The following is a 71,552-nucleotide window of genomic DNA, read 5'->3' as shown; positions in this document are numbered from 1 at the left end:
TGTATTCTACTCATTTAAGCTTTAATTGTTTTCAAATACTGACTTATTGTGTTACTCTATAAGGAATTAGTTTTATCTTTCTTCCTCCCTCCCTCCCTTTCTCTTTCTCTCGTTTGTTTGTTTTGTTTTTTTTTGAGACAGGGTTTCTCTGTGTAGCCTTGGCTGTCCCAGAGCATGCTCTGTAGACCAGGCTGGCCTCAAACTCTGCCTGCCTCTGCCTCCCAAGTGCTCAGGCTTGGTTGCAGCTCATGCTAGCTGCTGTCCATCTTTATAGACTTACATTCACATGTGTTGCTCTTTTCTCTGCTATATTACCTGTGTTTTATGTGACATAAGCAAATACTTCTTTTCAAATGGTTAGAATGTCTGACAGTGTTCCTAGCTTAAATTGTATCTTTTTCTTTGCTGTGTGATCATACTCAAACTTCATCCCTAGAAATTGGCAGAAAAGTCTGTGAGTGCTCTGGTGCTTACTCTACCAGTGCAGGCTAGAGCATGCAGGGTGCAGCTGAATTCAGGGGGACCCAGCATGAAGCTTTCCTTGCTTCTCCAGCTCTATAAGTTCTTGTCTGACACGGACAAATGGGAAGCAGTGTGGGGGCAAGTGCTTTCTTTTAAAGTAGAAGCTGAACATTGGTTTTTAGACAGGTGTCACCTGTCTGATAATATTCCAATTATGGAGGGTGTTTTTGTTGTTTTGTTTTTAATTAATTTTGGGGATCAGAGAGATGTTTCTGAGGGAAAAAACACTTGCTGTACAAGGCTGGAAGTGTGAGTTCCATCTCCAGAACTCACATTAAGATGGAAGGAGAGAACACTGTCCACATGGTTGTCTTCTTACCTCCACATGCACGCGGTGGCATACATTCCCACCCCATGCATGCAAACACATCATGCACACACACATTGATAATAAAGTTATTTTCTAGGTCGACATAGAAATAAGGGGTTTCATCATGGCATTGTCATGTGTCATCATACTTTTTCTCACTCATTTTCGACTTTCTTTTCCTCTTTCCAGCTGATGCCTGTTCCCTCTAGTTCTCCTCTTCTGTTCATCCATGTAAGAGAATACATGGCATTTTTCTAAGTCTGGCTTATTTTGCTTAACATGATTTCCAGTTGCATCCGTTTTCCCACACATGTCACGATTTTATTTTCCTTTATGACCACATGAATTCCATCTTTAGTACACCATTTTTTCATCCATTCATCTGCTGATGGACATACAGGCTCGTTTGGTTTCTTAGCTGTTGTGAACACTGAAGCTACAACTTGGATGCATGTGGCTTGTGATACACACACATACACACACACACATGATACACAGCCCTATAAACTTATTTTTCAAGGATAATAGTGACTTATATAGTCACTGTTCTTTTGTCCTCTGAGAATGTCAGTACATGAGTCTGAAGAGGAGGCTTAGAAGCTAAGTGCTAGTGCTTGCTGCTCTTGCAGAGGACCTGAATTTGATCCTGGCGTCGACATCAGATAGCTTACAACTCCAGATCCAGGGGATCCAGTGCTCCATTCTGACCTCTAGGTACCCCAGCACACACAAACCCAAAAATAAAAATTCTAGTAAGTTTTGTTTCCCAATTTGACTTAATGGCCTTGAAAAGTTGAGATTATATCCTGGTAGGTTTTGTTTTGTTTTCTACAGTGCTTAACAAATATTGGGGCCTTCCCCTAGCTAGTGACAGTTGAATCAACGTATCCAAGAATATTTGCAGCAAAGAGGTGAAGGGAAAGACTGTTTTCTGTTTTTTTTTTTTTTTTTTTTCCTTTCAGAAATGGCAAGTTCTAATCCTGCATACTCGGAGATGGAGGAAGGAGACCTGCCCACAGGGTTACAGTTACTGGATGGCTCGGTCCCTTCAGATAGTCCCTTGTTGATTGCATTTGCCATCCGGTTGGTTGTCCTGTTTGTTGTTTGTGGAACCCTAAACATCTGCAGTGTTTTTATGGCTTAGTATCTAAAGTTTGACTCACTTTACATATTGTGCAGCTTCTTATTAGAATATTTACTTTTATTTCTAGTGAGTTCATAGTATAACAAATCTTACTATGGCATTGAAGTTGGAGACTGATGTGCTCTGTTTTCAAATGCAGATTGTATGATAGATTTGGGGAGTCTGCCCTTCGAGCCTTCATCAAGTTTTATCCATCTATCTCACCTTCAGACATCGCACATCTTTGCCGTCATCATCCTGCTCAGTTTTTGGCCTATCTAGACAGTCTGGTGAAGTCAAGGCCTGAAGATCAGTGGTGAGAAGGCCTGTGTAGTCTCTGTTTTAGGTGGAGCATTGTTTCTATTGTATCCCATTCAGTTGTCACATTTTCACTGCCAGCTATCAGGAGGTTCAGGCACCTACTGTGGAAGATGAGGATTTGGGCAGTTTTATACCACCCCAGCACACACTTTACCCCCCTTCTCCTGCACAGCGTACACCACAGATGCACACATACCACACTTCACCTCCTGTCTGAGAGAGTCTCAGGTTCTCCGTGTAAAATTAAATCCTCCATGCTGGAGAGATGGCTAAGCAGATAGGAGCACTTGCTGCTCTTGCAGGGGTCCCAGGTTCCATTCCCAGCATTTACATGACAACTCACAACAGTCTGTAACTGTAGTTATAGAGATCTGAGTGGCCTGAGGTACTACATACATATGGTGCATTTACATGCAGTCAACACACACATAAAATAAAAATAAATAATCTTCAAAAAGCAAATAAATTCTTGACTCAGCAGGGGTTCAGCCAAAGCTGATTCTCCTTCAAATGCCAGTGATGCTTTTCCTTGCAGTAGCCCGGCTTTCGGGAGTGGATCTCTGTTCCTGCTTTTCTTTCAGGCCGGGCCATCATTTGTCCTCTCCATGACAGTAAACTCCCGATTAATGATAAGTCTGGAAGCTCTTCCTTTTCCATGTTTGCCACTCGGGCCCCCTCCTTCCCCACTTTCGTGCTCACACCCTCTTTCCCACCTCCCTGTCGCTTTTTCCTCATTGCCTTACAGCTTGCTCACTCATTTAGTGGACTGATAGTCTCACTAGCATCTAGCCGTTTGTGGTAGAGGAGCTTCCAAGTTATCCTTTATCATTTTCTTTACATCCACACACTTTGTTTTCCCTCATGAAGATCAATGTTATTTCTCCCCAACTTGTTCTCAGGCCATCCTTCCTTGAGTTCCTTCTACAACCAGAATCTTTAAGACTTGACTGGCTGCTTTTGGCAGTGTCCCATGATGCTCCGCCAAGCACAAGTACAGTAGATGATGAAGGACATTCCAGGTAAGCAGTCCTCCTCTGTGAACCTTCCCTCAAAGTGGAACTGATATTTTCCTTTGTAGCGTCCAGGCTCACTTTAGGAACAGCAGTAGAAAAACTTAACCAAATACTGGGAGTAACAAGATTGTGTATCCATGTACATTCTTGTAGTTCTGAATACTGAGAGGTTACAGACCCTGTAAAGATCTCACAGTTTCTTTCAGAAAAATGCACATTTGTGTAAAAATTTGCACATAACTTCAAAGAATTAAACTGGCCTCCCTGCTGTTCTTTTGGAGACCCACAGTGAACCCTGGATTAGCCCATTTTAAAGGACAAAAAAAAACTGTGTGTGTGTGTGTGTATGTGTGTATTTTCTTTCAAAAATGTGTCAATTAATTTGTAAATGTTGTGGGGCGTTTACCCAACCTTCCCCAGAGTTTTCTTGAGTGCGAGCAGCAGGAAATATTAGATAGAAGGATTTATTGCGGAGAATATCACGGAGATAAACAGATAGAAAATAAAGGATAGCCTCGAGAGGGCCTGGAACCTATTCCAACGGGCCCCGACTGTCTCTGCCCCTGGGTTTTTATAGAGACGCCAAGGGGTGGAGCAAAAGACCTCCTCCCCCAGCACAGCCAAGTGCAGACCATCCCAGACACCTGCACTCAGGCCTGTGGTCCTAATCATCCTCTATGCTGACATGCTGGGTAAAGCCACGAGGAACCCGAGAACGGGCTCCCACAGGTCCCCCTTTCTTAATATATAAAAAAAGTAACTATTAATGGCTTACAGCAATCTCCATAGCTGTTACACCTCCCAGTATGGGAGTAGAGGATGATGAGGATGGCATTTCTCTTTTGAATTAGGTCCAAGGTGACTACAGCAGTCTTAGCTGCCTCAAGCCCTTTCTAAGCCAAAAACTCTTAAGGCGACTACAAACTTAAAGAATCCCTTAGCTTCATCATTACCATTAACAGGTTAACATAAATATTGCTATACATAGTCACAATTCTCTCAGTCTTACAACACAAAGCAAACTCTTAACAGAACCATTTGAATTAGCATATATGGTGCTATATATAGTTAACAATTTTCTCCGTCTTACAACTTTAACTGTTAATCATTTGAATTTTCTTGCTAACAGAACATAGGAAAAACTTCGATGTATTCACATCAAACTTAAATATTCCTTAACTCCACAAAACCAGGGTGCATTAATATCAATAGGGTAAATATAATTTCTGCAAACATAATTCAACCTCATAACTCCTCCTTTTCTTTATATTTTTTAAACAAAATCTCAAACCTAGTTAGAAGAACCCAAACTCATACAATTCCTACAAACCCATATTGAAAAGCAATCTTCTCAATCTAACCATTAACACTTTGAAAACTTAGCAAAACATCCAAAAGCAGTTTCTTAATAAAACTCTTTACACTTTAAAAGTAGTCTCTTAATATACCCCATTTGCATTTCTTACTAACAAAAACATGACATTAATCCACTCAAACAACTTTTGAAATTAGACTAAGGAATATTAACTCTCCCCCTTTTCTTTATAATTTAAGCAAAATCTCAAGCCTAGTTAGAAAACCCAAACTTTTCCATTTAAACAGTTCCATTTATAACACAAAACCAGTTCTATAAGTAATTTCATTTTTACATAAACAATTCCACAAAACAATTCATGAATCACCAATTAATAAAGCATATATGCATACACAAAACTGCATCTTGATTCTAGGTAGAAATAATAAATTTCTTCATTTAAACAGTTCCATTTTTAACCCAATTCCAGAAAATAGTTCCTAGGTCATTACTGTAAGTAAACTCAAAATTGTCCCATATCAATGAAATCTCTATTATTCATTTCATTTCTTAAGTCTTAAAATTCAAACGATAAATTCTGGTACTAGCCTTCCAAATATGAGAAATCCATAACCAAATTCTTTTTGTAATTTTATCTCATTTTAAGTTCAAAAAGTTCAAACAAGAAATAAATTCTAGTATCAGGCTTTCACTTCCAAATATGAAGAGATGTTTTTCAACCAAAACTTTTTGCAGTTAACAATTTTTGTTCAAACAAGCGTCTCTGAACTTATTCTCAAGCCAGAGACCTTTTTAGGTACAGTAGTATTCTAAACCGCACCGTATTTGATGTTAGCTCAGGTTTTTCTGTGTTGCGTCGATTTTCCACGGATCTCAGCTGTGGATGCCTTGTGCTGGTTCTGGCGTCCGCCATTCTTAGCTTCTTAGCGGCTTCTGGAACTTTTGAAACCATTCAGACTGCCTACTTTGCAGTCTGCTAGGACACTAACTCTGTATCTCAGGTTTTTTCATCATATACATTAAGCATAGACTCACGTAGCATTTACACTTTTTTACAAACTCACATATAACATTTTGCCTTGCAAAGCATTTAGACTCACATTCAACATTTACACTTTTTTACAAACTCACATATAACGTATTAATATCTACTTATTTATACTCCTTAAGGAAACTATAGAACTACTTTAGCAAATATATTTCTTATTACTTCTTATATACTTCTTATTTTATTTCTTATTTAAACTTACATTTACAACTAGTATCTTCACTTCTTACAAGCTTATTACTACATGTCTTAAGACTACTTAGATATTTCTTGCAAGCTTATATTCTTAAAGGAACTCTATAGATCTATTTTACAAACTTATATAGGGCTACCATTAGCATATATTTAACTTAGCAAATACCTAAAGATTTCTTAACACAGATCTAACAAGAGAATTTTTATAAACTCACATATCTTATTTTCATCTTTTTCTATTTCTTACTCTTAATTATTATCACTATCTCTATTAGAAAGATTCTCTTAACTAGACAGGAAGTACGTACATCATTTCTAAAGTTTAGAGTTTATAGTCAGCTTTGTTATAAAGCACTGGGAATTTAGTGAGTGGTGTTGTCATAGAATTGTGATAGTTGTTGCTAGGGGACTGTAACCTTCCCAGGATGATGCCACACTCCAAAGTTGCCAGTTCTCTCAGCTGTTCCGGAGCAGCAGAGATGCACTGTCAGCGGTAGACGGTTTTTAACTAGAGGCTGTCCCTTCACCCAGATTCATAATAGCTCCCCTAAGTATTCAATTCAGACAAACGTTTCTATTACAGCAGTACTTTTGGTTTGTTCTACCGAAAAACTTCACTTCACACTGAGGGTGAAATTACCGTATTTAGCTGCTGTAAAGCTCTTTGCCAAATACCGCACAGCTATTAGGTGATATAAAGTATTTTTCTAAAGGAGCTAGTAAAGCCAAAAGCAGCACAGCTCCTAACTCTGTTTCCTCACTGTTTGCATTAACCAGTGACAAAACCTCAGAAATACTAATCGAGCCACTTTCATTCTGGTTCCTTTATAGGAACATCATTGGAGCTGACCCTTCCTTAGTTCCACGCTCCTTACCAGACGCTCCGGTAACCACCGAGCTTCATTCTCCTCTTGTGAAAAAACACAAACATGTCCTCGACCCCATATTAACACAGGATCGGGACCCTTCCATAATCCCGAGCAGGGATCTTTCCATTTCGCATTACCCTCAGCTAAAGGACCAGGAAGATTGGAGAGAGCTCTAATATGGCCCACAAAGCATGGCAGCTTTCTTTTGTGGAATAGCATCTTGAATATATTGAAACATTTTGACTTGGTTGTTGTTAGTTCCAATATTTTTACTAATCAAAGGAGTCAAGAACATAGATGTTCTTTCATGAAACATATCCTTCATTAGCTTACTCAAAGCATTTTCAGGATTTAGTATTTTCACTTCATTAGCTTTAACTCCTGATATTATTAGCAGCTGTAATATTTATCATTGATTTTTTTACAAGGAACTTTCAGGTGAAGCAACTCTTTTGTAAGACAGCTAGATTTTCTGAAGTTTGTTTCCCATCTATAAAGCAGTCATTTCTTTTTGAATGCCTGTTTCCTTGTCTCCTTAATTAGATTTGCAAAGGAATCACTCATTGCAGGCAGTTTGTTCAAAAGGCAAAGAACTTTTTTAATTGCAACATAAGTTTCTTCATATCTAAGAAAACATTCAGTGTATAAACTGCTCTCTTGCTTTCTTAAGGATTTTAAAGTGGCTTGTTTGCTCTTAAAGGTAGCTTTTTGTCTTCCAACTACTGTAAAAACTTTGCACAGCTATTAGGGTAAATAAGGGATTTTACCAATGGAGCCCCAAACCAAGAAGCACCTAGCTCCGTATCCTTTCAATTTTTCATTGGAACTGACACTTAAACTCTTAGATGTTTTTCCTCCTTATTCTTTTAAAAGCTGTATTTTAAGTTTACCAGGAACGTATTTTCGAGCTGACAAAAAGTGTTTCAGGGCAATGTCGCCATCTTTAGCGGAAAAACTACCTTTCCCAGAATGCATTTCCCTTATATCAGTCCATAATAATATCAGTCCCTTTATATCATTTCCCTTATATCAGTCATTTCCCGTATTTTTTTGGGGTCTGAGAGTCAACTGGTTCTCTTTTACCAGACTTGCTTACAAATTCTTGCCCGGGAGGTTTGAACAAAGTTCTTTGCTTTTGCAATGGGAGATTTGAACAAGCATTTTACATTTTCAGCTTTGCCACGTTGGGAGATTGCCATTCTCTCCTCAGCTGGCTTCAACAGGTGTTTCTCCTTCATTTAACACTGGCCCCAGATCAGAACTGCACCTGCCTCGTTAGCGCGCATTGAGGTGGGCAATTTCTGATAGCAACTTTCCTCGGGGCTTGTGTTTGTCTTAGCCAGTCAGTGAAAAACAAGATCACATACAACAGCTTTTCCATAGCTCCTTCAGAGAGATTTTCTCCCACTGATTTTATTCTCATTTTGCTTGTTCCTCCCTTCCCCAGATGCAGAGCTTCAGGTATCTGTCTGTGGCTCTGTTCCTCTGCTAGCTGCCTTTGGAGGTAGGGGCTTTTTTCTCTCCCCAAATCTGCCTTAAATTCTAGCAGCTTTTTCAGGTCATATATTTCTGGGGAGGATTATGTCCCTTCTGTTTCTTCAGAGTCTTTCTCCCAGACAGTTCCCAGTTTGGTCTCAGTTTATCCCCTCTACCCCAGAAACAGTTTCCGACACTACAGTGATGGCTTTCCCAGCCACTGAAGGTAGGGGCTTTTTGTCTGTTTCTGTTTTTGGGGTCTGTGTGGTTTGCGTACAGACTGAAAATCTAGCAAGGGAGGTTTTTGCCATTTCTAAACTCCCATTAGGACAGGTGTTTTGCTTCATCAGGCCTTCACCTGGCCCAGTCCCCCAGTGGGTTGCATTTGCTTGTCTGGGTGCTCAAGGACAGAGCTTATGCCAGAGGCAATCACCCCTCAGGGCTACACTCCCTCATTTCACCAGGAGTTAGTTGAAACAAAGCTTTTCTCAAAGAGATGCTTTCTCTGACAGAAAAGAAAGCTTTACTCCTGGATAGTTCTGTTCTGCCCTGGCTGGGCTCTTTCCCCAGACAGCGTTCTGACTCAGCAGCACAACTGCTTCAGACACAGTTCAGCTTTACTGTTTTCCCAGAAAGGTCCTTACTCTGATAGGAAAGCTTTTTCTCAGATTTCCTTTTTACAGCTGTGGATCTATCAACCCGGGACTTGTAGGAAAGTGGATAACTGTGCCGTTCCCACCGGCTTTAGCTTTGGTTGTTCATTAGCAATCTTCCCCTGGGTCCTGCACCTTCCTGCCTCAGCTCTGTGCTCCAGGAAGTTTACCACTGCAGGAACCCTAGTATCCCTGAAATGCACTCCAACTCAGAGACGCTGGCCAGTCGCCTCTGGGTTTTTGGTCAGAAGCAAGGATACAATGCTAACAATTTGCATGCTTCAGGGGATCTTTGCATTAGGACAATTAGGAGCACCTTTTCATTCTGAAATGCTCAGAAACAAAACCCTTGTTGCCTCAGCTGGGCATAACTGAAAAGCTTGGCTTTTTTGCTTTTCTCAGGTAGAGTTTCAGGCCCTTTTGGGCTCTCTGTAGCTCTTTACCCACACTCTCCCAAGTGTTTCCCTCAGGGTACTCTGACCCACTGTCTTCTACTAGTTTGAAGAGACAGCTTAGAAAAGGTTTTTAGAAACTTGTCCCTGCCTCCTGCATTGCAGGGAGGATTTTTAAAGCTTGAAAGAGAACTTAGGTTTTGCTGTCTTAAGAGGTTTGTTGTTTTCCCTTTGAGCTAATCACAGGTGGTCCCCATACTAATATCTTCAGGTGATTCTAATTTTTGTCCTTCTGAGAAAGTTAAAGGCTTTAGTTTTTAAGTTTGAGAGCTTTTAGTTTGAGAAAGATTAAGGCTTTTTTAGAGAGATTTTCCCCCAAAATTTTCCAAGAAAAGCTTTATAGTTTGAGAAAGATTTTTTCCCCAGGAGGAAGACCAACTTTTCCCAAAACTTCCCAACTTTAAACTTTTTGGCTTTTTACACCCCCATTTTTGCCTCAGGGAGAAATCACTTTCTCCTGCCGCTTGGACTTAGCATTTCAGCTGTCCCCCAGGTCAAAAAGCTTCCATAGGAAACTTTTTCTTCCCCATAAGCTCAAAGAAGAGCTTTTTTACTACCCGTAAAGCCCAAAGAAAGATTTTTTCCCCCCCAGTTTGCATTCATAGCCCCCAAAGTTAGAATATTGGAGAGTTTTTCTGTCTAGTTGCCTTATTTTTTCCTACACAATCTTAAACTTCTAAGTTTTTCCTATACTATATTACTACCCTATGCCTTATACTTATTTTTCAGATAGAAATTGAGAAAGGGATAGAAGGTAGAAAATTTTGACAGAAGAGAATTTCGCTGCAGCATCGGACATCCTTCCAGTCCGCTTTCCTTTTCTCTCGAGGATAAAACCCCTGCCTCTCAATAATATATATAAAATATATATTTTCCATAACACCGGCATGCCTTATCCACTGGCAGGGCTGAACTCAGCACTTTCGCCAAAAACTCTGTAATAAAACTATTATTTTCCTTTATCTTTAGTCCCTATTACTTTCTCTTTAGTCCCCGTTCATTTGTATTTAGTCCCCCCCTTTTTTAGGCGCCCTTTTTTTCTTTAGTCCCTGTTCGTGGCGCCATTCTGTGGGGCGTTTACCCAACCACCCCCACAGTTCCCCAGAGTTTTCTTGAGTGCGAGCAGCAGGAAATATTAGATAGAAGGATTTATTGCGGAGAATATCACGGAAATAAACAGATAGAAAATAAAGGATAGCCTCGAGAGGGCCTGGAACCTATTCCAACGGCCCCGACTGTCTCTGCCCCAGGGTTTTTATAGAGATGCCAAGGGGTGGAGCAAAAGACCTCCTCCCCCAGCACAGCCAAGTGCAGACCATCCCAGACACCTGCACTTAGGCCCGTGGTCTAATCATCCTCTATGCGGACCTGCTGGGTAAAGCCATGAGGAACCCGAGAACGGGCTCCCACAAAATGTGCCCTGAGGATTTAAAAAATAGAATCTGTGAAAAAATGAACACCAGTACATGACTCGGAAACAGTCCTGTATTCTCCTCTAAGGGAAGCCTTTTGAAAGCACTGCCTCTTGCCAAATGCCTATTTTATTTGATTTACTCCTCAGCAAAACCCTAGGAAGACAGCAGTGGCTGTGGGTGATGGAATCAAGGTATTAGGATTAAATTGAATTAAATCGGTACAGTAGTAGCATTAAATTTAGTACCTGCATGCTAGGCAGTCACTGAGTTACACCCCAGTCCCTATTTCTGTTTTGTTATTATTGTTGTTGTTTGTAACAAGAATTTCTAAATGGTCTTAATAAATAAATAACACGGAGCCAGAAATTTGGATTAAAGTCTGAGAGAAAGATCTGAGGAATAGGGCAAACTGTGAGCTAACCTCACCTTGCCAAGTCAGCAGCTTTCAAAGAAAGCTTCTTCCTGTATACTTACGTTTATATGTTTCTGTTCTGTTCTCTTATTGGCTCTTTTAGCCCAGCTACATCACTTCCTCTTCCTACACAGCTCTGTCACTTTCTGTCTGTCTGTACAGACCTCCAGACCTCTGTGGTTAGTACTGGGATTAAAGGCATGTTTAATACTGGGATTAAAGGCGTGTGTCACCACACCTGCCTCCATTCCCTAGTGTGGCCTTGAACACACCTGTGCTACAGCTCCCTGACTTCTTTACTTATAATGGCTGGCCTTTTTCCTCTGATCTCTAGGCAAGCTTTATTTATTAAAGCACAAATAAAATATCACCACATTTCAGCACAAATAAAATATCACCACAGTTGTTGTTTTTTCATTTTGAAATGAGCAAGTTATAAGAAAAGGAGCTATTTTTAATTTTTTAAAAAGCAAGATAGAAATATTTGGAAATTATAATAATGGTATACGCTTCAACTGTAGTCTCCCCATTAGATGACTACAAAGTACTTTCTAGAGATTTCCTATCTAATTATCTTTACTTTTTCATTTCATAGGCCACATTCACACTTGCTTTCCTGGGGTTATTGTCAGTTGATCCTTCTTCTGATTAAACTTCCTGCAGACTTTACAACCAAAGAGAAAATGACTGACATCTGTAAGTCCTATGGGTAAGTGAGGATGTTTACATATGCTGGTCTGGAGGTTGAGATCCACAAATAAGCTTCTAGTCAAGGTCCAGCATTGGTGTGCTTTATTATGCAAGGATTCAATATGATACTTAAACATCAATGCACTTTTTTTTAACACTATAGTTTTTACTTTCTGTGTATGGCCATTTTGCCTACATGAATGTCTGCACTACAGAGGTCAGAAGAGGACATCAAGACTTGCTGGGACTGGAGTTATAGACAGTTGTGAGTCACCATGTGGGTGCTAAGTGGAACCCAGGTCGTCAGCAAGAGCAGCCAACAATCTTTTTTTGTTTTGTTTTGTTTTTTTGAGACAGAGTTTCTCTGTGTAACTTTGCACCTTTCCTGGAACTCGCTTTATAGACCAGGCTGGCCTCGAACTCACAGAGATCCGCCTGCCTCTGCCTCCCTAGTGCTGGGATTAAAGGTGTGCGCCACCACTGCCTGGCTCAGCCAGTGATCTTAACTCCTGAGCCATCTCTCCAGCCCTATGTTTTAAGTGATAGTAACCATTATCTTTCTTTGAAATTTTATTCCTGTATTGTAAGGAGAGGATGGCCCATGTGAGTTCTTTGTATTCCTTCTGCCCAGTTGCTAGAGCCAGTTAGTTCTCAGGCCATTACATATTGTTTCCACACCAGTTAGAATAGATAAAAGATTTGCAAGAAGGGGGAGATCAGAGTAGGTTTTCTGGTGAAGGGCTCCGGAGGAAGGGAGATTGGGAGTCAGCCCTGAAGGCTGTGGAGTGGGGAGGGTCTGCTGAGGGAGGCAGCAGGAGGATGAAAAACTGACACCACTGATGAGAGGGTCAGTCACTGTCTGGTAGTCTTGACTTCTGCTCCACCTGAAACAGTGTCTTTTAGAGGGACCTTTGTCTTTCTTTTCCCTTAGAGGGAATTCATGCAATGGCAACTATGTGGTACTTATTTATTCATTGATAATGAAGGATGAGACTGGTGGCAGGTGGTGAGATCATGAGATACTCTTTGGACTTAAATAATAAATAGTAGTTTGTTTTATTTTTAATTTAATTTTGAGGAGGGGGCAGGTGCATGCATGTCGTCTGTGTGGAGGTCAGAGAACAGTCTTCTAGAGTTTATTCTCTTCTCTGCCCTACGGGTCCCGGGGATAGGACTTGGATTGTCAAGGTTGGCAGCAATGCCGTAACCTGCTGAATTATCTCTGGCCCTCTTTTAGACTCTCCTGAGATGATTCCTAGTGTCATCCACGAGAAAGGAAATCCTACAGGAAGAGATTGTGTGAATTATTACAGGATGAGGGGTTGGTGATTAGGGAGCCCCCCAAGGAGAAAGTCCATGGAATGAGATTTGGAGACAAACATTCTTTTTTTGTATTGAATGGTAAAACTTAAAAAGGAGGGACTAACGATATGGTTCAGGGGTTAAGAGCACTGGCTTTTCTTACAGAGGATCCAGGTTTAATTCTCAGCACAACCATCTGTAGCTACAATTCCAGTGGATCTGACATCCTCTTCCAGCCTCCCGAGGCACCAGACTCACATGTGGTACATATATGTATACATGCAGGCAAAGCAGCCATAGACATAAAGCAAATAAAATTAAAAAACGAAACTATTTGCAAAGTACATAAAGCTTTATTTATTAAGTGCACTAGATCAAGGCTCTGGAGTAGAAGTTTGTGTGATAATGGAAATATTCTACTGCACTGCCTCCTAGCCACTAGCCACATGCAATCACCAATTTTTAACTACAAAACTGATTTTTAGGGACTGGAGAGGTGGCTCAGTGATTAAGAACACTTGTTGCTCTTGCTAAGGATCTAGGTTCAATTCCTAGCATCTACATGAAGATTCACAACTGATGTAATTCTAGTTCCAGGGGATCTGATGCCCTCTTCTGGCCTTTGGGAACACCAGGCTTGTACATTATGCACATATATGTAGACAAACGCACATACAAAATATAAAAATAAATCTTGGGCTGGGCTGGGGTGGTGCACACCTTTAATCCCAGTACTTGGGAGGCAGAGGGAGGTAGATCTTTGTGAGTTTGAGACCAGGTCTACACAGTGAGTTCTAGACACTCAAGGGCTACACAGAGAAACCCTATCTCAAAACAAAACAAAAAAACCAACAAAGCAAAAAATAAATGAATAAATACATACTTAAGTAAATCTTGGGATTGGGAAGATGGCTGAGGGGTGAAGAGTACTTTCTAGAGGACCCAGGTTCAATTCCCAGCACTCACATGGCAGCTCACAACTCTATAACTCTAGTTCCAGGGGATCCATTACCTATTTCTGGGCTTGTTGGACAACAGGCATACATTTGATACACAGACATTCGTGTAGGCAAAATACCCATATCCATAAAAAATTTAAAGTTCCTTTAAATAAATAAATCTTTTAAAAAAGACTTAACACTAGCTGGTGGTAGTGCATGCCTTTAATCCCAGCACTTAGGAAGCAGAGACAGGCAGAATTTGAGTTCAAGGCCAAACTGGTCTACAGAGGGAGTTCCAGGATAGCCAGGCCTACACAGTGAAACTGTTTTGAAAAAATCCAAAAAAAATAAAGAAAAGAAAAAAGAAAAGGATTGTCTTAACAACAACAAATTACCTCTGAGTTTTAATTTTTATTTACTTTGACCTTAAGCTTTAATGACCACATGTGGCTAATATGGTCAGTGCAGTTCATGCACATCCACTGCACTTACTCCTTTTATCAACTTTGTTCCCTTTAAGTTTCTGGCCTGGATATCTGACACTCTGTCTGGAGCTGGAGAGGAGGAGGGAGGCCTTCACCAACATTGTGTATCTGAATGACATAAGCCTGATGGAAGGGGACAATGGTATGTAAATTCCAAATGTAACTCCTCATTGTGGTGTTCTGGAAGTCTCTCCTCACTTTTCAGTAAGCAAATTTGAACATTTTAGAGGTTGTCTACATAGTTTAGATAACTGTTAAAATTGTGGGGGCCTTGCCTAGTCTTTGGTATATTATGGCTTTGTTTCTATTTAACAACTGTTACTGTTTTAAGCACTATACTCCATGTTTTTACATGCTGTTGTGAGATAACTCTTGGGATAGGTAGTCTCAGAACTGCACATCTGCCTTTCATTCTTGCCCACTTTAAAGCTCTTTCTGTTCAGCAGCTAGAATGAGTCTTTAAAAAAAAAAAAAGAAAAGAAAAGAAAAAGAGGGCTGGCAAGATGGCTGAGCAGGGAAGAACACTTGGTGTTCTTGCAGAAGGCCAGAGTGGTTTCCATCACCTCATGTTGGGTGGATCATACTTGCCTATAATCCTAGTTCCATGGACTTTAACACCCTTTTCTGGCTTCTGTGGACACCTGCACACATGCTCTCATATACACATGCACGCACGTGCGCGCGCGCGCACACACACACAAAACAGTAAATTAAATCTTAGAAACAGCTGAGCGATGTAGCTTCCTCCCTGAAAGCCCTTGTATGAACTCATATACAGTTTATACTGTTAAGTATTCTCGTGGACCTGACCTATCGTCTTATCCTCACTGCACACTCTTACCTTTATGCACTGCAGCTTTTCAGATATCCCCTGAACTCAGCAGGTTCTTTGCTGTGTCCCATCATCTTCCATGTCTCCTGGGTCAGAAATGCAGCCCTCTCCCCTCCCCGCTTGCCCCTGCTCCAAGTTTAGATGTCATGCAGGCTGCATGCATGTGCCCTCCTGCCTGTCTCATTCTTTAGCTTTTGTTTGGATGTTGCTTCCACGTTAGAACCTCTCTCAGATCCTCTGAACCACGCCTGCAGTTCTATAGTTCCTTATTATTTTCCTTCATATACTTAACATGATTCATAAGTAGTGATTTGTTCATCTGTGTAAGCCTTTATAACCTGATTGCTGCAGGAGTGTGGAGGTTGATTCTGTTTTGTTCCTTGTTGCATATCCAGGAAGCTTGAGGGTGATTTTAACTCTGTGTGTTCGAAAGGTTTGTGCTGAAGTGAAGAGACTCTGTTCTTGAATGTCTTTGTTTGGTCTTAAGTGTTCTTACAGTTCTCATGTTTCATGTATGGAGCCTGTATGCGCGCTGTGTTTCTGCGTGCAGGGTGGATCCCTGAGACCTTGGAGGAATGGAAGCTTCTCCTACATCTACTACAGAACAAGAGCACGAGGCCAACTCCTCAGGAGTCACTGAATGCGAGCCTCAGTGATGGGCCTGCCCCCATCAATGTGGAGAATGTGGCACTCTTGTTAGCTAAGGCCATGGGCCCAGATCGGGCTTAGTCACTGCTACAGGAATGTGGTCTAGCCCTTGAGTTGTCTGCAAAGTTTACCAGAGCCTGTGACATCCTGAGGATCGCTGAGAGAAGACAGAGGTAATGCCAGGCTGCCGTACACTGTCTGTGGTGCCTGCACATGTAAGCTTGCACAGACTTTCAGCAGTAGGTAGATGGGAGTGCAGAGATCATGTAGTCTCAACCCCTCACTAGCACACGAGGAGACTGAGACACATCTGCTGATTATGGTTTAAATGAAGAGGCCAAAGTAAAATTTTACTCATCAGCATGATCAAGGTACTCTTCAGCTTAGTGTGAGTGTCCCACTACCATGCATCCTCAGTTCTCTAAGAATGGTATTGATACAGGTCTGTGAGCTTGCTGCCTAGTAGGCCAAGGCAGGAGAACCATGAGTTCAAAGACACAGGGGATTTAGTGAAATCCCATCTCAAAAGTAAAAAGAGGCGGGGCATGTGGCTCAGTGGCAGAGCATTTATTTATCATGCATGAAGCCCTGAATTCAATATCCAGTTTAAAACACAAAGCAAAACTATTTACTTAAATATTACACACACACACACACACACACACACACACACACACACACACACACACACACTTATTTTACTCAAGTTTTTCTTTTTCTATTTGTGTTAAAATAGATGTTGTAGAAAAAAAACAAAACAACAACAACAAACCATAGGCAAGTGTGATGGCACACACCTGTAATCTCAGCTCTGGGGCGGCTGAGACAGGAGGATCAGCAGTTCAAGGCCAGCCTGGTCTGTATAGCATTAACTACCTGTCTTTTTTTTTTTTTTCTTTTTTTTTTTCGAGACAGGGTTTCTCTGTGTAGCTTTGCGCCTTTCCTGGGACTCACTTGGTAGCCCAGGCTGGCCTCGAACTCACAGAGATCCGCCTGCTTCTGCCTCCCGAGTGCTGGGATTAAAGGCGTGCGCCACCACCACCCGGCAACTACCTGTCTTAAAAAAAAGGAAAAGAAAGAAAAAGAAAGCAAATCCATGTGAAATTTGCTGTCTAGAGCATTTAGTGATTCAGTGTGTGCAGGTTGCTGTGCAGCCAGTTTCTAGTCTATTTTCCTCTGAATTGATGGGCCAGAGCTATTAAACAGGCCTTCATTCCCATACCCCTGACAACCATCATTCGACTTTCTGTTGAGTTGGAGCATCCCAGATGCCTCATCAAAGTAGAATGATAACAATATAGGTTGAGTATCCCATAGCTAATAGACCTGGGAACGGAAGTATTCCAGGTTTCAGAGGTTTTAGATTTGAGAAGAGCTTCTCAACTGGTAGTGATGCTGAATGAATATTTGTGCTTACCAGCTTTGAAATCATCCTTGGAGAAATAGCTAAGTCTATTGCCATTTTAAAGTCAGGTTGCTAATTTAGCTGTGGAATTCCACCATATTCTAAATATCTAGATGCCTCTTACCAGGTAGGATTTGCATGTACTTTCTCCCATTCCAGATTGCTTGTTCATTTTGTTGATCACTTCCTTGTTTCCCAACACTGGGCATTGAACCCGAGACCTCATCTATGCCTGGCAACATTCCAGTTCCCGAATGATGATGTTCCCAGCTCTCTGCTGGTTTCAGCCTTTGTCTTTTATCACAGTGTTTTGAGTCCTCTTTAGTCTTTAGAGTTTTTGCTTTGCTATTAAGAATGAACTAGGACAACTGAATTTGCTTGTTTCCTTCTGTGGAATTTCAGAGCGCTGATACAAGCCATGCTTGAGAAGTGTGACCGGTTCCTCTGGTCACAGCAGGCCTAGTGGGAGATCTGTCAGGACATGGTATCATTTTGACCAAGTGGAATCCTGCTCCGGAAACTTCAGAGGACTTTGCCACAGAAGGAAAAGGGATACCTCAAACCATGCCAGGAACAGAACCTGCCATGCTGCTGCAGTTGCTCTTGCCACCATCTCCACCTTGGCACTTGACTCTTGTGGCTCTGTGACCTCAGTTTGTCAACCACAGTCGTCTCTTGGGAGAAGTTGGTCATGGTTCAGTGGCCCGAGCATGGGACTGCTCACCGCCATGTGGTGTTCAGTGCGTACACAGTAGTGATTGCGATGTTAGTGCATCAGGGAATCGTTTTCTACTGTGGCAGATCTGTTGGGGGCAGACGCTTTGCTCCATGAGGACAGATAATATTGTGAACTGGAGTTCAGTACTATTTACACTTGTCTGAGGCCATCTAGAAATTACCGAGTTAAGACTTAGAACAATGACATTGTTTAAAGAGTATTACCCAAAAGAGTCATGCACTTTTTTTTCCCTTTCTTTTTTGGAAACAGGGTCTTACTTTGTAACTCTAGCTAGCCTGGAACATGCTAGAACAGGTCGACCAGGCTGGCCTAGACCTTCGAGATCTGCCTGCCTTTCTCTGCCTTCTAAGTGTTGGGATTAAAGGTGTGTGCCACCCCCCCCCCACTTTTAAAAATTATTTTTAAAGAGCTATGGTAAGAGAAAGTCAAGCACTAATGTAAGTTATAACAAATGATGGTGTTATTTAAGCCATGTTACTAGATTGTCATTTGTGAGCCTTTACTTTATGTTGTATTGGTAATAAATGATGAAGGTTTTGTTTGAGCAGAACGTGGACATGAGATTGATTTCTGAGAAGTTTGCAGGAACATCTTGGGTAAATCCAGTGTGGAGTGGTGTTAGACATACTGAATAAGTGACCTCTTTCTTTCCCCCCATTTACACCAAGCCAGAGAAGCACACATTCTGTCGTACCTACCCATGACGTGGATACGACCTGCCCTGGTAGACTGAAGTGGTTGTCAGGGAAACAAGGCAGCACCTGGGTTTGGGGTGTGTTGGCTGACGCTGAATGTGAGACTGCATTGAGGTAATGGGAGAGAGCTCTCCCTTCACTTTCTGCCTTGGTCACTACACAGTGGCTGAAATATAGCCCAGAGCATGTCTCAAGGCAAGCAGATGCCAAGAACTGGCATGGCTGCCATCATGTCCTCATCTCCCTGTCTAGGGCAAGTTACCACAATCGTTATTTCCCAACAAGTATTCCTGGCCCACGTCACGTGAATTTATTTTCCAAGGCAAAGAAAATAAAATCCTCTTCAGCCAAACATTGACATTAGAACAGTCTGAGCGTGAGGCCGTGTTTTCACATCTGTTGTTTGCTGAAAAGTTCGAGACACACGCGATTTGTGGTTGTCTCGCTTTCAATTTTGTGTCTGGATCTGACAACTGGACCGCTACAGAGTGACAGTGCAGACAAGAGCTTGTCCTGTGAGGGTGGCCGCTCAGCCTGGGTGTATCTCCCCACTAATGATCTTGGTGAGGTACTTTGTCTCTTTTAAGTTTTGATTGTGTGGATTAAATGATAGAGAGCTTTACCATGGGATCTGGCACCTAGGAACTGAGTGTAGAGCCACCTGCCCAGGAGTAAGAACTGACACTCCATGTAGAACAGGTAAATGGGTCACTGAGATCTGCCTGCCTCTGCCTCCCAAGTGCTGGGATTAAATGTGTGCGCCACCACTGCCCACCTATGTCATAGTATTTTCAACCCTCCCATTGAGTAACATTTCATTGTAAACTGTAATATTTCATGGGTATGTGTGACCTTGTGGATATGCTTTGGGAATGCCTCGGGACTCAATCGACCTTTATGCCCCCAGGAAGCCCCATGTGCACTCACAGTAACAGAATCTGCTGCTTGGGAGAGCTCCTGCTCTTGACTTAGTGCTCTGTTTCCTCAATCTTGAAATTCTAAATGGTTTCTGTAGTAGGGCACCCGCATTTCTGGTTTTCATGGTACTCACAAATGAGGTGATCCTAAATGTCACAACAGAACTGGTGGGGATCCTGAGGTTTTGTACTTCTGACAAGATTCAAGGTGACTGATGTTTCTGGCCTTCAGATCATAATTTGAGGTGCAAGACTGCAGTGTGGTAAAACAGCTTGGAAGGAATGTGAAGTGCAGAGCTGAAGCCCGTGGTGGCTGAGATATGGGCCCTAAACTGCTAAGTGTGAGGTGCATCTGTAGGTTCCATAAGCTTCAGTATTTGGAGTTATTGTTGTCACAGCAATTTAGCCTTACCTCAGTGAAAGATGTGAGCTAGAGGAAGCCGCCTGTGAGGTGTGCAGTGAAAACAGCTCCAGGCAGAGTCAGCCTCCCTTCTCCTGCAATGCCAGAGGGTACTCATGGAATAGTGTTTCAGTTCTATGGTTTTAGAGACTGAGTTTGAACCATAGGAAAAAGGTCCCTTAGACCTCACAGTGCAAGGGTTGTACTTTGAGTCAGGAATAGGGGTGGAGAGACCAGTGTATCAATTGCCAGGACTCCAGGGGTTCCTCTTCCCAAAGACAAAATGAGGTGGTAGCTAAAGGGTATAAGGCCTGGGAGCCGAGAAGAGGGATGACAGCACTGTCTTAATTAGAGTTTCTGCTGCTGTGAACAGACACCAATAACTTGACAACTATTATAAAGGAAAACATTTAATTGGTGCTAACTTACAGTTTCAGAGGTTCAGTTTATTATCATCATGGTGGAGAGCATGGCAGTGCACAGGCAGACATGGTGCTGGAGAAGGAGCTGAGAGTTCTACATCTTGATCTGCAGGTAGCAGGAAAAGCACTGTGTGTAAGTAAATTGTTTGCAACTCTGTGGGTTTGGTCCTGGGTTTCAGCACCAACAATTAAGTAAATTGGTTGCAACAAGTCTGGGTTTGGTCCCGGATTTTGGCACCAAAACATGAGTTTTGCAACTCTGGGAAAGGTGTCCTGACTACCTGGGAGTCAGGCAACACCTTGAGATGCTTAGGATAGCTCTGATGGCTGAAATGCAAGAAGACAGTTCAGCCCTGGAGGGCAAGGTATCCTGGACACCTCGAGTTGCTCAGAACAACAGCTCTGCCCTGAAGGTGTCCTGTTTAGCACAGCTGTGACAGCTGGAACTGCTTCAGCAGAGAAAGGTATCCTGACTGTTCGGGAAAGTCAGACTGTACCTGGTGTGATGGGGATGGTCTCCTCGCAGGATATAGCAATCCTGCTCCTCTCCTGGAGAGATGCTACAGCTGAGCTTTGCTCAGCACCCACTTAAGGGGGCTTCCCAGCAGAGCTCTGCTTCTCTGGCCTAAGAAATTGCAGAAATGTAACAATCCCCTCAGGCTCAGGAGAAAAGTGTTACTTTTCAGCTCTCTCTTGCTCTGTCCACTGAGGGACGTCTCAGCAAAGATCTTCTGTTCAGCTCCCCCTTGCTCAATCCACTATGGGATGTCCCAGCAAGGTTCTTCTGTGCATCAGTGAATGAAGATTTTGAGAAAGAGATTTATTTGGAAAGGAGGAATCCAGGAGAGTAGCTGTTTTTTTTCTAACTGACCAGGCAGTTAGCTGGGGTTCTAACAGCCTTCCTGGGAAGTTGCCCCCAACAGGGCACTGCCAGGGAGGGGCAGGGAGAACCAGCCATGGAAAGAAAAGTAAGATACGTACTACTGAATCCCTTGGCAATCTAGCTGGGCTGCCACTGAACCTGTGGGAAGCAGACTTGGATTTTGTTAGTCCTAAAACTCTCTGGGGTGAGGGGTACCGGGGGTCCCAGAAACACCAGCTGGAAAGAAGCCAAGTGTACAGAAGCAGGGGTCTTATTTCGGGCTTGCCTTGGCAGCGCCCTCTTCTGGCAGAGAAGACAAATCACAGGAGGGCACGGGGGCTCAGAGTGGAATTGAGTACTCTTCAGGGGAGGAGATGGGTGAAGTTATATTTTCAGAGGAAAGACAACTGAAAAGAATAAATGAGCTGGGCATAGTGGCACAAGCCTTTAGTCTCAGCACTTGAGAGGCAGAAGCGGCAGATCTCTGTAAATTTGAGGACAGCCTGGTTTACATAGTGAGTTCCAGGACAGTCAGGACTGCATAGTGAGACCCTGTTAGAGAAAAACCAAACACTGAAAGAATAAAGGAAATGTGAACATAGAGTAGAGTAGTTCCCAACAGAACATCTCCAGTTCCTGTGAGGAGGTTCCAACAGAGGAGAGGGAGAGGGGATAAGCGCTGTCTCGGAGTTAGGACAAAAGGAGTTGGGGGCAGAATAAATGAGATTGGGGAGACAGTGGTGGCAGGGTGGCTCTGTGACCATGCTCAAAGCACTGGCCTTGAGGGTAGTGTGGCCGTGGACTTGACTCCCGGAGAGTGTAGTACTGAGGAGGCAGGTCCGTGGTCAGATTCCTACAGCAGAGAGGCCCCAAGTCGGGTTCTAGATTTTCATGAAATGCAAGAAAAGAGAACAAAAGATCAGAGAAAGGATGAGCTGTGAGACTGAATAAAGCAAGCCTTCCAAGGCTTTATAAATATGAGAGACATTAAAGTCTGCACCGTGTGGGAGAGGGTGGTTCAGTGGGTAGCACTTGTCTGAGAAGCATGAGGACTAGAGTTTGCATTCCCAGGGCCCACATAAAAGCTGGGCAGGTGTGGTAGCTGCCTCTAACCCCAGTGCCCAGGGAGCAAGGACAGAGAGCCAGCAGGAGAAGGCAAGCTGCAGCTTCAGAGAGAACTGCCTCAGTAAACAGAAGTGCAAGCGACTGAGGAAGATACCCATGCCGGTTAGTTGTTGTCAACTGTACACAAACTAGAGCCAGGAAACAGTGCTCCACTGTGGTCTCTGTTTCAGTGACGGCCTCTAGGTTCTTGCCTCTGTTTCCTTTGGTGACAGACTGTAACCTATAAGCCTGGTAAACCCTTTCCCCCACAACTGGTTAAAGTATTTATCACAGCAACAGAGAAACAAAGTAGGACAACAGCCAACATCAACCAAGAGTCTTCTGTACCTCCACACACTTGCAAGCATGAACATACACATGTCATAGGGTCACCATTGCTGTGATGAAACATCATGACCAAAAGCAATTTGGGGAGAAAAGGGTTTATTTGACTTACACTTATAATCATAGTCCATCATTGAAGGAAGTCAGGACAGGAACTCAAACAAGATGGGGACCTGGATGCAGGAGATGATGCAGAGGCCATGGAGGGGTGCTGCTTACCGGCTTGCTCATCATGGCTTGCTCAGCCTGCTTCCTTATAGAACCCAGCACCACCAGCTGATGGATGGCATCATCTGCATGGGCTGGGCCCTCTCCTATAAACCACTAATTAAGAAAATACCCTACAGCTAGATATTTTTAATTTGTGTGGGGGTTTTTTTGTCTGTGTATATATAAATTTGTTTTTACAATCAAATCAAAGTTTCCCCTCTCTCCCCTCTTCCCAGTTCCTACACCCCCCGCCCCCGCATCCACTCCCCCACTGTTTCTCATCAGATACAGGCAGGCATCCCTAGATATCAGTAAGCCATGATATATCAAGTTGCAGCGAGATTAGGCACCTCCTCTTCTGTTATGGCTGGATTCCAAAGCAGGCAACACAGTCAGAGACAGCCCCTGCTCTCACTGTTAGGAGTCTCATATGAAGACCAAGTTACACAGCCTCCTGCAGGATCTTTTGGAGACATTTTCTCCATTGAGATTTCCTTCTCTCTGATGACTCTAGTTTGTGTCAAATTGACATCAGACCAGCCAGCACAGTACACTCCCACACACCATACTCATATAAAACGTTTTTAAACAGTCTGGTGTGCTGGCACATGCCTGTAATCCCAGAACTTGGGAGCCTGAGGCAGTAGGATCTCTTGTGTTCAAGACTAGCTTGAGTAACAGTGTGAGACCCTGTCTCAACAACCACCACCTCTCAGCATGTGACAAGTAGAACATGTGGACAGAGAAGTCTGTTCACTAGTTTGGAAAGGCCAGGTCATCTATTTCTTAGAGGTGCAATACGAGAAAAGCATTCAGAATTCCTATCTAAGGAGGAAAGTGCCCAGACTCCTGAGGAGTGTGTAGGTTGTACAGCCAGAATAGGCTTAGAAGGACAGTGGCTTTTCCCCAGAACAAGGATGTCAAAGGCCATACAAACGGGCTGCATCTTGGTGTTGATGCTGTGTCTGTATCCCCAGACACAGTTTTCCCTGTGATATTTCTCTGGACTCAATGTAAGTCAAGCAGAGGTGTGCTGGCTGGGTTTGTGTCAACTGGACACAAGAGGGTCATTGGAGAAGAGGGAGCCTCAATTAAAAATGTGTCTATAAGATCTGGCTGTAGGCATTTTCTTAGTGATTGATGGGGGAGGGCCCAGCCATTGTGGGTGGTGCCATCCCTGGGATGGTGGTCCTGGGTTCTATGAGGAAGCCAGCTGAACAAGCCATGAGGTGCAAACCAGTAAGCAGCACCTCTCCATGACCTCTGCATCAGCTCCTGACACAAGGTTCTGGCTCTGTTTGAGTTCTTGCCCTGACTTCCTTCAGTGATGTGGAAGTGTAAGCCAAACAAACTGTTCCTTCTCTAAGTTGCTTTGGCCATAGTATTTTCTCACAGAAATAGTGACCTAAGACGAGAGGAAACTACTTGGGAATATTTCTTAGGATGGAGAAGTTGTGCGATACTGGATTTGTCTAGGTGCTGCTGAGGAGTGAGCAAGATCAGGTGATAGCTGCAGGGCAAGTCCTCCTATGGTTGTGTACCTGGTCCCCAGAGACAGGGAGCACAAGGCTGTGGTATGAGAACAGGTGACTGGACATGGTTGACAGGGAGTAAGGGCCTGGACATGGAAAGGCCTGAAAATAACAACATACCCATAGCACAGGAGCCCAGAGAAGGGATCATGCCAGATTCTGTGAGATTGGTGTCTGCCCTGTGTGAACCCAGAAATGTCCTTCAATGACAGATACTCAGGCTCAGCTCCACTTCCATGTTAGTGTTTATTACCCTCTTTTCAAGCATATAGTTACTACTCCAAGAATAACACAGTTTTGAAACTCTTGGTCCATATTCATGTGAGATAACTATTGTGTGTTCCCAAGCAACTCCAGTGTTCATGAGAAAGAAGAACCCCAGACCCTGTCCTCAGGGCCCACATCACAGCCTCCTGGAGCAATAAAGAGGATGCTCAGTATTTGTCAGGCAGTCCTTTAGGTCTGTAGTGATTGGGGTCCTTGCCACTGCGGCCCCATCTGTTTGCTTCCTGGTCAGCCATAGAGTCCTCGTGTCCACGGCCTATGAAACTCTGAAAGCCCTCTCTTGCATCACTAGGAGAAGCAGAGATGGGAGAGATCCATCACCAAGCTGCATGGCCACAGTCCACGGTCTGAGTTTTCCCCCTTTGCATGGGATGGCTTTAGGAGGAACCCAGGAAGGGCCAGGCAGGAGGTCAGCCCAGACTGGTCACCCCACACTAGCTGAACATCACCAGAAACACTGGTGATGATGAGAGTCATTCCCTGTCTACATTTGGGAGCAGGCTCACATAGCATGGCTGTGTGCTGAATGCCCAAACCCAGGGTCTACACTGGGTGTAGATGGAGCCAGTACCTGGATAAGCAAGAGTAGGAGGGATCTGAGATTAGCATGACCCTCTCCAGAGCTAATCTACTTCTTCCCCCAGAAGTGTCAAGGCCTGCTACCCAGGTCCAGTCTTCCAATCAATCTATGTTTACCTGATGACTTCAGCAGCCCAGACTCCTCCTGGTCCCCTTTGGGCTGCATCATAGTTCCCTCTAGCATGGAAATATTTGTCTGAGTTTTTCCAGTTGGCCTCCTTCATGTCAGAGTAGGCTCGCCACATATCCCCAGCCCCTAGATGGGAAAGACAGCAAGATCATGAACCTAAAAGCTCTGCCCATGCCTTAGAGAGGAAGAAAGGGATGAAAAGAGCTCGTGGCTTGAGCCTGTGGTCAGAGCAGCTGAGAGCGTGAATGGAAGATCATCTCCTGATCCTCACTGTCGTCTCCTAGTAACTCAGGAGGGCCATTGGGGGGCCCAGCTGCCCTGTGTTCGCCTTTCTTCTACAGTGCTGCTGTGAGCTGCCCCTCACCTGGGTGGGAAGCAGCCAATGAGGCAGCACAGTGTCATTACACATAGCAGGGTGTGTCAGCTTCAGTATCGTGGAAGTGTTTGCTACAGAGTCGTCAGTTTCTGCCACCGGACCTCAAAGCACATTTCCTTAGTAGTGCAACCTAGTGTCTCTACAGCCATTGAAAATGCCCTGCGAGCACACCACCTCCAAGCAAGGGCCAGTGTTTCTGGAGGCAGCTACCCTCAGCTAGGAAGTCCCATCCTGAGGTGACTTAGTACACAGAAGGCAGAGGGGGGCTGCATACAGGGAGCATCGACTTTGATCCCTAAGAATTCTGTCCTGACAGAGAGCATGTGCACCACAGTGACACTGTCATCTCTGCCCTTGGGCTAGACTGCACAGGTTCTGTGCTGTCTTGGGGGAGCTTTGAAGCAATGATCTCAGCTGTAGCTGCAGGTTCTGATCCTCTGAGGAGACACTGAGAGTCACCATGCCAGGCTACACCCAAGGCCAATCTTGAGTCTCTAGGTGCAGGGGGATGACTGGTCAAGACCTGGGTGGTATTCCAACTCTCTAGGTGATGCCATTGTTACCTTATATTGGTCACAAATGAATTTAGAAAGTGTCCGGCAGACTGACAGACAGGATTGTCCTCAAGCACAGCTAGGTTGTGATCTCTGCTCTGCCCCCTGCTGTATGCAGTGCATTTCAGGAAGTCTTGCCAGAGTCCCTGGTCCATCCTGACAAGCAGGACAGTGAGTTCAGATCTTCTGAATGCTCGGGTGTTGTATAACAGGTGGTGTTAATGAGGGTCCATGGAATGAAGACACAGAGGCACCTCAAAGATGAATCTTAGCCTTTTCCGGCTGCAAGGTGGATTCATCTCTCTGGACTGAACCACTGTAGCTTAGCAAAGGGCCCTTTTATTGTTATACAATTTACACCTTAGTAAGTCAATTCCATTTACCAAAACCTCTTATCTAAGCCCCCTAAAGGGACAATGCCAAATGCAAATTCTCAGTAAAGGAATACCACAGTGTTTTGGCTTGGTCCTAACCAAGTTTGCATAGGCTTTAAACCCCTTAGGAAACTCTCAGATAAGACTTCAAACAGAGGGTACCAGAGACAGGAGCTAGCAATCACAAAAGGCAGATCAAAGCTAGGTGCTAACACTCCGGAATCTGCAGGAATTCTCCCAACACTCAGGAGACCCCTAGAGGCTGTGCCTCTCTGCCCCCAAAGCCTTACCATGGTAAGCCTCGCTAAGGAATGAAAACCAGCTTTCACTGCTGACTCCCAGGACCAAGGAGCAGAAAATGAGTCCAGTGAGAAGCTTCATCCTGCTGAAATGAAAGGACAGGCTGAAGGAGACGCCCACAGTCTGGCGCCTCCTTCTCGGGTGTCTCATCCACAGACACCCTGGTTGTTCTGTCTTACTGATGTTCAGTAGTGTCCTAGCAGTGGCCCCTGGAGACCTCACAGCAGGACCCCGCTCAGAGCCACAAGGTCTCAGTTCTGACCCCATCCTGCCTGCTGAACTGTTTATGAAGGCAGCAGGCAGCTCTGATGAAGCTGCAGGAGCAGAGATCACCACTCCCTCCAGGAGCCTCTGATTCAGCAAGAAGCATTGTGCCCCCTCAGCCGGCACAAATCCCACACCCGGTGAATGAAAGTGAGGAATTCCCTTGGGAGGAAAGCACACTTGCTGAAACCCAGCACACACTAAGTATCTGTGCATAGGTTTGTCCCTCACCTGATGTCTGATGGGCAGAGATGGGTGGCTGTGGCTGTCAGTGAGAGGAGGCTGGTATTTATGCTGAGCCTCCCTGCTGGGGTCAGGGGCAGAGAGAGACTGGCATGGTGCTTGGGGAAACTCCCAGCAGGTCATTTCTTCTAAAAGGCTGCAACAGAAATCTTGCTCCATCCACAGGTCATTTCCTGTAATTGTGCAATGTGAACACACTATACACCTTTGTCTTTTCAGTCTTCTGGGTCAGAGTACATACTTTTTAATACTGATGGAACTGAGGATGCTGAGAGTCAAGGAGTGGCCATCTCAGTAGAGGATCAGGACTCCTAAGGATAGGAGACTAATTCCTGTAGCCAACACTTGTTTTCCCAGGCATTGCCTCAGGTTGGTTTTTATTTTTTTAACCTGGAACTGACACTTTACCTTCAGTCAGTCAGTCTGTCAGTCTGTCTGTCTGTCTCTCTCTCCCCCTCTCTAGTTTTTGAGACAGGGGTTCACTGTGTAGCCCTGGCTCTCTTGGAACCTACTCTGTCAACCAAGCTGGCCTAGAACTCACAGATTCACCTGCCTCAGCTTCCCGAGTGCTGGGATTAAAGGCCTGTGCCACCACCACCCAGCTGGCCATAAGTCTCTTTTTCATGTCTAAACTAAAATTGCAAAACTGACCAGCCAGCCCCACCAGACATTGTGTGTTTCCAAGGCACCTGTAGCATTTTCACTAGCATACTCCGCTCTCAGCTCTTAGGGAGGCACCTCTGTCTGTACGTTCTTTGTGATGTGACAAAAAGATTAACTAAACTGTCTCACAGGGACAAGGTACTAGAGGGGCCCTGCTCCTTCCTTAACTCAGTCCTAGGAAGGAGCATAAGGTCAGGGCTAAGGCTTTGGGGAGTAAGGAACTAGGAAACCCATAGAAGGGAGGAAGGAAGTACCATTTCTCACAGAGAAGAGCAGCCAGCAGAGGTGGTGGTGGTGGGGTGAGGGAAAGCTAGGTCAGGCACTGAAAGATGAACCCAGCTCTCAGGGCTGTATTTCCCAGAGGATCACTCTTAGCCCTCTCATCAGTGTGAGTTGGAAATCTCAGGGTCAGCAGGGGTAGGAGATGAGGGCTGGCATTACACCAGCCTGTACATGTAGGAACACAGCCTGCTACCATCCAGAAAATAAGCTCTCTTGCTCTTCTTAAGCAGAAATATTCTAGGGAGAGGGTTCTGGACACCACAGGCAGCCTAGACAAGGTGACATCATTACAAACTGAAGATGGATGGAGGAGACGGACTGATTCTCTGCCTGAAACTAGTTTCTCGTTCCTCCTCCTTTTGCTGGGCTCGGTTCATCCCAGCAGAAAAGCTCATTTAGTCTCTTCTTTCTGATGTTCACTCTCCTGTCATCCTGCTCTTCTTCCTTGGTATGAGTTTGAAACAGACTTTCAAACTCCCCAGGGTATGTAGCATGTGGGAGGCGAAGAGGGGGCATCAAGATTCTATCTGACTTTACAGATGTCTTATGTGCACACATGCCATTAGCGAATAAAAAGAGGTCAGTTACGGCCCCTGTGGCCTGGCCAGCAAGTTAGGAATCTGACCAATCTACCTTCTTTGTTTGAGGTTAAAGATTCAGAAAGTAGTAACAAAACAAAAAGTCAAACCCAACTGTAGCCTTATGACAGATGATGTTTTGTTTACATAATGATTCCAAGGACTCCCACATTGTAACTTCAGAGTGACAGCAGAAGTTGGGTCTGTACTGTCCCTGCATGTATGTGGTGTTTGTCACACCACCTGGAGGGTGGTCAGCAGCCACTCATCACCACGTTTGTCCTGGTGGGACTTGCAGAACTGGTACACTGGGCTAACACAGTCCCTGTACTGAAAGGTCCAGCCTCGTGGTGTTTACATTGCAGAGACCAATAAATAAGCACACGACACAAAGCAGGCCACCCTCAGTGTCTGGATTTAAATTATCCCTGGTGATTGTTGGGAAGAAATGGTTTTATGATCAGCCATAGCAACTTTCTGAATACCAATCATTTTCACTCTTTCACAAGATAAAATAATAATCTCAGGTTTCAACGATGGCCCAACAGTTAAGAGCATTTGCTGCCCTTTTAGAGGACCTGAGTTTGGTTCCCAGCATCCATGTTAGGGATCTCACAACTGACCATAACTCAGTTTCAGGGTATCAACACTCTCCTGTCTCAGCAGGCTCCTGCATGTGTATGATGTACATAAACTCATAGAGACATGCATATGTACTTATTAAATAATAGACAAATAAATCTTTAAAAATAATCTCTAGTAAATTTTTACAAATATTATCAGAATTGCTTGGAAATACATTCAACAATCCACTAAGGATTTTTATATAATAAAATGACTAACTACCCTAATTTTCATCAGAGAGCTTTTATCCAGTAATTGATGGAAGCAGATGAAGAGGTCCACAGCCAAGTACTGGGCTGAGCTCCTGGAGTCCTGCTGAAGAAAGGGAGGAGGGATTGTATGAGGCAGGGGAGTCAAGGTCATGAGGGGGGAACCCACAGAGACAGCTAACCATAGCTTGTGGGAGCTCATGGACTCTGGACCAACAGTTAGGGAGCCTGCATGGGACCAACCTAGGTCCTCTGCATGTGTGTGACAGTTGTGTGGCTTGGTCTGTTTGTGAGGAGGCTCCTAGCAACGAGATCACGACCTGTCCCTGGTGCTTAGCTGGCTTTTGGGAAACTGTTCCTCGTGCTGGGATTACTTCATCCAGCCTTGATGCTTTGAGAGGAGCTCGGTCCTTCCTCAACTTGATGTGCCATGTTTATTCATGCCCAAGGGAGGCCTGCCCCTTTCTGAATGGAGATAGAGGAGGGGTGGATGGGGAGGGGGGTAGATGGGAGGCTGGGGGTTTAGAATGGGAGGAGAGGAGGGAGGGGAAACTGTGGTTGGTATGTAAAATAAATAAATAAATAATAATAAAAATAAAATGACTAGCCGGGCGGTGGTGGCGCACGCCTTTAATCCCAGCACTCGGGAGGCAGAGCCAGGCGGATCTCTGTGAGTTCAAGGCCAGCCTGGGCTACCAAGTGAGTCCCAGGAAAGGCGCAAAACTACACAGAGAAACCCTGTCTCGAAAAACCAAAAAAAATGACTAAAATAGCAACTACCTAATTTCTGACCAATGAACTCACTGATGAATGTTTTGTGTACAATCCACCATAACACAGAGAGGGAGGGGCTAATTCCATCTTCTCTCAATGATACAACAACTATGCATGATAAATTCCAAAAGTAAAAACGTGCCTCATTCATCTATGTGTGCCACATGAATGCCTAGTGCTTCTGGGCCAGAAGAGGATGTCAGATGCCCTGGAACTGGAGGGAGAGATGGTTGTGACCCACCATCTGAGTGCTGCTAACTGAACCCAAATCCTCGGAACAGCAGCCAGTGCTCTTCACTGCTGAGCCATTTCTCCAGCCTAGGTGGGTGCCTGGCTCCAGGTACAGAACGTTTAGTTCGGATGCATAGGATGGAGTTATTCTTGATCCTTTGACTTTTAACAAAGCTTCAAAAATGACTTGATAAATTGTATCTGTAGCCTGGCACTGGTGGTGTTCTACAGTGCAAGTTCCGGGACAGCCAAGGCTACACAGAGAAACTCTGTCTTGAAAGAACCCCAAAAAAATATGTCTAGAAGTGAGTTTTTATTTGAACCAATTTTTATGGTTTCATAGAACAATTTGGTTTGAGCACTCTGTAATGCACTATCCCTTTCACAAATGTTTTCAGAGGAGAGTACCAGCAATTTGTTTATAGGACGCAGTTATCTGCTGGCCCACACTGCAGGTGGACTCCAGATTCCAGTCACTGTTGCAGACAGTAGGGTGGAGACTGAATCTTCCCTCTCTCTGTGGTGTCCTTTGCCCTGATTCTTTCCATCACATAAAGCTCAGCAGGCCGCAGAAGGCAGGAAGACTGTGGAGAAGAGAGAAGTGCAGAGTTGTGCACACAGGGCCTGCTGGTTCCTTCTGATGCTCCTGGGTACTTCTCACTCACCAGGTCAAAGGATTTACCCTTCACTGTGGGTGCCAGCTTTGGAAGGGACACATCTCAACAGAGCTAGGAGTCTATTCCCTTCACCACGTCCTTTAGAACAGCACACGTGTGACTGACTTGTGAGAAGAGGCTCAAGAGGGACACCCTTCCCTCTGTCCCTCATGGCTGTAATGGGCTGCCTGCTGCCAAGAAGGGGGAAGGAAATGGACAGTGGACTTGACTGCTAAGCCCCTGCTCTGAATTATTTTATTTCTTGTTTTTTCTTCATGTGAGATAGCAATCTTAGGCTGTATGTATCCTCTGCTTTAATAGTTCCTTAACTGAACTTTTATATATACACTCCTTCATATATTTTTCTATTTATTACCCATTTTGTTATTAAATACCTAGGAGAGTTGTCTTAAGCAAACATCACCATCCCCTCATTATAAGTCTCACATTCATGAAATCATAGCCTGGACTTGGCCTCCACTGTCTGTCCAACATCTACTTCAGTGACTGTTAAATAAAAGACCAGTGAATACTTGTCCTGTGATTAAACAGCCATGGGATAAAACCCAACACCTTAGTCACTGACACCCATGAAAGTATAATGGAGCAGAAGAACTCCTGTTGCTGACACCATAGCCTTGGGATCGCCGTATACCAGGGTACTGCTCACATGTGGATGGCACTGCTGTATGGAAAACTACTGTGCTGCCATTCACATGAAACCGCAGCACACAGAATTCTATACAGGCTTTGATGGTGGTAAAGAATCTCTCCATTCCTGGTTTGTACTTACTCCAACGCACTTCTTTTGGTTAACCACGTTAGTGTACAAGAGTGTTCCCTGTTGTGCCAGCAACAGCCTCATGCACCTGATACTCACTCTTTCTTTGTCATATTGGAGACAACATGGGTGAATTAGCCTGTATTGTCTAGCTGTGTGCAGGTGCATGTTCACACGATGACCTGGGTGCCTTCTGCCATATTGTGATATTGAGGAGCTATGCCCTCCATGAGTAACCAAGATGGTAGAGCTGTTAAGACAATTGTGGGTCCTTTGAGAGTTGGAGCCTTACTATAGAAAGTGTGTCACTGGGGGTGGGTTTTGAGTTTTTATATCTCATTTGCTGTTTACTCTCTGCTTCCTGCCTGCCTTTGAACTTCCTGCCATGTCTCCCCGCCATGATGGATTCTTATTCCTCTGAAACCATAAGTACAAAACCATTCTTTTGTAAGTTTCTAAGTTATGGTATTTTTGTCTTGGCAATAGAAGAGTAAGATTCTGCATCTCTCAGAGCACATCCGGGTCTTTAAGCAGTACATGCATGTAGCAGTGCATGCACTGGTGCAAATTCAGAAGGCCCAGGAGTACAGAGGCGTGGACCCCTGGATGCACACTTTCTTGGCTGTGAAAACAGCAGAAATGCTACTGAACATCACTGGGGCCACTCCATCCTACACTTTTTCTTAGACACTATCCCCTCTACACCAGGACTTTGAGGGTCTCGCAGTTTCACTATGGGGCATAGCTGAAGTCACTCTAGGTCCTGGAACCCAAGGTAACTCTTCTCCTCTGGACCATGTTGTTTCCAAGCCCAAAGTGCTGGATTTTAAGATCTATGATGGGAACTCAGGTTCAAGGCCTCTCCTGGACAGATCCTCTGGTGTTTTGTAACAGGGCTTTCACATATGGAGAAGCATGGCAGGGTACCAAAGGGACAATGTCCAGGTTTTTGTTGCCTGAAGCTGGATTGCTGTGACCCATGGCCCTTTTCCAAACTAAGCCACCCACCCTAGAATTCCTGTAAGCCACCATTCATTTTTATAATGGATGGGCCAATTTCCAGAAAGTCTTCTTAGGGAGTTCTGAGGTAGAGCTGGAGTAGGCAGAGTGCTGGCTGAGGGCTGCTATGTTCTGGGTGCTGGTCCTTGAATGACTCCTACAGACTCTTAGGCTCTCTGTAGACTCTCTGCAGGCTCTTTCAGAGAAATGGATTTGGAAAAAGATAGTTTCTTCTTCCTGTGTAACAGCATTCTTCCCAGAAGGGGTCCTGCTCATGACAGAAGGAATGGGCTGACTGTGGCTCTCTGATACATGGATCCCATTCCTTCGGGTGAAACTCGAACCCTCTGTCCTGTATTTAAGGTTTTCCAAGTTCAGAATTAGTCTGCAATTCCTAATGTGTGTGCTTTCGTTTTGTTTATATTGCATTGTTTCAAACTACTCAGGACTTCACACATGCGAGCAAGTACTATACCAATGAGCCACATTCCTAGCCCCACATTCACTTTTGCGTGCTGTATGTTATCTCTAAAAAGAAAATCTTGTTTATAAGCACTTTTTATGAGAATGTCTCAAAAATATATTATAGACATATCTATCCCTACTAGTCAGACTTTTTAGTTTTTTTTTCACTCTTGACCCTCCATTCCCTCCCCCTCTCTCTCTGTCTCTCCCTCTGTCTCTCCCTTCCTCTCTCCTTCTCTGTCTCCCTCCCTTTCTATCTCTCTCTTCCTCTCCCTCTCTCCCTCTTCCTCCCTCTCTCTCATCTCTCTTCTTCCTCTTTTCTCAATAGATTGAAGCCTGTTGGGAAAACCCAGCAAGACATCCCTTACAGTCTACTTGGTCTTTAGGAGAGAGTGTCATCCTGGCTTCTGGGTATCAGCCACTCCACAGAGCCCCCAACTAGCGAAGAGGGGAGGCTGCTGCCTCTGTCTAGAGTTCTGAATATTCCATTCCTAGGCTCCCTCACTTGGATTGGCTTTCAGTGCACAGCCTTCATTCAGTGACCAGAACCAGCCTCCCAGGATCTTCCCTCTGCTAACAAGATCTCACTAGTCCACCTTACCATGCTAACCCTACCAGCATCACTGACAATCCTTGGTGCTCTTCAGGCAGGTTTCCCAGTGTTCTGCCAGAGCATGATTTATGGTCCATCCAAAGCTCTCTGTGCTGGACCAACAGCATTGACTGCTGCTGTAGACTGGTTCTATCAAAACCTCTCCCTGCAGTTCTGAATCAGCACCCTCACCCATTCAAATGTACTCATAGGAATCTTGACATCTTGAATCAAACATTAGAAAAATTGTCCCCACCCCATCACAGACAGGAACATTGTTAGGGAGCAGAGATTCAAGACATCTGACTCTACCTACCAAAGTTCCCCATAGGCCAACAGCAAGGAAAGCTAGATCCTGGATAGATGACACCTGTCTCTGCACACCTTAAGGAACCTCCTTACCCCAGCAAACCCTTCCCAACCCAACAGCCAATCAAAAAAATCAAAACTGTCCTGTCTCCTCTGGTTAAGCTGATCTGTGAATAAAGAGTATCCTGGAGTCCAGGGAGATTCCTTTGTAGTCTTTCATGGGAAATGACATGGTGGGACTTTCTCCAGGAACCCAGCCAGGCACACATGCCATTGGCCTCAATGGGGAGTCTCAACATAAATACCAGCATCCTCTCCCTGACAGACACAGACTATCACCTACTCTCCAGGACTCAGGTGAGAGATGACTCCATGGACTGACCTACACAAACACTTCTGCTCCTCTGTCCCAGAGTGTGATTTCCTTTTAAACTAACCTTTGTGTTCTAAGTATATACGGTGTGAAGTCTGTGCTATGCTGCAGGGGCATGTGGGAAATGCCTCTCAGTGAATTGTGGGTTCCTGTAGGGGGAGACAATCTGCTCTCGATGTCTCTCTTCCTCCATCAGTGCTGTTTTGCTGTCCTCCCAGACAGACTTGGTTCAGGGCTGATGGGATCATAACTGAAGGTTTGTGATTTTGAAGAAGGTCCTGTTGCAAGGTCACTTAGGCGTCCCACTGGGATTCTAGTGAGTTGCAGTGGGAATGGACAACTAGACTCTTCCTGGATTACAGATGTTTAAGGGGGAGGTACAAATTTGCATGTGACTCCTAGATTCTCTTTTGATTTCCACAGGATGAAGCTTCTCACTGGCCTAATTTTCTGCTCCCTGACCCTGGGAGTCAGCAGTTAGTTTTCATTTACTGGTGAGGCTTACCGAGGTAAGGCTGATGCATGAAGTGTGGCTTGTGGGGTTCAGCCAACCATTTTGGAACTTTTGCCCACTGCATCAGGATGTAACTTCCTAGTTTTTTTGGGGTGCCATACAAATACAAATCTCAGATTGGTGGTCTGAACACAGTAGGTGGCAGAGCTGTGTTTGAACTTGGCTGAGCCTGAGACCAGTTTAGCCTGGTTGATGTGTCTGCTTGCTGTCTCCCATGTGAACTTATTAGGTGCCTGTGAAATCCCCCATAGGCTTCAATACTACCTAAGCCTGTGTCCTCTTAATCCCAGAGTCTCAGGAATTGATCTTGGGTGTGGCTGTCATGGCAGGCTTCAGCAAATCCCTATGTGATTGAACCTACAGCCACCACTGAGGACTGTGTCTCTAGTGCCTCCTCAAGTATCCACCCCACTGCACGGTCTGTTTAGAAGGACTAGAAATGCCTGTTTACAGTGATGTGCTGCACACTGTCGAGATGGATTGCTTAGAAATCAGTACAGAAGTGCTCCCCATGTTCAGCCTTTCTCCCTCTTTCCTGTGTCTTCCGCATTTGGAAGTCCCTCAGAAACTCAAATTCATTCTTGAACACTCATTGTGGATTAATGTTGGAGACCGACTCCGGACAGCTATGTCCTGGACTTTGTCAAGCCTTGACAAAAACTTCCTGACCTAACTGCAGGAGATGTGACTAGATAAGACCTTCCTGGCCTAACTGCAGGAGATGGAGATTAGGTAAACTTTCTGGAGCCTGTCAACTGCAGGGGGCCCGGGATCAAAGCGACCTCGCCCCTGACCCCCTCCTTAGGAATTTTCTCTCTCCCTGCTTCCCCTGCTCCCCTCCCTACCTGAAGCCCTGTTTATAAGCCTCAATACCCAGTCAATAAAGGAGACCTTGACGCGACTCAGACTGACTCTGTCTTCCCTTATTGCACCTGGTCTGGTCTCCTTTCTCTCTCGCCCCCATTGATTTTTTTTTTTTTTTTTTTTTTTTTTTGGTTTTTCGAGACAGGGTTTCTCTGAGTAGCTTTGCGCCTTTTCCTGGAACTCACTTGGTAGCCCAGGCTGGCCTCGAACTCACAGAGATCCGCCTGGCTCTGCCTCCCGAGTGCTGGGATTAAAGGCGTGCGCCACCACCGCCCGGCCCATTGATCTTTCAGGAGGTGCCTCCTCGGGTCTCCCCAATAACCTGGCCTGCGGGACGGGCAAGTGGCGCCCGAACGTGGGGCCCGAGGCACTGTGACCTGCCGGACGACGGACAACAGAAGGGGCCCCCCCGGAGAGGATCAGGGTAGAGACGCCCGGACTGCATCACTCGTGCAACGCGGGAGAGTCTTGAGGTAAGTATGTCGTCCCATCGATCATGGGCAAAAATTTATCTAAAGAGGCTGTTTTTCTAAAGGAGATGAAAGGTAATCTTAGGGAGAGAGGAATAAGAGTTAAAAAAAAAAGGATTTAATAAAATTCTTCCAATATATGGAGGAGAAATGTCCCTGGTTAGTGATTAATGGACCAGGAATTCACCCTCTGACTTGGAACAAGGTTGGAAAAGATACTAACAAATTAATCAGAGATGGGAAAATGTCCCCGACGCCTTTTTTAGTTTTTATGGTGTGATTAGAGATGTTTTACCGGTAAGAGCGCTCTCTGTCTTGTCTGTGTCTCTCTGTCTTGTTACTTTTGTTTTGTACTTTGCAGGCTTGATTTGTACTTTGCAGGCTCTCACTGGGACAGACGTGTCCGGACAGTGAACCTGGCGGCAAAGGGAGACGTCCCAGAGCCCTAAGGCCACCTCAGAGGTGACCATTTGGTTTAGGAGCATCTTTGGGTATCTTCCCCCACGGTGGGAGGAAGTGCCACTTTGTATTTTGTCCCGGGAATTTGTCAGAGCCATTTTGTGGGTTTTTTTTTTTTGTGTGTGTGTGTTTTATTGTGATCATTGTTACTTTACTCTCTCCTTCTCTTCCAAGAAAAAAAAAAAAAGGTGCATGTCTGACAGGGATGTGGAAGCCCCTGATGTCTGTTTGATTAAGAACGGAGATCCTCCAGTCTGGATTGTTTTTGGTGTGATTGAGCCTGGAGGGTTGCCCTCCCCCAACCCAGAGCACATCAGGCTGTCATTGTTCTTGGAGCTTTGTTGGTTGTTTTGTTGGGGCAAAGTTTTTTCATGTGCCCTTGGTCTTGTGTGTAATGTATTAACTGTTCTCAATGTTGACTTGACTGTGACGCTATGGGACAGTTCCCTTCTTCTCCACTAGACCTTTGCCTAGCCCACTAGAAGGATGTTTGAGCCACAATAGAGGGAACTGGGTCCCCCACCCCCACTCCCCGATTGAACTGAGATAAACAGGTAGCTCCTGCCTGATGGGGCTTGCATACTGTAAGAGGGGCTTGCTGGCTGTGAATGAGGCCGTCGTCTCAGTGCTGATGTTCCGGTTCTTGGATTGTCTCTGTAAATGTTATTTGTTTCTGTCTACTAACCTCCCTTATTTTCCTAAAGGAAGAGGAGGAAAGAGAGTCATAACAAAGGCCACCTCCGTCCCTCCTTAGCTCTCTTGCTATCAGGACTGCAGCCAGCTGGCTGCTCTCACGAGGGTGGGGGTGCGCGCTCTCCTTACAGGCGGGCAAAGACAGGAGCTCTGGACAGGGCAATGGGGACTGCCTGCAATTGACAAAAACTGTGTGAACACTAAACAGAGAATCTGACTTTAGTCAGAGGAGTTAACAAAACTTTTTTTCAGGAACACTGGCAGCCAAGGACATGCTCTATGCCCACTGCTCCCCTTCCCTTCCTTTACTGTGATAAGTTCAAGGTCTCTTCTGCCGGCCAGCAGCTTCTCTTGTTAACCCTTCTCTGTCCTGGTATTGCTTAAAAAGAAATGTTAAAATTATCAGTTCAAGATACTGGGAAAATTATGCTTTTGTTTCCACAGGAAAAATAAAAATTTACATGGTGTGAAACCTCAATAACCCCCCTTCCTCTATCCCCTACAGACAAAGAGGAGCCTAAACCAGGATTCCTAAGTGTAGATAAAAAGTTAGACCCCTTTTTCCCAGGTGGTTTTATCAGCTACAGAAACTTAAAAAAACACAGAGTCCGAATATATGACCATCTGACAGAGGCTAAGTGGTCATAAAACATCCCAAACTTCTCGAACCCTGGAGACAGCTCGTAAAACTCGTAGACCGGTTGTTTAACAAACAAGAAATAAAGATAACATAACTGATATGAACTGATAACATACTGATATGAACCAGAAAGAATGGAGGCAGGCTGTGAGAGATGAATTATGTGGTCTGTGCCTTTAAGAACTAGCCTCACAAAGAAAGGGCACGCTCCTTCCAATCTCCCTGCTGTGCGTGAGAGATTTGGAAGAGCCCCCTGCCGCGGCTTGTAAACTTTGACTTCATTTGAATGAACCTTGCTTTTTGCATTTTGTACCTAAGTATCTAGGTGGCTTCTTTGGGGCGATCTGGGCATAACAATGGGTTTTGGTCATTTGAGTTCAATGGGTTACAAATACTTGCCATCATTTAAGAGAATTGGTTTCAAATTATTGTTGGTTAAGATAAAAAAAATGTTTTAAAAAATATGTAAAATACAAGTTATTAGAATATATAAAAGCAAAATATAAAGGTCTGAGGATAAAAAGGCTTAAATAATGATCTAAAAAAATGACTTGAGATATATAAAAAAAAAAAATGAAACATGTTTCAGATTTCTTTGTCTTGCTATTCTGCTGTTACATTGAGACTCCAAAGGGTTATAGTTGTAAAAATGTCTGTCTACTGTACAGGTATGAATGAAAAATGTGGCCAAATGTATGTTTGGTTTTGAATGTCTGAGTTTGCATGTCCTTTATGTTAAGGAATACAAGTTAATACTAGTCATCTGGCTATTCAGATACTAGTTTAAAGTATAAACTGTTCTATTTTAATAAAAAAACCCTGAGAGGTATATTTAACTAATATATCTATAGGTGAACAAATTGGCCTGGTTATTGTTACCAAACTTAGAGATATTTTCAAGATTGGGCCTAGATTTGTTTGGCTCAGATACATTTAATAGATAATGGTCCTCAAACCTGTCAAGATCTGTTAAATATGGCATTTACATTATTTGATAAAAAGCTTACTATAGCAAACAGAGACTCCAAGCTCCCCAGCTCCTAGCAATGACTCCCAAGGTCTCCAAAAAAGATATAGAGCAATGACAAGAAGATGCCACCTGAATTGTGGACAACACCGACCACTGGGCAAGACACTCTGACTCAACATCTGCTGCCAGGGATTTGGCCTATGAGACACTGACAAGATAAGGTCAGTTTTTACCAAGTTGCTCCTCAACAGGGAAAATTTCACATTATGGGCCCAGCAGCCAAGACTGACGCTGTCCTGACACCTGTCCTGCCAACACTATGAAGACTATAGGAGCCTGGGATGATGACAGTCTGGTTTATGGATAGTCTATGTTTTTTTTTTTTTAAATAGATTTAAAAGTCTGCACTCAGGTAAAGTTTAACCTTCTCAGATCTTTGATGACATTGATGACTGGACTAGCTATAGCTTTCTCAGCTTAGTAATTGATTGATCAATGGATTAATTAATTAAAGCTAATAAGTCTCTTCAAAAAAGATAAACAGGTTCTAAATATAGACTTACAGATGCTTTTCATTGGGCCAAGGAAGTTTCAGTCCAGTCTATACTTGGCTCTCTAGATAGAAAAGACACTATGGATTTCAGGGCAAATTGATAATACTACAATTACTAAGACTATGGGTCTAAAAGTTCCAAATAAGTTCATAAGTTTTAACTTCTGTTCCTAGTTTATATCTATCTCAACAGGTTTCCACTTGGCTGACAGATACATCCAAGCATCTTTTGCTGGTGACAACCTACTGCAAATGACTGAGCCCTGAACTTGCTGACAGCTGATATGGACCAATTCAGCCGATATGCATACCATCTCTTCAGCTGGTCAATAAAACATTCCCTCTTGTCTTTGACTAACATTCTGGCTTTCCAGGGCCTTGACAACAACGTCCCAATGTCAGCAGGAAGTAATTATAAAAGAGAAAACATCGCCCTTGTTTCCCGCCCCCCTGGAATGTTAGATCAAAAGGGAATTTCTTGTCATAGGGAACCTGAGATAAAGTTCCAGGTTCCTTGAGGATAAGGAACTCTGTCAGCCATCATAAGGCTTTTGGCCCATGTGCTTCTGCTAATTACTGTTGGCTCTTATATCACTGATGTCTTAACTAAATGATGATTCATGTCTGGGTACCACTAAGCTGAGGATGCTAGAATTCCAATATCCACCTCTGAACCCATGACACACTTGCAGATGGCAAAAACTGAATAAGGGGAAGCTCGCTTTGCCATTGATAATGGGAAAGCTCTTATATTCTGGTCCAATTAGTCTCTGATATGGAATTCTTTGAGCAGAGAGGCAGATACACTCGAGAACCTGAGTCTATGACTATTGCCCTATTGTTAGGTATTGGGGGTATCACTGCAGAAATTGGTACAGGAACTACTGCCCTCGTGCAGAGCAACCACCTTATGCAGTTACAAATGGCTATGACTACTGACCTAGAGGCCATAGAAAGATCCATTTCTGCTCTGGAGAAATCTTTAACCTCGCTCTCTGAAGTTGTGTTACAAAACATAAGAGGTCTGGATTTACTATTTTTAAAGGAGGGGGGATTATGTGCAGCCTTAAAGAAAGAATGCTGCTTTTATGCCGACCATACTGGTATTGTCAGGGAATTGATGGAAAAATTAAGGAAAAGGCTAGCCCCCCCCCCCAAAAAAAAGGGGAGTTTAAAAATCAGCACAGGTGGTTTAAAAATTGGCTGCAAGGGTCCCCCTGGCTCTCCACCTTGCTACCTACCATTCTAGCCCCCTTAGTTGTTTTTCTCCTTCTCATTACCTTTGGTCCCTGGGCCTTTCAGCAGTTGACTCAGTTTATCAAAAATCAGATTGATTCGGCCTCACCACGACACATCTCGATTCATTATCATAGAGTAGATTCCGAGGAGGCCAGCCAGGAGCCCCATCAAGGACTCAGATTCAGTGTCCTAAGGCCCTAGCGTCCCCACGGTCTTGCTAGAGGGTACCCAATGACGGGAATAGTACAGGGCTCATGCCGGAGACAACAGCGTACAGAGGTCGTCGAGACCAGCTCAACATGGCACGCTGCCGAGCGTGGGAAGCCCCTTGTGTAGCCTAAGACAGGGACTCTCTCGGACCCTAGCCACCCCAATCACAATGGACTTGGTCCATTTTTGAGAAAAGGGGGGGAACTGTTGGAGACCGACTCCGGACAGCTATGTCCTGGACTTTGTCAAGCCTTGACAAAAACTTCCTGACCTAACTGCAGGAGATGTGACTAGATAAGACCTTCCTGGCCTAACTGCAGGAGATGATGATTAGGTAAACTTTCTGGAGCCTGTCAACTGCAGGGGGCCCAGGATCAAAGCGACCTCGCCCCTGACCCCCTCCTTAGGAATTTTCTCTCTCCCTGCTTCCCCTGCTCCCCTCCCTACCTGAAGCCCTGTTTATAAGCCTCAATACCCAGTCAATAAAGGAGACCTTGACGCGACTCAGACTGACTCTGTCTTCCCTTATTGCGCCTGGTCTCCTTTCTCTCTCGCCCCCATTGATCTTTCAGGAGGTGCCTCCTCAGGTCTCCCCAATAACCTGGCCCGCGGGACGGGCAGATTAAGGTTAATGTGACAGTGGCTTGGGACATTTTCAATTTCGGGAGATACATTAGACGACTACTAGGGGATTGTGCTGTTGGTAGGAGGGACGGATGCTGGAAATATATTCAGTGCTCAGATCAGCCCTGGAAACGAGGGACCCAACACAACAATAGGGCCAAGACTGAGAAATTCTGTTCTGTGATGATAGCTCCCGTCTTTCTGTTCCACATTCCCATTGTGTAAAAAGAGGCAGCTCACACGTGCACAGTGTTTCTCACACTAACACATCACAGGTGGACCATCTTGTTTTTAAGGATTTTTAATTCATTAGTTTTTAAAAACATTTCTTTATCGATTCTTTGGAAATTTCACATCGTGCCCCCCAATCTCTCTCACCTCCCAGTCCCTCCATACCCACCATTACCCCTGCAGTATGCTCCCCCAAAATTAATTCAAAACAAAGCAAAACAAAAAAACCCACCTCACTCCTCCGTCTTTCAACACGTCCTCCTTCATCCTAGTGGTATCAGGAGCTGCAGTGTGTCACGAAGTATACCCCTTTTGTCCAGTCAGCCACACCCACCAAATATTCATTGTAATGAGTCATTGGTCTGGTTCAAGGCTTCTGATCTGGTATACCATCAACCCTGGGCCCCCACTGAAACTCCTCTTGGTCATCCTGTTGTTGCCCCGAGTCATGGAGATCCTGCAGTCATTGTTCTGAAGGTCCAGTGCCCTTGTGCTCTCTAGCAGGTCATAGATGGGGCAGCTACTAGGGTGGGCCAACCCAAGGCCCGGCAGGTGGGTCTGGATGGTAGATGAGCTGGTCAGTCTGGGCCACTGGGACCACACCCTCAGGGGACGGACAGAGCCAGTCCGCCTAAGCCATACCATCTGAGCCAGCTCTCCCTGGCCTGTGGTGAGAGGTGGGGCCATCTCTCCCATGGGGGGTGGGTGCGGCACCAGCTCTCACAGGAGCACCTTCTAAGAACTCTCAGTAGTAACCTGGAGAGACCAACTAGGGTTAGAAAATGTTCTTCTCCACCATGTCTCAGGCTGCTCTGACCACAGGCTCAAGCCATGAATTTTTCCATCTCTGTCTTCCTCTCATGTTGTCTTTCCCACCCAGGGGCTGGGGACATGTGACAAGCCTACTCTGACATGAAGGAGGCCAACTGGAAAGATTCAGACAAATACTTCCATGCTAGACGGAACTATGATGCTGCCCAAAGGGGTCCTGGGAGAGACTGGGTTGCTGAAGTCATCAGGTAAACATAGACCGTTGGGACACTGGGCCTGGGTAGAAGGTATTGACTGTGCTAGGAGACCAGGGGCAGATGAGCCCCAGAGAAGGTCATGCCAATCTGTGGCCCCTCCCCCTCCTGCTCATGCAGTTACTTCCTCCATTCATGCTCAGTGTGGATCCTGGGCTGTGGGCAGAGCCAGCACTCAGCTCATGCTGGGTAGGCCTGTTTCCAAATGCAGACAGGGAGTGATTCATCCCTGCCTGTCTGGTGATGGTCATTCAGTGTAGGGTGGCCAGACTGGCCTAAGCGTTGCTGGGCTTGGCAGGGTCACTGTTTCAGGCCCTCTTTCCTGGCCCTTCCTAGTTTCCTCCTAAAGCCATTCCATGCAAATGAGAGAACTGGGGGTGTCGACTGTGGCCATGAAACTTGGTGATAGATCTCCTCCATGTCTGCTTCTCCTAGTGATGCAAGAGAGGGCTTTCAGAGTCTCATGGGCCGTGGACATGAGATACCATGGCTGACCAGGAAGCCAACAGATGGGGCCTCAGTGGCAAGGACCCCAATCACTACAGACCTGCAAGACTGCCTGACGAATACTGAGCATCCTCCTTACTGCCTTAGGAGGCTGTGCTGCGGGCTCTGGGGTCAGGACATGGGGTTCTTCACTTTAGTGTCCACTGTGGGTGTGGAGGGCATACAGTGCACAAATAATAAATTCGTAAGAGATGAAGTTTCCTGTCATTGTGTTTTAGTGGGTGGAGCTGTTTGGTATAAAGGGTCAATACTAAACATAGTCCGGAATAGAATATTTAGGCTTAGGACTGATGTTCTCAGAAGTTACATAGAGAGATAGTTCTTGATGACGGCCCCATTCCCCATTTAGGCTCATGTGACTATTCAAGTCCCTGAAGTTACAGAGATACTGTTTTCAGACCTTTCTATATCGTGACCTCCACCCTCTGTGCCTACTGTTCCAGAAATTTCTCTTCTCTCGCTGCATTAGTCTGATATTTCTCTGCCTCTGTGGACAGCGACACAACTGTGGGAAAATTGCCGTGGTGAATTCTGCCTCAGCCACTGCCATTTTGATTCTCTGTTTCAAATATACATTTCTCTCCCTTCTTCCCTCCCTCCCTCTTTCTCTCCCTCCTTCTCTTTTTTTCTTTCTTTCTTTCTTTCTTTCTTTCTTTCTTTCTTTCTTTCTTTCTTTCTTTCTTCCTTCCTTCCTTCCTTTCTTTCTTTCTTTCTCCCTTATTTCCTTCCTTCCTTTCTTTCTTTTGTTTGTTTCTTTCTAGATTTATTTATTTATTATATATACAGTGTTTTGTCTGCATATATGCCTGCATGCCAGAAGAGGGCACCAGATCTCATTACAGATGGTTGTGAGCCACCATGTGGTTGCTGGAAATTGAACTCAGGACTTCTGGAAGAGCAGCCAGTGCTTTTAACCTCTGAGCCATCTCTCCAGCCCCCCAGGCTTTTCTGTATAGGTATGCCACTCTGCTTTATCCATCATGTCATGGTCTGACTCAAGGCTTTTTCATTATGACCCCTTTTCATAGAGAGAAGAACATCACTTTGAGAAAGCCTTATCTTAACCTTAGGAATCCTAACCTAGACACTGCACTGGGGACCAGGGATATAGCTCAGTTGACAGAGTGTTTGCTTAGCATTCATGAACCCTTAGGGGATCCTTAGAACTGTGTAAACCTGGTGATGGAGCACATTTATATTCCTTGCACTGGGGAAGTAGGGGCTGTCAGACCAGGTTCAAGACCAGTGCTGGCTATATAGTGAGAGTTGAGGCTAGCCTGGGATAAATGAGACCCTGTGTACAATAAAACACACACACACACACACACACACACACACACACACACACACACACGCATGCACAGATATGGATACATATGGATATATATCCCTCACATTAAAATAATAGTAGCATTGTAATTTCTAAAGTATTGGGGTATAGATCAGTTGGTAGAGTGCTTACCAATATGAATGAAACCCTGGGTTCTATTCCAAGCACTGCATAAATTGGGTTTAGTGTCTCTTACAAAGTGCAGGCAGGTGGATCAGAAGTTCAAAGTCCTTCGTGGATACATAGGGAGTTGTAGATCAGCCTTTGATAGTTGAGACAATGCCTCAAAAACAAAAACAGTTCAGGTAAATGGATGGAGCTGTAAACAATCATCCCAAGTGAGCTAACCTGGTCTCAGAAAGGCAAACATCACATGCTTTATCACTTTTGTGTATGTTATCTCTGAATTTCTGTTTCAGTTAGAATTCCCACAGAGGGGAGGGATAGGAAGGCACAACAAGTGGGGGTAACTTTCAAGGGGGAGGGGGCAGTCAGCTTTCTCTGAGGGTGTGAACCATGGTAGGTGGAAGAACACACATCCGAGATTTGGAGGACACAAATGGGACTTGGTGACTTTAAAAAGAGAGAGAGAGCGTGGAGATGGGTGCACAGGGAGGTGGGAGGTGGATCTGGGAGAAGCTGGGGGGGGATATGATCAAATAAATTCTGTGAAATTCTCAAAGATTTCATAAAAATATTACTTTAAAAAGAAGAAGAGCAGGTTGGATGGATGAGCAGATGAAGATTCCTGGCACACAAGTCTCACAGCCTGAGTTCGATCCCCAGAGCCCATGGACAGGTGGAAGAGGAGAACTGACCCCACTAGATACCCTTGGATCTCCACAGCTGTGTGGTGGTGTGTGCCACACATACACTGGCCACCAATAAAAATGGTGGGGTCTGGAGAGATGGCTCAGTGCTTAAGAATGTAGTGTGTTGCTCTTCCAGAAGACCTGAGTTTGGTTCCCAGCACCACATTGGGAGGCTCAGAACCACCTGTGATTCTAGCTCCAGAGGATCTGGCTTCCCCTCTGACCTCAGTGGGAAGCTGCATTCATGTGTTCTCCCACATCCATGTAATTAAAAATAAAGTAATAACAAAGGAGAAAATGAACCTGTTTCAGGCTTTAGTGAGGCACAGTTTTAAATGTGTCTCTAAGGAAGTTTCCAGAGAAGAAGAGGGAAAGTTTCTCCCTAAATGTGGGTGACACCATAGCATGATCTCAGATGGGCACACATAAAAATAAACAATGAAATAAATCTAGTTTAGGTAAGTAAATCTTAGTGTGCTTCTGTTGTTGTATATAATATTACCCTCTGGAAACTTTATAAAATGTAGAAATGTATTTACCTCATGATGCTACAGGCTGGGAAGTCCAAGGATGGAATCTGGTCCCTGGTGAGAGTCTTGTATCTCAGTCCCTCTGAGAACATCATATTGAGAGACAGATCAGGTCTGGTAGTTCAGGTCCCTTCCTCTTCTCACAAAGACATTAAAGCCACCATGGGGTCCCATCTTTATGAACTTTTCTGATCCCTACTTACCTCTAAACCTCCAAAACCCACTGCTGGCTGAAGCTGGGGATGAAATTTCTAACATGTGGACTTGTAGGGGAGACATCCACATCACAGAGGCTTCTGTCTCTGTTGGGATTCTGTCAGGAAAGAACCCAGTGAGACAAGGTGGCAACAGCAGCGTTCCGCAAGGGGTGACAAGGTGCAGAGACACTGGGACACCCCTGGACACAAAACACTGAATCCTATCAAAGGCTCTCTCATTTTCTGCACATTAGCAATAGAGCAAGGCTAGAGGAAGGACAGAGAAATATGTCCCTGGGACTGGGCGTTGAGTGTTTAAGGTCTCATTCCACTTCTTGTTCTCTCTGTTTCCTGCTTAGGTTTGAGCTGTCTCCTCCCGCTGCCATGCCTTCCACTAGCTGCCATGTCTCCCCAGAACGATGGAATTTTTTTAAACTTTCTTTATTCTTCACGTCTTTCACATCATGCCTCCAAACCCCCCCCATCTCCCTCTCCCACCAAAACAAAATAAAATAAAATTTTAGAGAAAAAAGGGGGAAATGGAATAAAGTGAAAATCCAGTCATGGAAGCTGCATTGTGACACAGTGAGTCATGAAGCAAACCCTTTATCCATACATTTTTACATGCGGGTGTTCATCATAAAGAATTGTTGGTCTGGTTCAAGGTCCCTGGTCTCTGCTACATCATTGACACTGGGCCATCACTGGGATTCTTCCCGGATATCCGTTTCTACCCTGTCTCCTGGAGATCCTGCAGCTCTGCATCTGCCAGATTGTCGACACCCGTCCCCGTTGGGGTGGTTGTTGGGCTTGATGTTGGGCTTGGCCAACCCTGGTTCTGGGCCTGGGTAGTTCCAGGGTTGGTCAGCCTGCCAGCTCTCCCCTGTCTTTCCCACCTGGGGGAGCTCTTCAGCACTGTCCTGACTAGTTCACCCCTTGCAACAAGGAACAATGGCCAAGGCCAGTTCACCAGCTTTCAAGTCCTCAGGGTCAGTTCTCCCACACCTACATCTTCAGGCCCAGCTCTACTGTGTTGCCCAGGTGAGGTATAGGGGCCACTCTCCTGAGTGCTGCAGCTGATGAGGGGACAGGGACAGCTCTCCTACTATTATGACCTCAGGGCAATCTGTTCCACGAACCTCAGGTGTTGATGGGTGTGAAGTGGGGGCATCTTTCCTCAACCCCTGCCAGTATATGACAGATGAGTAATGGGGACAGCTCTCCCATGCACACAACATTAGGACTGGCTCACCCACACCTCTGCCAGAAGGAATGATGGATTCTTATTCCTCTGGAATTATAACTAAAAATAATTTTTCTTCAAGAAGTTTCTTTGTTTAAAATATTTGTTATAGCAATAGAAAGTAACTAAGAATCTGCATCTCTCAGAACACATTCCTGTCTTGTAACAGGCTCCCAGACCAAGCTTGGCACAACTATCTCCATGATGGAAGCACCATTCAGGCCATAAAAACTTAGCACATTGACAGCATCACCTACCAAATCGAAAACAAAGACCTAATTCATCAAAGTTCTGGGAAAGTCTCTAAATGTACTAACCTTGCCTTTTGGTTTCTGCAGTTCTGCCTCTAGTTAGCTACTGTTCTTGTTAAATAACTGAAGTGTGTTGACCCAGAACATGGTATTTGTGATGACCCTGAGAAAGGTTTGGAGCTTCAATGGGATTCCAAAACACCAAATGTGGTCACCATCTAGCTACTAAAGACTTATTTTCTTGGCTTTTGGTTTTTCATGAGACAGGTTCTTACTATCAAGAAAGGGTCTCACTATATAGCTCTGGAACTCACTATGAAGACTAGGTTGTCCACAACCTTACTGAGATCCACCTGGTCTGCCTTCCAAGTGCTGATATTAAAAGTGTGCACCAACACTCCTTCTTTAATAAAGACTTTCTACTTAGACCTGTCTCTGGTAGTCTTCTCTGGTGGACACCCACAACATTCTTTAGTCAATGTATGAGTGCAGGTGAACCCTCCAGTGGAGGAAATTGTGAGGTGGCAGGTGAACAGAAGCATGGATCTATTGAGGCACAATTTCCTAGGTTGTTTCCTAGGATTTCACAAATCCGTAGTTTCACAATGGAGCTGTGAGTGAACATAAATAGGCCTGTTGCATCCCATCCTTTCCTTTATTCATTATCTCTCCTTTTCCAGGACACTGAATGTCTTCCACAGTATCAATTCAGCGCATAGCTGAAGTCACTGTAGGTTTAGGACCCAAGGAACTAAGTGACCCGTCACCTCAGGACCATGCTCTTTGCAAATCCACTTTGCAAATGATCTATGATGGGAACTCAGGGTCAAGGCCTCTCCTGGACAGGTTCTCTGGTGTTTCGTAATAGGGATTTCTCTTGGAGATAAGCATGGCAGGGTACCATAGGGACAATGTTCAGGTTTTTGTTGCCTGGAGCTGGATTGCTGTGACCCATGGCCTTCTTCCAAACTAAGCCACCCATCCTAGAATTCCCATAAGCCACCCTTCATCTTTTCTAGGGGTGGACCAATTTCCAGAAAGTACACTGATGGAGTTCTGAAATAGAGAGCTGGAGTAATCAGAGCACTGGCTGAGGGCTGCTGTGTTCTGGGTGTTGGTCCTTGAATGACTCCTGCAGACTCTCTTAGGCTCTCTGTAGACAGACGCTCCACATCTCTTTCAGAGAAATGGACTTTGACATAGACTGTTCCTTCTTCCTGGGCAACAGCATCCTTCCTTGGGTGGGTAATGATCATGACAGAAGGAATGGGTTGACTGTGGCTCTCTGACACATGGCTCTCATTCCTGAGGGTGAAACTTGAACCAACTGTCCTGTATTTAAGGATCTCTGAGGGCAGAGTTGCCTGAGGGGACTTACGTACAGTCTTTTGTTTTGTTTGTTTTGTATAGTTTTAAATCACTCAGACCTCACATGTGCGAAGCAAGCAATACACCACTGAGCCATGTCCCTAGCACAACACCCACATTTGCATGGTGGGTGTCATCTCTGAAAACAAATTCTTGCTTATAAGCACTTTTTATTAGAGCTATTTCAAAAAACATGTTATATCCATATCTATCCACGCTAACCAACATTTCTTTTTTCTTCACATCTTGACACCTTCACACTTCTCTCCTAACAGCTGTGAAGAGTAGACTGAGCCCTGTTGGAGAAAACCAGCAAGGCATTCCCATGATTCACCTTACAGTCTACTTGATCTTTGGGGAGGGTGTCATGCTGGCCTGTGAGTATCAACCACTCTAAGGAGCCCCCAAACTGTGAAGAAGGGAGGCTGTTGCCTCGGTCCAGAGGTCTGAATATTTATTCCCTTAGCTCCCTCTCTCGGATTGGCTTTCAGTGCACAGCCTTCATTCAGTGACCAGAACCAGCCTCCCTGGATCCTCTCCCTGGTAACATGATCTCACTAGTCCCCCTTCCCCTGCTAACCCTGCCAGCATCACTGACAGTCCTTGGTGCTCTACAGGCTGCTTTCCCAGTGTTCTGTCCAGAGCACAGTTCAGAACTCCATCCAAAGCTCTCTGTGTTGATCTAATAGCACTGGCTGCTGCTGTGGACTGGTTCCATGAAAAGATTTCACCATAGTTCTGAAACCAGCACCCTCACCCATGTCTTAGGCATCATGACATCTTAAAAAATAATTCATCTTATATCAAACACAGCTGTCTGTCCTAGGGGTGTCTGCTTCCAAGACAAATGCTGTAAAAGTTTCCTAGCATGAGCTTAGCTTCTGCATTGGAATTTGCAGGTGAAAAAAAAATCCCAGCAATTAGCACATTGTGCCTTGGCTATATGCATCTTCTGGCCATTCCTAATGCACCATCTCCTTACCTTTCCAATTTGGTCTTTATTCCAGCAATTTCAGAGCTTGTTCCACAGTACGTACACATCACTGTCTCCTCACCCATCCCTTCAAAACTCTTTTTTTGTTTATCATTTCCACCAATAATAACAGACATTTGCAGTTTAAACAAGTAGAAGAAAAACAAATTAGTAAGTAAAGAAAGAAAGGGAGGGAGGAAAAAAGGAAGGAAGGAAGGAAGGAGGGAAGGAAGGAAGGAGGGAAGGAAGGAAGGAAGAAAGGAAGGAAGGAAGGAAGGAGGGGAGGAAGGAAGGAAGGAGGGAAGGAAGGAGGACAGAAATGACTGCAGCAGCATCTGTACACATGTACACCAGCAAACCAACTACCCAGTCAAACATCCAACAGTTCAAGGACTTTCCAAGTCTCTAGAATGTACCTTGATTGAACTAAGTCCCAGGGTGTTTTAATGTGAAGGAACTGGTGTCCACCAAATGGATTATATTCTGAAGCCATGTGTCCAGGTTGAGCACTAGTTTGTGTGTGGGATTCTTTCTGGGTGGGATTAGCATTAGAATTGGTGAACTCAGCAAAGTAGATTGTCCTCTTCTGTGTCTGGGCATCAGCTAAGCCAATGAGAACCTGAACCCATCAGCTACCTAGGACTCCAGCAGAGAGAAGGGGGAGGAGGGAAGAGGAGGAGGGAGGGAGGGATTGAGGGAGGGAGGGAGGGAGGGAGGAGAGGAGAGAGAGAGAGAGAGAGAGAGAGAGAGAGAGAGAGAGAGAGAGAGAGAGCATGGCTTCAATACATATGCCTCACCATTTAGACAAGTGGAGATACTTGCCCTTTTGGCTTTACAAGAGTTTCTAGTGTAGCCCTGGTTAACCTGGTACTTGTTCACTCTACAGACCAGACTGGCCTTGAACTCAGTGATGCACCTGCCTCTGCCTCCTGAGTGCTGGAATTAAAAGGCATGTACCACCTTAATACCTGCCTGCTTTTTGCCTTTTATTTGTTTTGAGACAGGTTCTCATTATGTAGCCAAGGCTATCTCAGAACTCATGTACCTCCCATCTCAGCCTCCTAAATGTTGGGTTAGCACCATTTCTTGACTGCTACTTGTCATTTTAACCATACATCACATGAGGAAATATTTAATACCCTCGGTTAGGTCCTTCCATGTGTTCTGTTGGCAAATATTTATACAGACTTACTGTGTGCTAGGTGGGCTGGTAAGTTCTAAACGTCAAGTTTTCATAACCTAGAATTACCTGAGCTGGAAGTCTGAACTGAAGAATTGCCTAGACCAGATTGGCTTGTGGGCTTGTCTGGGGGGGTTTTCTTGATTGTTGACTGAGGTGGGAAGACCCACCCAGAAAATGAGATGTTCCCTTTTATGTGCTGGCCCCAACTGTGTAAGAGTGAAGAAAGCTAACGGAGAGCAGAGGCAAGCAGGCAACATGGCTGCATTCATTCTCTCTGCCCTTGACCAGATGTGGTGTGACGAGATGTCTCACATTCCTACTGCTGTGACTCCCCTGCAATCATGAAGTGTCACCTAGAACTGTGAGCCAAATAAACCCTTTCCTCCTCTGAGTCTCTCTTCATCAGGGTGTTTTAGAAGCCTGGGTGGGCATTGTTTCAAGGAACAGGGATTCCTTGTACGAAACTACTGTGAACAAGACCTTGGCCTTCAGGAGTCTGGCCTTTTGGAACTGTGTCCATGTCCTATTAGGGTTTCTACTGCTATGACAAAATGTCATGACCAAAAACAAGTTTGGGAAGAAAGGGTTCATTTCAGCTTACAGCTTGCAGTGTATCAACCAGGGAAGTTAGGGCAGTGAGGTAAGAAAACTTGCCAAAATACAAGCATTTTACGTTATTTAGAACAAAACTATTATGGACAAGGAAACACTTGTCCATATGCTCTCTCTCTCTTCTTTCTTTCTTTCTTTCTTTCTTTCTTTCTTTCTTTCTTTCTTTCTTTCTTTCTTTCTTTCTTTCTTTCTTGTGCAGGATATTGAACTCAGAGCCTCACTCATGCTAGACAAACACTCTACTGCTGAACTATAGCCTCAACCTGTAACAGTTTATTTACCAGGAAGGATTGAGCAAGACGGATTCTGACAAAGCTTGTTGGATTTAACAGCTCTCTTCTCACCAATGTTAAGTAGAGAGAGAGCAGCTACTCCATGGCAGCAAGGTCCTAGCAGCCCTACCTCCTCTGGGACCTCAGCTAGAGAAAGGGACAGAGCTGGCACTCTTTTCCAGGGAGTGCTGCTCTCGCTGTACTCCTGAGATCCATTTCATATATGGTTGGTAAGTTCTAGTGGGGAACAATTACATTTTCTGATAGTTTGCTCTCTAGAGATAGGGACTCATGCCGCCCACACTGGCCTGGAACCAGCTTTGTAGCCATGGATGACCTTAAACTTCTGATCCTTCTGCCTCCACCTCCCGAGTGCTGGGAATACAAGCCTATGCTGCTGGGCTAGCTTTGTGTGGTTGTGCTGGGGATGGAAACCATGGTTGCAGACACTCTGGGAATGTGGACTATTGCTTGACTTCCAGTTCCAGCATTTCTGTATCTTTGGGGTCTGAGGTAAGTGGAAGAGGGACTCGGAAAAGGCTAGTTGATCAGCTTTAGTCGGCTTCACTAGGTACAAATGGGCTGCAAGCCAGCAATTCCCTGGAACTCTTGGTTATGCAGTGATCTGGCAGAGAGTCCTAAAGCCCGTTATTCTTGTCCTTGCAGCAGAGATTCGGAGATGAAGAAGGAATGCAGGTTAGATTGTCTGTACCAGTCAAAGTGTGGGTCTGTCTTTTTTTTTTTTGTTTGTTTGATACAAGGCTCATCTATGTAGCCTTGGCTGGTCTAGAATTTGCCTAGTAGACCAGGTTGGCCTCAGAATCAGAGATCCACCTGTCTCTGCCTTGGAGTTCTGGGATTGAAGGTGTGTGCCCCATGCCCCACCTGTGGGTCTGTTTTGACTGCTCTTTCTGGTCCTGCAGCACCATGAGGCTTGCCACAATCCTTGTCTTTTGCTCTTCATTTGTGGGAGTCAGTGGTGATGGCTGGTATTCGTTCTTCAAGGAAGCCATACAAGGTAAGAATTTGGAGATAATGGGCACATTTAACAGTGCCAGAGATGCCCTCTGAGCAGAGGCCACATATCTGTAGGGTGCACATACACCTTTGAAAACTACAAATGAGTCAGGGCAGGGGTGTGGCTTTATGTGGCTTCCTCCTTCTACACTGGTCACTTGGCCCCCTCTGAGGGATCTTTAGACACAGTTGACAAGGTCCAGCCTGTATTGCTGATGCTGATCTAAAGGGATTAGGATTTCCAGAGAGTGTGCTCCACAGAGGAAATTCACAGACAGCAAATTCCCCAGTCTCAGAGTGTTAGTGGACACTCAGTGTGTCTCCAGAGGCACATGAACTTAGTAAATGTGCACATGACTACAGATAGTACTTCCTATAAAATTCCCATCCTATTCTAGACTAACAGCCAAGAGCAAGCATGCAGAACTCCTGGAAATTCATCATTGCCATGTCATGTATTTCGATACCACAGTCTACTTGTAGTCAACACTGGTCACCCCAGCACCGTGTGTTCCCCTCAAACTGAAGCCAAAATACAGCCTCTTCCCTGTGTTGCTTATGAGGGATTTTGTCACTGGGGTGAGAAAAGTCGTGTTTTCCTAGTGGCCGTAGTTAAAGTGCTTTATCCTTCTCTTCTCACTGCACAAACTGTCCCCACATCTTCCCCTGGGATGTCATTGTCCCTTGTTTGTGCTCCTACTTGACAGCTCCCTCTTTTCTTTGTGCAGAGCACACACAGCTCCATACAAGTCACGGCCAGGGACACAGAAACTGTCAATCAGTCCCCCCCAATCTAATCCTTGGAGAAGTGCCCTCCTTATGGTCAACAGGGAAGCCCTCCCTGGGGACATACACTCACCTCCATGGACCATTTCAAAGGATTATGCTGTCAAGGGTGGAAATGTGAAAAGCCACGGGCTTGCATTCCTCCACCTCTGCAATGACCCCAGGTTCACCTTTGTAAGTTTCCTTCCTTTGTAGGGACTTGGGACTTGTGGAGAGCCCATCGGGACAATCTAGAAGCCAATTATCAAAATTCAGACAGATACTTCTATGCTCGGGGCAACTTTGAGGCCCAACAAAGAGGAGCTGGGGGCATCTGGGCTGCTAAAATAATCAGGTGATGGTCCTGCTGCGTCACGCCTCTCTCACTATTCCTGCCTGTGGCCTCTCCTACTCTCTGTGCTTACAAGGTCTGAGTGGTCTGGAGAGGAAGAAAGGGAGGGAAAGGATGGAGAGTGGGGATGGATCCACACACAAAGAAAAAGTGAAACCCAAGAAGGGCTCTCAAATGCATCTTGTCACAGGGTGTGGAAAGGACAAGCAGGCTGAGGTCCTTGGCCAAGAGGTTGATATTTCCTCTTCCCTGTGCCTAAGTTTTTACTCCTCCAGTATTTTCTGGGTCATTTTCTGGTAGGAGAAGAGGAGAAAGCTTGGAGGTGGGGCTGTCTCACTCTGGTATTCATCTCTTGTCTCCCTTCCTTGGATTTCAGCACCGGCAGGAAATACTTTCAGGGTCTCCTAAACCGGTATTATTTTGGAATGAAGGACCATGGATTGGAGCCTCTGGGATAGAGAACTGGGGACCTGGGGAGTCAGTTGCGCCTGCTTTTATTACAGATTGCTACCTTTAGGATTCAGCACACTTCACTATATTGGCCTATGTGTCTATGCGCCTACAGAGAAAATATAAAAAAATCAAAGGACAATAATGTCCATTTTGCTGTATGCCATCTTTGTACCCACAGTACCTGTTTTAACTCCTGCCACGAGTAGATGCTCTACAAACATGAGCTGAAAGAAGACAATGAAACAGTGTGTATTCCCCAGAAGTCAACACATTTGGAGGAGCGTCTAGAAGCTGTATAATGTATGACTGTTTCATTCAAGTTTTATTTGCAGATCATGGTGATGAGTCACCTTGAGATGAATCTGTAATTCTACACCAAAATCAATGCTCAAATTCTAGCCAGATGAGAAAGTCTTACTGTAGCATAGAACATGTTGGATTTTCTCAGCAATGCTTTGCAGCTCTCACAGAAATGAAAATTATGAAGTATAAGTAAATTATGAAGAGCCTCAGAAGAACTTAATAAATATTTTGATACTAAGTGTGGTGACATATTCTTAAATTGAAGCACATAGGAAGTAGAGACAGGAATATGGCTGCAAGTTTGAGGCCAGCCAGGGCGATATATCTATATAGCAGATCTTGTCTCTGTCTCTCTTTCTCTGTCTTTGTGTCTCTCTTACACTCTCTCTAACACACACACACACACACACACACACACACACACACACACACACACTGAAATACTGTTTTCTCACAGGGAGCATTAGCAGAAAACATACCATGTAGTAGTGGCACACTGTATTTCTTTAAAGGACAAAACACCATATCCTGAAAGATGTACACCTATGTACACACTGCCAAGATAAACATGGTTCCAATTAAACTGAGATAATGGTCTCTTATCATTCAGATCCTTATACTCAATGAAAATGTTGTAGCCTTATTAAGATGGTTTTTGTCTTGTTTTTGAGTATGTTCAAAAAGAAAGGGAATAATTTATTCCTATAGGTGTGACTAGTTCCATCAATGCTGTCTTGTTATTAGTAAATTTAAGGCATATCCTAATTTAGGAAATTCATAATCAGTACATGTATGTTTGAGATTTGACAAAGCATGAAATGAAGCTTGCTCTCCATTTTGGCTACCGAGAAGAAACAATAAAGTTCAGTTACGGTGATGCTTAATTGTGGTTCCACTTGACTCAGTATTGACATACCTGGGTGAGGCGATGTGAAGAGGGCTCAGCCTGTAAAGTACCTTCTGCACAAGCATATAGACCTGACTTTGGACCCACAGCACCCACACAAAAGCTGAGCATTGGGCATGCATCTATAACCCAGGTGCTGAGGAGGGACACAGAGATGCACAGATCCCCGGGTTTGGAGGCTAGCCATCCAAGCCCAAAGAGTGAGTTTCTGGTGCAGTGAGAGCTTCTGCTTTAAAAAGAGAAGAAGACACCAGATATCAACATTTGTCTTTCATTTGCATACGTACACATGTGTACCTCTACCTGTGCTCATGCGCACGTGCGCGCACACACACACCGATACATATGTATCTCTCACATTAAAATAATGTTTAAATATGAATTTTTAAGGTACTGGGGGTACACTAGTTCCTTTGGTAAAGTCTTGCCAAGATGTGTGATGCCCTGGGTTCTATTCCCAGCACTGCATAAATTGGGTTTAGTGTCTCTTACAAGGTGCAGGCAGGAGGATCAGAAGTTCAAAGTCCTCCGTGGATACATAAAGAGTTGTAGATCAGCCTTTGATAGTTGAGACAATGCCTCAAAAACAAAAACATTTCAGGTGAATGATGGGCTGTAAACAATCATCCCAAGTGACCTAACCTGGCTCAGAAAGGCAAACATCACATGCTTTATCTCTTTTGTGGATTTTATCTCTGAATTTGTGTTTCAGTTAGAATTCCCACAGAGGGGAGGGATCAGGAAGGCACAACAGGTGGGGGTAACTTTCAAGGAGGAGGGGGCAGTCAGCTTTCTCTGAGGGTATGAACCATGGTAGGTGGAAGAACACACATCCGAGATTTGGAGGACACAAATGGGACTTGGTGACTTTAAAAAGAGAGAGAGAGCGTGGAGATGGGTGCACAGGGAGGTGGGAGGTGGATCTGGGAGAAGCTAGGGGGGATATGATCAAATAAATTCTGTGAAATTCTCAAAGATTTCATAAAAATATTACTTTAAAAAGAAGAAGAGAAAAGGAAAAGAGGAGCGGGTTGGATGGATGAGCAGATGAAGATTCCTGGCACACAAGTCTCACAGCCTGAGTTCGATCCCCAGAGTCCATGGACAGGTGGAAGAGGAGAACTGACCCCACTAGATACCCTTGGATCTCCACAGCTGTGTGGTGGTGTGTGCCACACATACACTGGCCACCAATAAAAAATGCTGGGGTCTGGAGAGATGGCTCAGTGCTTAAGAATGTAGTGTGTTGCTCTTCCAGAAGACCTGAGTTTGGTTCCCAGCACCACATTGGGAGGCTCAGAACCACCTGTGATTCTAGCTCCAGAGGATCTGGCTTCCCCTCTGACCTCAGTGGGAAGCTGCATTCATGTGTTCTCCCACATCCATGTAATTAAAAATAAAATAATAACAAAGGAGAAAATGAACCTGTTTCAGGCATTAGTGAGGCACAGTTTTAAATGTGTCTCTAAGGAAGTTTCCAGAGAAGAAGAGGGAAAGTTTCTCCCTAAATGTGGGTGACACCATGGCATGATCTCAGATGGGCACACATAAAAATAAACAATGAAATAAATCTAGTTTAGGTAAGTAAATCTTAGTGTGCTTCTGTTGCTGTATATAATATTACCCTCTGGAAACTTTATAAAATGTAGAAGTGTATTTACCTCATGATGCTACAGGCTGGGAAGTCCAAGGATGGAATCTGATCCCTGGTGAGGGTCTTGTATCTCATCCCCTCTGAGAACATCACACTGAGAGACAGATCAGGTCTGGTAGCTCAGGTCCCTTCCTCTTCTCACAAAGACATTAAAGTCATCATGGGGTCCCATCTTTATGACATTTTCTGATCTCTACTTACCTCTAAACATCCAAAGCCCACTGCCGGCTGAAGCTGGGGATGAAATTTCTAACCTGTGGACTTGTAGGGGAGACATCCACATCACAGAGGCTTTTGTCTCTGTTGGGATTCTGTCAGGAAAGAACCCAGTGAGACAAGGTGGCAACAGCAGTGTTCCCCAGGGGGTGACAAGGTGCCGACAGTGTAGAGAAATGAGGCCAGGCAACCCATTCACTGAAGCAGAAATTACTGTGGGTGGGTTGTCAGTATCTCATCAAGACCCTAAAGACAGGTGGTCCCTGTACGCAATGTGGAGGACAGGGAAGGGCAAAGGGGAATGACAGACAGGCAATGGCAGAAATTTTTGCAGAGGCATTAATGACATGAGTTAGGACCTTTGGATGAGGGACAAGCTGGGGTTTGGTGACCCCTCTTTGAAGGAGTTATATGAACAAATCATTAAATCTCTCTCTCTTCCCTCCCCGCAGCTCCTTCTAGGGCTCCCCACTGGCCAAACTAAACTGGAAGGGACACAGAGCAGAGTCAGGGCATCTGTGCAGGCCAGCCTCCTAGAGCAGAATGCAGAGGGAAGAAGGGCAGAGAGTCTCCGGGGAAGTGAAGGGGAGGTACCTCAGGTTGGGGCAGATTTCCCAATCAGAGTGCTTGGCCTAGCTAACAGCAGCCAAGTGTTGCTGAAAGAGTGAAACAGTGACCCGAGGGGTGCCATCCAAACCCCCTCTCCCCGATCTCAAAGTCCACGTCTGAAAAAGTCCTAGATGCTACAGGCACTGGGAGAGCAAGGGGGTGTGTGTGTGTGTGTGTGTGTGTGTGTGTGTGTGTGTGTGTGCGCGCGCGTGTGTGTAAACGCATGCCTGGCAAAGTTAGATGAGCAGACTGGAACTTAGTTCTCTTTTTCCCTCCCTTTTTATTATTTCTTTGAGAATTTCCAATAAAGTACTTTATCACTTTCACCCTCCTCCTGGTTAGCCTTTTGTCAACTAGACACAAGCTAGAGGTACCAGGGAAGAGGAGCCTCAATCGAGAAATCTCTCTCTCTCTCTCTCTCTCTCTCTCTCTCTCTCTCTCTCTCTCTCTCTCTCACACACACACACACACACACACACACACACATACACACACACACACACACCTTTTCTCTTTCAAGCAGGTTCTCACTATGTAGCCCTGGTTGGCATGGGACTGGCTATGTAGACTAGGTTGTCCCCAAACTCACAAATATTCTCTGGAATGCTGGAACTAAAGGTATGAGTCATCTCGCCCTGCCTTGTTGGGTATTTTCTTGATTAGTGATTGATGTGGGAGGTCCTAGGCCACTGGGACAGTGCTGCCCTTTGGTAGTTGGTACTAGGTTGTATAAGAAAATGGGGCTGGGCAGGGCAGTGGTGCTGCATACACTTAATCCCAGCACTCTGGAGGCAGAGGCAGGCAAATCTCTGAGTTCAAGGCCAATGTGGTCTACAGAGTGAGTTCCAGGATAGCCAGGTCTACACAGAGAAACCCTGTCTCAAAAAACAAAAACAAAAGACAAAACAACCAAACAAACAAAAGAAAATGAGGCTGAGCAAGCCATGGAGAATAAGAGGGTAAGCAGCATCCCTCCATGGCCTCTGATTCCAGGTTACTGCCTTGAGTTCCTGCCTTGGTTTCCCCTGATGATGGACTGTATGTGACCCACAAGCCATGTAAACTCTTTCCACCACAAGTTACTTTTGGTCATTGCCTTAGTAACTTTTCTATTGTTGTGACAAAACATCGTGATCAAGACAACTTATAGAAGAAAGCATTTAATTGGGAGCTGGTTTACAGTTCAGAGGGTGAGTCCACCATGGCAGGGAGCATGGCAGCAGGCTGACAGGCATGGTGCTGGAGCAGTAGCCGAGAACTTACATGTTAAGGTAACAACCACGAGGCAGAGAGAGAAAGGTCAAGATGGAGATTGAGAGTGAGGGAGGGAGAAGGAGAGAGAGAGAGAGAGCACTAACTGGTGGTGTGTGGGCTTTTGAAATCTCAAAGCTCAACCCTAGTGACACACCTCTTCCAACGAAGCCACATCTCCTAACACTCCCCAAACAGTTCTAGCAACTATGGACCAAGCATTCAAATGTTTGAGCTTATGGGACCGTTTTCATTCCAGCCACCCCAGTCACGGCGTTTATTACAGCAATAGCAGACATGATAATTCTCTCCCCCACTCCTCCCAGGTCTACCCTGCCTTCTCTACCCACCCACCTTTGTGGTCTCTTAGATTTTTTTAATCTACCAATCTAATTTTTCTGCTCATATACCCTTGGGTGTGTGGCCTTTCATCGCAGCATGGCTAACTTGCTAGGCCTGAACCCTTAAAGAAAAGCCACTCTCCCTCTCCCAGCAGCTATCAACTGCCAATGGTTCCTTGGCTAGGGGCGGGACTTTGTGCCCATCTCCCTTCTCCATGCTGGGATGCGGTCTGGCCTGAGCTTGTGCAGATGCTGTGCACTGTCACGATTGCTGTGCTGTGAGTCCACACGTGTGAGCAGGGGCTGTGTCTGGAAAACAACTTCCCTGTAGTCATCCGCCATGTCTGCCTCTTGCAGTTCTTCTCTCTCCTCTTCTGCAGTGGTCTGTGAGCCCTGGGGGAGGAGGATGTGGTACAGATGTCCCAAGTGCAAAGGGACATAGTCCGAAAAATGACACATGCTGCCTAAACACAGCCAGTTTAGAGTGCTGGTTTAGGAGGCTTCACCACAAACTGCCTTTGTTTTCCCAACCCTGGTTTGACTGTGAAGGTAAAATTCCCTTCTCTGTCCTTAGCACTGGGTCACTGTTGGCCATTGGAAGTCCCTGCAGTCCTGTTTCAACTGCAGTGGCAGGTCTGCTTTAATGTGACCCTCCCACATTACAGGCTAGTTGGCTGTTTGGACACTTGGAGGAGTGAGGACCAGAGGGTCCTCCCATGCAAGTGACTTGGAGGTGTCTTTTCACCATGGCTCCCAGCCTCAGGACTGGGGGAGGGGAATGCTGTAGGGAGGGAGTACCACCAGGGCCTCGGCAGAGTCTGAAGCACTCCTAATCACGCTAACATTCTCTGTTGACCTGGGGGTCTCTGCAGAAATGGTGTGCATGGCTGCTCCTGAGAGGAATTTCACCTCCTCATGAGCCCCCTCAGCAGTGGAGGTTATTACCAGAAAGAGGAGCAGCTGCACCCACTGCTCCCTGAGGAAGGGTTTGCCTACCTTCACCTACCCAATGTTTCCAACCCAAGTGACCAAGTGGCAGAGATGAATAGAACATCACCCTATTTGTCTGGCACACTGCCAGTACCCTTCAAACTCTGATGATATGGACTGTTCCATCCTTCCAAAGTACCAAGATGAGGAGCAAGCACCAGGGTGTTCAGGGGTTTCCCCCAGGACCCCCTCACCACACTCCTGTCTGCCAGGCAGGGTGTGGGGTCAGCTGGCAGGCTGTATCACCTGCTGTGCAACCTGCTGAGACTCAGGAGACTTGTCCTTTTCTTCTGGGCACCTGAACCCACATGAAGACATCTAACTCTGCAACTACTTTTTTTTCCTCACAGAAGAGCAACTCTAGTCCAAGTCCCTGCAGTCTCGGTCAGCTCTAAGGCCCCCCTCAAGCAGTGTGGGTTAGCTGTCCTGTCCACTCCCTGAGTTCTTTCCACATGCACAAAAGCAGGAGTGAGAGGCGAAGGAGAGGTTGGGACTGAGAGCCTGCACTCTGCCTCCTCCCAGACTTTGGGGGCTCTGAGGTCGGGCTCAGCTTCTTACACAAATTCTCCGGGGTGTGGAACAATCAGAGGCTCTTCATTCTCTCAGGTGCAGGCAACAGGAGAAAGGGGTTCATCAGAAAAATTTCAAACTCAGCTGCCAAAGAAGGCATTGTGCAATTTATGACTTTTTCAGGTTTACATTTTGAAATTTCTAGTTACGTGAAAGAAAATCTAGACTCACACTCCGAGAACATGTATTTAGACCCAAGTTCCTTGTTGGTGGAGTCCTTGCAAACTTGCAGGCAATAGTCCAGTGCTATGGAGTAATCTATGAGAAATGCAGGTTGGGCCCATTTATAAGTTAGTGTTGGGTCTGATGTGGGTTGTTCCTGCATGTGCTGGAGAGATGCAATGAACTGTGGATCAATCTGTGTTTATTCAATGTGGGCTGGACTCAGAACCATCCAAACTGGCATGCTTCTCTCAAACATTTAGAGTCCTCTAAAATCCTCTTCCAGTTTAAGTAAATAAGCTTGCAGAATGCACAGATGAGTGCATTTTTATATTTACTCACCACCTGCTTAAGGAACTAAGAGAAATGTCTGGATGATAGCGAGACAAAACAGACAGTGGTCTTCTCGTGAGATCCCGTTCCATGGAGACACATTAGGAATGAACAAGGGGCAACTTTGTGTGATAATAAAATGAACAATAAAGAAAAATGTCCCTGGATACACCTATCATACCCCATCCCCCAGGCTCAGGCCTCTTCTTGGAATAGGGGCAGAAAGAATGTAAGAGGTAGGGGTGGTGGATGACTTTAAGGACAGAGTGTTTTCCAGACACAGGTGAACTCACAGGGATTGTGACAGCATGAACAAGACCTGTGCAAGCTCAAAGCACACAAAATCTCAGCATGGAGGGGGCGAGGAGGACACAAAATCCCACCCCTAGCTGAGAAGTTATTGGCATTGGATTGCTGGTAGGAGAGGAAGAGTCAACTTTCTTTAATGGTATGACCCTTCTTGACCAACCTCTAGGCCAGACCCCATCGCCAAGACTAGTTGGCTCATTCAAACTGGACTTGATGAAGGGAAAAAAAGAAGAAAGCTTAAAGTTGGGCAGGTAGGGAGGTGAAAGTGGAGTTGGAGATGAGGAGTGAATACAATCAAAATACACTGGATAAAATCCTCAAAGAATTAGTTAAATTATTAATAAAGAAAAAGTTCATGTAAAGAGCTCTTCTTAATGTCTAGGAAAGAACTCACTTGTCTTCTAATGTTTCTATCAAAGAAGAGGGCAGGGACTGGAGAGATGGTTCAGCGGTTAATTGAATCTGGTTCAATTCCCAGATCTCACATGTTGGCTCACAACCATCTCTAACACCAGTTCCAGGGGAACTGTCATGCTCTTCTGACCTTCACAGGCACCAGGCATGCATGTGGTTCATGTACATACATCCAGGCAAAATACACATAAAGCAAAACCAAAGTAAATGAGGAGGAGAAGGGTGGATTGAAAGAGTGGACATGTGGGAAGTGAATTTTGAGTCTAGAATGGCTGAGGAGGTCAGTACATAACCACTGGCAACAAATGTCTGTCCAAGGAAGTCAGGACAGAAGAGGGGCTGCTTTTATGTGCAGTCTTCTGTGAAGCACCTCCCCAAGCAGGTCCACAACCAGGGCATGTGGGAGGTTGTAGCTGCTACCCACTGCCTACTGTTAGAACAATGTGAGCCAAGCCAGCCGGACCCCAGGCACTAAAGAATCCCTTTCCCAAGGGATGGAAGTCGTGTGAGGAGTAGCCAAATGTGGCTTGGCAGTGCCTTGGCTAAGGACCAAGAGACTAAAGAGACATCATTTGGCAGTTTTTCTCATTACAGCTCTCATGCCATAGGGCCCCAAACAACTAAAACAAAGGACAAACCTAGAAAGAGGCTTCATTCCCAAGCAGCTCTAATCTAGGACGATTCTCAAACATGGTGCCCACCCTGGCCTGACCTGCTTCATCCTGCACCACTTTTGCCCACATCCTCCACCACCATACCGCCCTCTGGTTTGTAGTCCAACAAAAAGCTCTTCACATCCATTCTCTTCGGCTGTTACTCCTTCTTCCTGGCTATTAGTCACCATCTTCCAGCTTACACGGTTTGTCTACATCAACTTGTTTCTCCACTGAAATATTAACATTCTAGTAACAAACAATTTCAGGCAAAACAAACAAACAAACAAAAATAAAACAAACCCCAAGCTATTTCTTTCTGGGTGGGTCTTTTGGCCTTACTGCTGTCCTCAGGCTTCCAGCCCCGGGTCCCTTAGAACAGAGGAACAAATGTGATGCCCTTATCGTATCCACCATCTTGTAGCTATCTATATCCCTTCCTTCTCTAGGGAAGTCAGCGTATTTAATTTTTTCTGTTGAATAAAGGGGTGGGGATACAAAATGAATTGTTGTACCCTCATTGCATGAATGGATTTTCTTTACAAGATAAATGAATGTAGCAAAACCTAGTGTTGCTTTTCTAGCTCCAAAAGCTGTTTCCTGGTACTACCTCCCAGCATTCCTCTGTTGTGCTCTGCAGCTTTCTGCCTGAACCCACTGTTAGCACAATTTCACAGCCAGTGGGCCTTCCTCATGCTTGCTTATGGTGTGTTATTTCTTCACGACTTTCAAGCAAATTTCTGTACTATTGCTCTCCTAGTTTATCACAGTATCTGAATTTAATCTGTTCCCTTATCTTCCATACCAACTGTTCATGAATAAATACACTTGAGTCAGGAGAAGTCTTTTCCAGTATTGAGTTTACCCATGTCGATGCTAAAAGTCAGTTTCTGCCTTCTTGCCTGTTTCCTAGGCCCAGCTTAATTCTGAACTATGCTTTGAAAGGACTTTAGCTCAGCCTTTGGAGTTGCCGTGCACCTCCGTGATTCATTACGTATTCGGATTTCTTTTTCCAATATTAACGTCCCTCCCTTAGAAATTGACACTACATGATTGGATGGAAAGTACTCATTGTGATTATTCCCAGTCAGGACGGGGAAGACTGAAAATCCTAACTTGCCACATTCCTGAAAATGGCCAGATTGTGCAATCTGGGAAAAATCAGACCTGTGTGAAGAGAAATCTTTATGTTGTGAAAGATAAACTATGGCCAAGTGGGATTATGCAAGATGAAACAGGGGATTGCTCCACTAACTGAGTGACAGTATATATAGATAACCCCAGCCACATCTCCTCAACAAGTGACACAAGCCACTCACCAGGAGTCTCAGCAGGAACTGACCACCTAGGGTGAGTTGTCAGGACTTTCCGACATTTGCTCTTTGCAGATTCTTTTCCCTGCCAGCATCCACTTGTTGTGTTTTCCTGCTCTGTCTCTTTCCTGAATCTACTGGATGGATTAGAACTCACTGGAGGCAGTACTTTTATCATGGAGATTTGTTGTATGCTTCTATGTGAATTCAGGGAAGGGTGGAGTCAGCCCTCTACAGATAGACTGCAGAGGTCTATGATGGTTATAAAGCCCCTACACGCCTCTCTGGAAACTTCCTATACAGTTGGGTTTTGGCTGGCAAGATTGGAATGCAATGTGCTTTATGCTAATGGTCCATTTGCAAATTCTCAGTCAGTGGGAGTCTAATGAAACATGTGGAAATGGGGAGCTAGATGGCTCCCTGGAATCCACTTATATCATCCACCTCTACACGTGTGTGGGTTTATGTATAAAATCCAGAGGGATTGGTTACTGGCATAAAAGGACAGCTCAACATTACAGAAGCATCCGCCGCCCCAAGAAATGGTATATTCATACTTGTGTTTTCCCGGCCCTACAGCAGGATGAAGCCATCCATTGCCATCATTTTTTGCTTCTTGGTCCTGGGAGTTGACAGCCAAAGCTGGTTTGAGTTCATTAAAGAGGCTGGTCAAGGTAAGAGCAAAGGATGGGGACCAGAGGTTGTATTTGTGAGTTCCAAGTATTTACCAGAGCAGGGACCACATAATTAAGGGATAACGTGCTTGTGAAGTCTCCATGGATAGACAAGCTGCGTTGCTCTTCCCATGTAGTTCTGAATTCTTCTGGTCAGTGTTTACCTTTTTCTGTGAGGATCCCAAGCCTGAGATCACGTAATGTTTGTAGAGCAGCTTTCCCACAGGAGTGTAGGAACAATCTGTATTTGAAAGTTGCAGATTCGCCAACAGAAGAGGGGATCTGCTGCCGCCTTGTGGCAGTATACGTCTATGTCTGGTGACTGTGAAATGAAGTGCATCCCATGGGTAGTGTTCTAAGCCAGGCACAGGAGAACCAGTGCAGTCCCCAGTCCACAGTGACAGCAGCCAAGGATAACTGAACTTTTCACACAATGAAAACGCATTGTCCAATATGTGTGGAAATGAATTAGTTTTTAAATTAATCTTGTGGTGTAGTGCCACATCTATCTTTTAAGGAAACAAAGCACAATAAGTTATCTAACAACAACAAAAAAACCCCGGAAGAACACAGGTTAGCCCAGGTTGGCCCGCTCCTCATAATCCACAACACAGCTCCCCGGACAGAGAGGACTTCATGAGCACACACTCACTGTTGACCTGAGAAGCAGCAGGTCATAGGTTGGGAAAGGCAGCTGTCTGTGAAGGACGCTCCAGATCCTCTGCCACCCACAGAAGACAGTGACTTGCTTACCTGGAATATAGGTCTTCTGGGGCTCAGACATGGACAAGAAACTGTCACCAAGGGAAGTACATCCCACCAGCCACAGCACAATAAAAATTAAATGAACCTAGATATTAGGCTTTCCCTTTTCTCCTAACTTGTCACTTTTGAAGACATTTCCCATTTAATGTTAGCTGGATCTGTCCTTCAGTGCACAGTTCACCACAGCTGCCCTTAGTTTACATCTTTTGCTGTTTGTGGTACCTTCCTGAGAAGCAGAGAAATGAGATGATAAATTGAGCATCTTCCATGAACATCCCACGTTCATTTTCTCAGGTTTTCTGCCTAACCACCAAGGTGGCTAATACTCTTCCCTGTTCTTGGGGAGGATGTAGATGTTTCAAACCTAGTGTGCCCTTTGCCACCTAGAGTCTCTGATCATCCAGCTTGTTTCTGTCTGTATCAGAGAACTCACTGTTGTCTCCGCTGATGGAGAGCTGAGAACAGCTCAGGTTACAATAGATCCTGGACATTCCGTGGGGTCAGAGCAGAACTGCACTCACTCTGCCCGGAGAGCAGTTTCTCCCATGGCCTGTGCTAGGAGAGAGCTGTGGCTGCAGTGGTGATTGTAGCACTTGGGAGGCTGAGGCAGAAGGATTGTGAGTTTCAGGCTGGCCAGGGTTATATAGAGATGCATGCTGTCTCTAAAGGAAGAGAACGTAAGAGAAAGGAACGAAATGGAAGAAGAAGAGAGAGGAGCAGAGGAAGGGAAGAGGCCTCATGTCTCACACCATAGACAGACGTTTCCCTGGGCCATTTCAGAGAGAGCTTCATCATCACATGATGAACATCCCCTGGAGAGCATCTCTCCTCTATATGCTTTTGGAGCAGCCAAAGACCAACAGCAACAGAGTTAAGACAGGAATCCCCTAGAATAAAACTCGTCCCAAAAGCACTTCTCCTTGCAAGGCATGGGGAAGTAAGAACTATTCTTTTCAAGCCAGCGACATTTCTGTGGTTTGTGAAAGGCTGAAGTCATTGGGATGAGTTGGACGGAAGTTTTAACCCTCTCTTTTGCCTAAATGCAACCTTCCTCATCATTCTCCTAACTCTCCAGGGACTAGAGACATGTGGCGCGCTTACTCTGACATGAAGGAGGCCAATTGGAAATACTCAGACAAATACTTCCGTGCTAGAGGGAACTATGATGCTGCCCAAAGGGGACCAGGAGGAGCCTGGGCTGCTAAAGTGATCAGGTAACAGAGGTCTCAGTGAGCAGAGCTTGACTGCTCTGGACAGTCAGGAGGTCTCTCCTCTGCATCCTGTGCACACTGCCCATTAACCGTCCTCTTTTCTGTGCATAGTACTGGGAGTGGTTGGCAATGATGGTTGATACCCCACCCTCTCTCCCCTGGTGCTGCTCATTCAGCATGAGGGTGACTTCCTGGGCTGAGCAGGTGTTTATTCAGGTGGGATCAGTACCATCCTCTCCTTCCCTGGTGTTCCTGGGCTCCTCTTACAGTCATCTCTTGAAGAAGGGAATCCAGAGGGTGGGGCCATTGCCATCAGCTTGGTTATGGATCTTCTTCTTGTCTTTCTTGATTGCAGTGATGCCAGAGAGGGTATTCGGAGGTTCACAGGACGTGGAACAGAGCAATCAAGAGCTAACCAGTTTGCCAATGAATGGGGTCGGAGTGGTAGAGACCCCAACTACTTCCGACCTCCTGGCTTGCCTACTAAATACTGAGTTTTCTCTTCATGTTGTTCCCAGCCATGCAGACCCCAAAGAGGCAATTACTGACTTGAATTAGTTCCTAAACTCTGGATCCCTAAGCACCCCAAAATGTTTAATAAATACTTGTGAAATATAAACTTGTCATTGTCATTTGAAAGAGTACAGGGCAGTCATATTGAGGATTGTAGGCCATGGGAATGACCAAGAAACACCACTGTTTTGTTTTTTTTAAAGAAAGAGATATGAAAAGATAGGAGTTGGAGTATACCTCTATATGTCCATACGTGGACCAAAACATGTATTATGTATCCCCTCAAACACAGGCAGATAGCAAGAAAGCATTGTGTATGATTTCAGTTATGAAGTTAAAAACTAGATAAAAATTAACACTTCCTGAGCTGAGGATGAAGCCTAGCATGCATGAGGCCCTTCCTTCCAACCCCATGGGCTCCCCATGAGATTCTTACTTAGCAAAATATAACTCACAAAGACTGAAGATGAAATCAAAGCCATCCTGTAATTGTTTTAAGAGATTGATGCTTCCCACAAAGAAAGCCTCAGATCTAGATGTTTCTATAGATAATGTTAACCCCCCAAAAAGGCAAGTCACTCCCATTTTGTAAAATTAATTCTGGAGAGAAGAAGTCACATTCTGCAATAACGTCTCTGGGATAGAAAAGCTTTGGCACCCCCCTCCCTACAACCTGCAAGAAATGATCAAAAAGCAAAAGTATGCTGATCTATGATGGACTGACTCCAGCAGTGACCAGCTCCAGGCTCGAGGTATAGCCTGGGGCTTCTCCCTATACACAACCCCTGAAGATCTCCAATCTTGGAAACTGGGGCTCAGATATTCCATGTTGTTTCTTTACCCAACCATAGCCTTCCCTGGGTCATGCTGGCTCAGGAAGTCCCTTTCTGTCTGGGCAGCTGTGTCCTCTGTCATTAGCTGCCTCCTCCAATTCTGGTCTCCTGTTTGTCCCTCCCTTGCTTCAGTGGCCTAGTCCCAGGAGTTCTTGCATCTCTCAACCACTCCTTTGCTAGGGTGCAAACTAGTTTGTATTCATAGTATATATATATAAATTCTTGCTTGCTGAGGCCAGGCTGCAGGCCTTAACATAGGCGGAAGAAGACAGAGAGGCCCCAGCAGAGGGGTCCAGTTTCACCTCATCCAGTAGAGTCTTTTGGAAGGCAGCAGAGGAGAGGTTTTCCTGATCAGCCATGGTCTGCAGCTCCCGCGTGCAGATGCAGGAGGCCTCCACAGCATTGATAAGCAGGGAGCAATTGTATTGAAGTTGGCATTTCCTAAACCACTTTCATAGGCTGGCAGTGTATCTCAGCAGTTGAGTCCTCGCCTATCTAGGTTCAATCTCTAACAGCTTGGAAAGAAAACAACAGAACACACACACACACACACACACACACACACACACACACACACACACACACACACACGAGATGGGGCATGGTGTCAGCTAAAATACCTGTTAGGGGCTGTGCGGTGGTGGTGCACACCTTTAATCCCAGCACTTGGGAAGCAAAGGCAGGAGGATCTCTTAGTTTGAGACCATCCTGGTGTATAGATGAGTTCCAGGACAGGCTCCAAAGCTACACAGAGAAAGCCTGTCTTAAAACAACAACAACAAAAATACCTGTTAGGCCCAGAGGACACAGAACCATCTTATGAAATTGTCATGGGTACGACTTTTTCTTCCTTTCCTGCCTCTCACTTCTGCCTGCCCCTTCTCCTTCCAGGAGGGGTCAGAAAGAGCAGCTGGTGATCTGTGTGCGGAAGAACACGGACAAGAAAACAAAATCGTCCCCAACCTACAGAGCCTATTCAGCATGAGCTGAATTAGGAAAGGGGAGAGAACGTGCACTCTAAGTGAGTGGGAAATCCCAATCATTATGTGGCCCCAAGGTCTGCAGTCCTCGTGGTTAATTCAACTAAGTCTTCAAGCTCATGGTTTAAAATCATGCAAGGTTGTTGATTTCCTATGAGTAACCAGAGAAGCATGAATTGACCTGTGCTTTCATTCAAGGACAACAGAAAGGGGTGTTTGGAAAAAAGAGAGAAAAGAATAACTACTTTCTGGTTATAGATAGTAATTCTGAGAGAGAAGGACCAGGAAAGCTTGGTTGGGTAATGACAAATCAGAAGATACCGTAAACAAGAGCCACAATTAATCCAATTTCCTGCCCCTAGGATTCTAAGAGAAAAAGAAAACTCACAAAGCATGTATGTAAACATCAGTGTAGTAGTGTGACCCACAGAGAAAAGAATTCAAAACCCACAAAACCCAAAACAAAACTTCACCTGGAGTTGCTGGGCATGATGGCACCTGCCTACAATCCTAGCTGCTGGAGGTGGTGGCCTGAGGATGGTGAGTAGCAGGCTAGCCTGGGCTATGTAGCTTGACCCTGTTCAAACAAAGAGTCAAACAAAGAATAAAAACCCACAAGTGAATGCTGAAATGTAAGATGATGTAATGTATAAACCAACCACTAATGAAAGACTGACATATCTTAACATGTACCTGAAATACACCCCTCCTCCTGCACAGTGTGTGTGTGTGTGTATACAGGTTTGTATGGTGTGTGTTTGTGTGTGTGTGTGGTGTGTATGGTGTGTGCGTGGTGTATGTGTATGTGTGTGGTGTGTGTATGTGTGTGTGGTGTGGTGTGTGTGTGGTGTATGTGTGTGTTGTATTGTGTGTGTGGTATGTGTGTTTGGTGTGTGTGGT

The 71,552-nt window shown here is 45.1% G+C and overlaps 1 protein-coding gene, 2 long non-coding RNA genes and 1 pseudogene across 3 annotated transcripts; all 4 read left to right on the top strand.

The window, feature by feature from the left end:
• Positions 1-11,725: 11,725 nt before the first annotated feature.
• Positions 11,726-18,705, top strand: LOC128095559 (uncharacterized). Its single transcript, XR_008213262.1, has 4 exons — positions 11,726-11,833; positions 14,578-14,684; positions 15,925-16,195; positions 17,830-18,705. It is a non-coding gene; the product is annotated as an uncharacterized LOC128095559 (long non-coding RNA).
• Positions 18,706-35,718: 17,013 nt separating this feature from the next.
• Positions 35,719-56,597, top strand: LOC128095554 (serum amyloid A-2 protein-like; annotated as a pseudogene).
• On the top strand, positions 36,802-42,409 carry LOC128095560 (uncharacterized). Its single transcript, XR_008213263.1, has 2 exons — positions 36,802-40,125; positions 40,651-42,409. It is a non-coding gene; the product is annotated as an uncharacterized LOC128095560 (long non-coding RNA).
• Positions 56,598-65,586: 8,989 nt separating the features above from the next.
• Positions 65,587-68,905, top strand: LOC128095555 (serum amyloid A-1 protein-like). The gene is made up of 4 exons (XM_052714623.1): positions 65,587-65,713; positions 66,256-66,350; positions 68,191-68,329; positions 68,682-68,905. The coding sequence occupies exons 2-4, from the start codon at positions 66,260-66,262 to the stop codon at positions 68,818-68,820; spliced, it is 369 nt and encodes a 122-aa protein (XP_052570583.1). The 5' UTR covers positions 65,587-65,713; positions 66,256-66,259; the 3' UTR covers positions 68,821-68,905.
• The last annotated feature ends 2,647 nt before the right edge of the window (positions 68,906-71,552 follow it).

Source organism: Peromyscus californicus, unplaced genomic scaffold (genome assembly GCF_007827085.1).
Source record: "Peromyscus californicus insignis strain IS unplaced genomic scaffold, ASM782708v3 Scaffold_4__1_contigs__length_199733344, whole genome shotgun sequence".
In the NCBI taxonomy this organism is placed as follows: Eukaryota; Metazoa; Chordata; class Mammalia; order Rodentia; family Cricetidae; genus Peromyscus; species Peromyscus californicus.
Note: the sequence above shows the minus strand (reverse complement) of the source record. Positions and strands in the feature narration are given on the sequence as shown.

What these genes read in the sequence shown, in the direction of transcription:
- LOC128095555 (XM_052714623.1), top strand. Translation starts at nt 66,260, where the DNA reads ATGAAGCCATCCATTGCCATCATTTTTTGCTTCTTGGTCCTGGGAGTT. An exon ending in CATTAAAGAGGCTGGTCAAG is followed by an intron (nt 66,351 to 68,190) that starts GTAAGAGCAAAG and finishes CTAACTCTCCAG; the next exon opens with GGACTAGAGACATGTGGCGC. An exon ending in TGGGCTGCTAAAGTGATCAG is followed by an intron (nt 68,330 to 68,681) that starts GTAACAGAGGTC and finishes TCTTGATTGCAG; the next exon opens with TGATGCCAGAGAGGGTATTC.